The sequence below is a fragment of the Oxyura jamaicensis genome, chromosome 1 (genome assembly GCF_011077185.1).
Source record: "Oxyura jamaicensis isolate SHBP4307 breed ruddy duck chromosome 1, BPBGC_Ojam_1.0, whole genome shotgun sequence".
Taxonomy (NCBI): domain Eukaryota; kingdom Metazoa; phylum Chordata; class Aves; order Anseriformes; family Anatidae; genus Oxyura; species Oxyura jamaicensis.
The window spans coordinates 80,575,448-80,646,398 of NC_048893.1; the positions used below are offsets into that span (position 1 = coordinate 80,575,448).

The following is a 70,951-nucleotide window of genomic DNA, read 5'->3' on the forward strand; positions in this document are numbered from 1 at the left end:
CCACAGAGGAGATCAGTGCCTGCTCCTCCACTCTCCCTGTTGATGAAGCTGTAGATCGTAATGAGGCCTCCCCTCACTCTTCTCTTCTCCAGGCTGAAGAAACCAATTGTCTTCAGCCAGTGCTCATACATCTTGCCCTCCAGACCCTTCACTATCTTCATTGCCCTCCTTTGGACACTCACAAACAGTTTTATATCTTTTTTATACCGTGGCACCCAAACCTGCACACAGTACTCGAGGTGAGACAGCAGTACAGAGCACAGTTGGACAATCCCTTCCCTTGACTGGCTAGCAATGCTGTGCTCAGTGCTGTGCTTGACACACCCCAGGGTGCAGTTGGCCTTCCTGGCTGCCACAGCACACTGCTGGCTCATATTCAGCTTGCTGTCAACCAAAACCCCCAGATCACATTCTGCAGGGATGCTCTCCAGCATCTCATCCCCCCAGTCTGTACATATAGCCAGGGCTGTCCCTTCCCAGATGCAGAATCCAGCACTTGCTCTTGTTAAACTTCATGTGGTTGGTCATTGCCCAGATCTCTAGCTTTTCTAGATTTCTCTGCAAGGCCTCGCAACTCCTGATGGAGTCAACAGCTCCACTCAATTTGGATATTTCCATGAATTTGCTCAAAACACCTTCAAGTCTTACATCCAATTTCTTTATGAAAACATCAAAGAGGACTGGTCTTAAAATGGAGCACTGGGGAACCCCTCTAGTTACAGGTCATCATCCCAATGTAATCCCATTTACAAGAAATCTTTGGGCCCAACCTGTCAGCCAGTTTTTCACCCACAGTTGTTCACCCACCTTATTATGCTTTTATCTAACTGTATTCTGGTCATTTTGTCCAGAAGGATACTGTGAGAGACAGTATCACAAGCTTTGCTGAAATCCAAAAGGATTACATTACCCAGCTTCCTTTGGTCAACTAAATGGGTTATCTTGTTGTAGAAGGAAATTAAGTTTGTTAAACATGACCATACTCTTGCAAACCCATCTTCACTGTTACCAATGACTGCATTGTCCTTCAGGTGTTTTTCAAAAACTCACAGAATAATCTTCTCCATAATTTTACCAGGCACTGAAGTGAGACTGACAGGCCTATAATTGCCAGGATCTTATTTCTTGCCCTTCTTGAAAATTGGGACCACATTTGCCAGCTTGCAGTCAACTGGGACCTCTCCATATTCCCAAGACTGTTGAAAAATAATTGAGAGAGGTCTCACCATGACATCAGTCAGCTCTCTGAGTACCCTGGGATGAATCCCATCAGGCTCCATAGACTTATAGGTGGAACAGCAAATCCTGACTAAGTTTGGGGTTGACTGGGAGTTTATCGTTCCCGCAGTCAAGGTCCTCCAACTTAGGGCAGCTGGGGTTCCAGAGCCTCTCACTGTTGTTGAAGATAAATGCAAAAAAAATGCATTAATCTCTGCTTTGTCTATGTCCCTGCTTGTTAAGTGACTGTGCACATCAAGTATCAGACCAATGTTTGCTCTGGTCCACCTTTTTCTGTTAACATACTTTAAAAAGTCTTTTTCATTGTCCCCCACGCTGCTGGCCAGCTTCTACTCTAATTGAGCCTTGGCCATATGAATTCTCTCCCTACAAAGGCGAGCAGCATCCCTGTAGTCCTCCCACGTCTCCCAGCCTTGCTTTCAGTGACCATACACTTCCATTTTTAGCCTAAGCTCTTAGGAGATTCTCTTAGGAGGTGGTGCTTAAAAACCCTCCAGCATTGATGGTCCTCAAAAGCAGTTTCCCAGGGGACCTTACTGACTATTTCCCTGAGCAGTCTGAAGTCTGCTCTCCCTCAATTTGGGGTTGAAGTTTTAGTGGCATTTTTCCTCCTAGCAACGAAGATTTTAAACTCGACTACTTCATGGCCCCTATGGCCAAGGCAGCCACCTATAGCCACTTCACCCACAAGAAGGGGAGAGAGGCAGCCGTTCAGCAGGAAGGCTTGCGGTCAGGAGACAAGGAAACAGAAGTGGGGCTGATAGCTTATCTGGGGGCTGAATCTTGCTGCCACAGCTCTGTCCAGGAAAGATCTGCAAGCTCTGCTGGAAATGGAAATTCTCCCCAGTACAGACTCCACCCAGACACCTGCTCCCCTGTCTGTCTGATCACTCAAGCAGCTTGTGACACACCTTTCTTAATGGTTAGAATGTCCTTTTGAAGTATGTACATATATGTGTGTATCATGCAATACTTTTATAGTGAAAAAATTGCCACGTCCATACAACTTTTGAATATCTTCAAGGAGGGAGATTCCATAACCTCTCTCGGGAACCTGTGCCAGTGCTCCATCACCTACACAGTATGGAATTGCTTCCTGATGTTTAGACAGAACCTCCTGCGTTCCTGTTTGTGTCTGCTGCCTCTTGTCCTGGCACTGGGCATCACTAGCCTGGCTATGTCTTTATTGCTTCCTCCCCCCCAGACACTCAGTTTTGAAGAGAAACAGCAGAGACACACTGACTATCTGTCCTGGGTAGTTTGTTGTTTAGGGACTTCTCCGGAAGAATTCATGACCTTTGCAAATAACATTCCTGACTGCATGCCAGTTTCACAGATGCAGGAGGATGACTGGACTCATACGGTCTAGAGGCTCTGCAGCAGAACTTCTTTGAATTTGACCCTTTGGCACCCAGCTGCCAACATGCATCCCATAATGAGAATGAGACACTCCAACTTGAAACTACCTTTCAGGAGAGTGAGACCTGACAAATGCCTGTTCCCTTTCCTGCAGATTGAGGCAGGCTCTGCCAGGACAATTACACCTATGAAGTGGTAGCAGTTTGCCCAACCCGATGCCACAGCAGGTGTCAGCCGATGTCAGATGTACCTTTTAAGTGGGAGATTATCACACACTGTGCATGAGGGAGTGAGTTGGGAGCACACTAGGAGAGGCCTGTGCTATGAAGCTCTTACTAGGCTATATTATGTGCATTAGTCTGTATGCAGGTGGTCTGTTCTGGACAATGTGGGCCTGACTTCATCTGTACCTCTTGACTTGGGGAGAAAATTGGACCCATTATACATTGCCAATTTTTCAGTGCCCAGACACAGCATTTAAATAAAATAATGTAGCACAGGCTAAGCTGATGAGTACTAGTTTAGAATAAATAAATAAAATGTGTTTAGACTAAACAGAAGTTATATGATTAAAGAAGTATCAGAGATGCAATACAGATATGAGTCAGGATTTTTCATTGGTTAGAAAAACATGGACTTTTAAGTAGCACTAGTAATTGTTGACTAATTCATGCTGAGATAAAATAAAACAGCACTATTAAATATACATGAAAATAATACAGATTCAGATATTTTTTTACTGTTAATGTAGTTAATACATCCTGTCCAGCATCCAGATTGCTTTCCTCTGACCTTTAAGTTGCTGTTAATACTAAGATATGCAGTTCCTGAAAAGAATCCTTTTTTTTTTTCTTCTCTTACATTATTTTCATTTTATAGCCACGTAATCACTGACAGCATACTCATTTTTCAGTGCAGTACATGAATTTGCCACATCAGTTCTGTATTGCATTAATCTTTACTTACTCATTACATTACACAACTAAATTGCCAATAAGGATTCTTTGTATCTGTCTCCATGAAAACTTGGTCTCTCTGAGGTAGGTTTCTTGAATTCTGAGAATTTCTAAGCTTTGGTTTGACAGCCAACACTGGGCCATGCTTCTTGTCACTGATCTCAAAGAAGCACCCTGGCAGAACTGCATACTCTAAATCCCTCCGACAGCTGCTTTGTAGTCAGCTGTCATTTCACCCTACATCTACAGAGCAGACTAGCTTTCACACCACAATATATTCCAAAACACCAGATTGCATTTTTCATGGCACAGGACGGCCAAAGGACATGCAGAGGACTGCTGCTAATTCCAAAAATGAGAAGAAGGTCAAACACGTCCTCTGGCACAGCAAGCTGAGTATACCTGCTGATCTGTGTCTGTACCCAGGCAGCTAAACTCCTATTCAGGACTAATATTTTGCTTCAGGTAATGAGATTTACTGCAGCTGTGTACATCTCAAGGCCCTAATTTGAATTTGAGGCAGAAAAAATGTCTACTCTTCCAAGCAAAGAATTGCATGAAGGAATGTTATTAGCATAAGGAGTTTATTTTATTTTATTTATTCATTTTTGGAGAAAGCTTCATTTCTGATACAAAAGCACAAACTTTAAATCAGCTATATAGCAAGCATGAAATCAGATTAAAGTTTCTTTCTATGTGTTCTGATATACTCAGATTTGAGAATTCTGTCTTTCACATCTTCAACCTGCTAAACACTTCTCTGTTTCAGATCTGTTTCCTCATAGTGAGGAGTTAACACAACATGAATAAGCCATATTGCTTTTCTTTTTCTTATTCCCATTTCACTTTATCTGCCTACATGAGCTTTTAACATCACCGCATTGGTGAGACAATCAAACACAAGCATCTGGATTTATGGGGATGTAACCAGAAACGATGACAGAGTAGAATTTTTTCATATTCTCTCAGCACTTTTTTAATCTCAGTCTGAGACATTCTTTGTTTTCTTTTGAGTTGGGGCTAGCCCAGGGAACAGCAGTAGAATTCTCTGAGGTCAGGCTGCTTGTTAGGTATACTGCGATGTTCCAGAATTTGGTTACCAATTCCACAACAAAATCTTTTTACTTTACACTGACATCTTTCCCTGAACAAAAGGGAAAATGATTGTCTATGATAGAAAAGTAACAGTCTTAGAAGATCCAGCACAGCACAGAGAAACCTTCCTCAAACTACACAATTACTTCACGCATTAACCATGGCAGGTAACAGGGCTGATGACATACCTACCAAAGTAGCATTATAACAATATTTTGCACCCATATAAGAACTATATATCCCTAAGCATTTAACAATCATAGGTCAACAGTGAACAGTTGCAGCTATGGAAACAGTGAGATGCTCAGTGCTATATATTGCTATAGGTGATTTTAAAATGGTGTGTAAAAATTAAAAAGCTCACAGAGTGCCAAATTTTTCCAACAGCATCAGCTGGTTGAATAAAGTATGATACCTCTTTGTGCAAACCCTGCTTATAAAATTGAAGATTTGTTTACATTGGATTTCTTAAGCCATGTTGATTCTCTTTGTACAGTTCTCTAATGTGAGCATATTGCAGTAATGCACAGCCAGAGTACAGCTGGTGTGGCTTGTGGCTTATTCAGCCACCTGTGAGTGAATTACCCATGCTGGAAGATATATTTGTTAGTAGGTCACTTAGGAGCAGACAAACTTCAGATCTTCTGAGCATTACAAAATACAGTAATTCTCCAAGGAATTTGCAACAGTACGGGAATTAACCCCAATATTAAGGCTGAATTCCAAAGACAAAACATAATGACTGCAAAAAGCACAGGAATGCTGTCTTCATTGATATTCCTATTTCCTAGGGGGCTTTGAAGCGAGGAGAATTAAAAAAGATATGGGCTGAAAATGACATGCTTTGCTGCGCCGAGCCAGGGTCTCCCAAGTATCAAGCAGGACTGAGCCCCCCAGCCAGCACTGGGATAAAAATAAAGCCAATGGCAATAAAGCACAGGCAATTCAACAAAGCGATTCAACTGGCTGGTCTTTGATAAAAAAAGTTTAGTGTTTGCCTTGCAGGCAGTACAAGAAGAACAAGTCCCTTTTCTGCACTGTAAAGTCATCCGATATCGTGCTTTCATCTCTGGAAGACAAGGAGAGCGCGAGTCAGATGCTCGCGCAGCTGGGTCGGGCGAGGAAAAGCCCAGCGGGGACCTTGCCTCACCAGAGCTGCTGGATTTCTTCCTAAACCCCAGCCCAGCGACTGGAAGCGAGGTCACGGGCAGGGGCAGCTCCGGAGCTCAGCGGGCCTTTGTCAGGCTGGAGGGAAGCGAGCAGGGGCCGCGGGGTGGGCGCCCGAGGAGGCGGGAGGGGAGCGGAGCGGAAAGGGGCGCCCGAGCGAACATTTCTTCTTCGTCATCGCCGACAAAGCAAGCACATAAAGCCCCTTCTCCGTGCACACAAGATGTCAGTGCGGGGCTCCCACCGCTGCCGAGCAAACCCGCCCCCGTCTCGGTGCGCTCACTCCCCCGTTACCTCATTGCCACATTCCCTACCGAGTGAGCTCAGCTGTTCGCACAGCCTCTCTCCTTTTATGGTCAAACAACTTTGCCTGGGCGAGGCCTTTTTCGCGAGTTGGTAGGAAGTGTTTGGGCTCAGCAGCTCCCCCACCTTTCATTTCTGCTGCCTTTCCTGCCGGGCGGGCCGAGGAGCCGGTCACGGAGCAGCCGGACCTCGGCTCCTCCAGCAGCGCCCAGCTGCGCACACCTCGGTCCCCGGGGACTCCTCGCTCTGGGGTGGAATTTCCCCTTCCCGCTTCCCCCAGAGGTGAGTCTCATCTCTCGGCTTAACGGGAAGCTTTAGCCAGCAGCCCTGCGCTCAGGAGGAGTGAACCGGCGTCGAGGAAGCGTGTGTGCGACGTGGGTGTCTGGGGGATGCTGATTTCCTGGCACTCCCCGCGGATTTCGTGTGTGTCTGGGGGATGCTGATTTTCCCCACTCCCTCTTGGGCTGAGAGAGTTGCTTGCCTTGTAGAAATTCTCCTGGTGCCTGTAGGACTGATTGGCTGCTTTAGGTCTTGGTCCCTTTTTTTATTTTTTTATTTTTTTTTTCGGGGGGGGGGGGGGGGAAGGGGGGTTGCCCCTCCGCGGAGGAGTGGTTCAATTCTAAGAGGTTCGTGCGTGTGCGAATCTGGCGAGTTTTCTTCCCTTCTGGTGAAATGGAGTCAGCTGAACACTCCGGTGTAGCCCTAGCAGTGGGGAAGGGAGAGGGGGGTGTAGCCTGGTTTCAGTCGGGACAAGCCCTCTTTTGTGTGCGTATGGAAGACTGAGACACCTATGGAGTCTTTTTCCAGATGTGTTTAAGAGACGAATCTGGGACTCTTGACTCATTAGATTTGTTTAATATATGAGCTTCTGTCTCTCTGGGAGTGCCCTGAGAAAGTGAAGATGCAAGTGCTTGCAAATTCATAACTTCCTAACATTTTAAATATGTTTGCATAGCTTTGGGGATTTTTTTTCCCCTCTGCATAGGGAGGAGACAAGCCCAGCATATGTGGAAAAAGCTTGTAGCTCTGAATGCCCCCCTCCCCCACCCTGGTTTTCTTCAGGCTCTACCTTGCAGCTTGCATAGCTGATAGGACTTAGCTTGCACTGAAGATCTGTAGTTCAGGGACAGGCTGGGAGAACTCTCTGGAATTAGCCTGTAGAGAAAGTGAAAATAAACATAACTCCTAAATTTGTTTAATCTGTTCAGTTCAGATTTTTTTTTTTTTTTTTCCTTCTATAGTTCTCCTTCTGACTGCCCTCAGTTGGAAGGAAATTGGCAAACAGGGGAAGTAGAGTGTGTCAGACCACAGTGCTGGAATAGCTTTTACTGGGCCTCCTGCATGGCTCAAGCCAAGCTGCTTTCTATCAACATAGGTGGTAAATGACACTCTGCTTTCTCCCTCCCTGTGTTCCTTCTTTTTCTACTAACCTAGGAAAGGAGCTGAGCTTTAGAAAGTTCAGTCTTGGGGCCAAAGAACTGGAAGTTGTCTGGGTGTGTAACAGGTGGCAGACCCACCATGGGACCTTCTGGAAAGTGACCCTGCTGCTGAGGGAGGTGTTGCTTGGTCCTACATTTTGTTCTCTGCTAGAAAGAAACCACATATTAGGCAACTAAGTATCCTCACTGCATCCTTTGGGGACATCTTTCTTCACAGTTCCACTTGAGTCATCTAACTGCTGTTAACAGGTGGAAAATCTCTCCCCTCAGGGAACACAGGAGGAGGAGAAGGATCTAAGATTAGGCCTGCTGGTCTGACACTCCCTCTTCCAATAGCTTTTACAAACAGTGCCAGAGGACTCGCATAAGCTGTGTGTTCCTGGTAAGGTTTAGATGATATTAACAGCAAGCAGTGCAGGGCTGGGTAGGGGACTAAGCAAGGACAGCCTTTCTCAGTCTGATCTGTGCGGGGGTGGACAGATAAATAGAAGTGAGGATGAGCAGGGGCAGCTGCTGGATGTAGTCAGCCCTGAGCAGAAAGGGCCTTAAGTGTGACATAGCATACTGGGAAATGGTCTGCTTTGGGTTCAGGGAAATAGCAGCTGCTGGTAGTGAAGCCAGCATATTTTATGAAGCAACCAGTGTCCTGAGACAGTCTCTGTGTTGGCTAACCCCAGTATGGATCACGATTAGAAATGACTGCCACTGTGGAGTTCTGCGCATAAGACAGCCAATTCTGGTAGAACGATACTGTGTGGTCCGTTACACTGTAGCGAAACAATGGAGCATAAGACATCTAAGTGCCTTCATCAGTGGAAGTCTCTAAAGAAAGGTTAGAAGTCTTTTTAGTAGATTTGGTAGCTCTGGTAGAAGCTACAGGCTGGATGGAGTTGACTTGGAGGTCTTTTCTAACCTTAATGACTCTACAATTCTATATGTTGTTCAAGACTCCCAGCCATGAGAGGGATCAAGGACAAACCTTGTTAATTACTCTTCTTCCTTGGCCCTTTCCCATGCAGGATCATATGGGGTATACTTAGCTCAGCTCTTTGTATGCTGCTCATTGTTGCTGCCTCTTCCTGCTTTTGAAGAGCCTAGAGCAACTTGTCAAGGTGCACACAACTTGTCAGCCCCAAACAAAGGGGGGAAAAAAGTGCAGCAACACAGAGTTAACGTTTGTCTATGTTGTCACACGCTTGTGACCTGGAGAAAAACTGTATTTCACCATACTGAACTGAACTGTGGGAGCACTTAGAACTGAGCGTGCAGGTCTTACCAGCAGCCATGAGTGAGTTTAATGGTAGGCAGATGTTCATGACACCAAGGCCGTCCAAGCAGCTGTTACTGTGAGCTGACTGTGTGAGAGAGGCAGGCAGCGTGGAGGGGCACTGAATTGGACATGCCAATTTGGAACGCTTGGTACAGAGCCTCTGTGCTGGCAGAAGAACTATTGGGCTGGGGTGTTAGGAAGAGGACTATAGGCATGCCAGGGGTTACAGCAAAGTATCTTACTTCATGGAGATTTCTGGCCTGCATTGCAGGGCTGAGGGAATCCTAGAAATGTGGCTCTCATCTTGAGACCTGGGGTCCTTGCACATGGCAGGACTACAGCGGCACTGCTTGCTCTTCTGCCGTGGTGCTTACTGTGCAGCCTGCAGTCCAAGGGGGTTGACTTAGAGAAGGGGGTTGACTTAAAGGTGCTGTGCGTGCCGCAGAAGCTGAGGGGGATGGCTCCTGAAATGCTGGCGATGCCTCCTGGAAGTGCTTCCTGGTGGAGGCGGAACAGGCGGCTGGTGCAGCCAGTGGCAGGCAGAGGGAGCTCACGTCGCCGGCTCCGGTGACAGGAAGGAGAGGGCGAAAGCAGAGACGAGGTTCCAAATAGCAGGGCGTTCTCGTCAGGGGATGTGACACCGGGGACCCCCTCGCTCGACCTGTTGTTCTGGCTGATACAGCTACCTGCATGCAAGGGTCCTGAGGAAAGGTGTGTGGGATGGAAGATGGAGGGGCGTGCTGGGGCTGAGGGGGGCCTTACTGGGGATGCTACAGGCTGAGGTCAAGAGGAAACAGATGATGTTAAGTGGGGTGAGGAGAATGATAATTCTGGTCTTGGGAGAGTGGGGGGGGCGCCTTCCCTAGGGCACGGGGGACTCACTGTTTGGGGCAGTGACACTTGTTCCGGTCACCAGCTGCTTTCTTTTCCTGAATCGTCATTGTCTCATGCAGCAAAGACCTTGGTTTTCCCCACAGCAGTCAGGAAGCCCTCTGTGGTCAGTGCTGTACTGAGCTGAGATAGTGAAGTGTGCTGGCTTATTTGAGCTGTTTGTAGTTTCTGTTCCTCTTTTTTTGCTGTGCTGGTCCTGGAAGTGCTGTGTGTGCTTCTCAGGCTCCTCTGCCGATACGTAAACTCTTGTATCCCTCCATTATGTGTTCCTTTCTATTAATTCTGACTCAGGTCCAAGTCTGACTTCATACCAGTATCCTCTCTCTCCTCTCCGGACAGGGACTGAGAAGATGGCCTCGCCAGGTACCCCAGGGACCCGCATGACATCCACAGTCAGTATCAACATTTCTACTCCTTCCTTCTACAACCCACAGAAGAAGTTTGCACCTGTGGTCGCCCCTAAACCCAAGGTGAACCCCTTCAAGGCTGGGGGTGCATCAGAGCCGTCGCTGCCACAGCCTCCTGGAGCTGGCACCCAGCGTGCCCAGATAGGGAGGGTAGGGGAAATCCCATCAGCTTCCACGTCCATGCTGGCAGAAGGTAGGTGAGGGCTGGCGTGGCAGATGTGAATATGTGATACTAAATCCTCAGTGTGAGGTCTGTAACTGGGCTAAACATAGGGAATGGGCTCAAAAACACTACGAATGAATGCTACTCTTGCTGTAGGCAATTGCAGGTCTCAGAATGAGATAAAAGGATTATAAAGTAATCTCAAAATGTGAGGCATCTCAATAGAAAATGAGTCAGGAAGTCAATTCTGCATTGCACTGATATTTTAATCAAGCTGCAGGAATGCAATGGATTTTTTTGTGGTATTCCCTCTGTGCATAATTGTGTAATTGCAGTGATATTCTGGCAAGCACGTCTGAGAACAAATATGTTGCAAGATAGTTGACCCTGGTGGTGATGAATCATGCTGTTCTCTTTCTTACTGGTTCATCTCAGCCTAAGTTGTCTCTGATTGCAGAGATCCTTCTTGTGGACTCTGTAATTGCCATCATTGCTGCAAGAGGTGGGGAGGTATAAATAATTGTACGAAAAAGGGTGCAAGCTAACAAAAACAGGAAGTAAGACTTAGTTGGTATGGCAGAGTTTTATAATTTTTACTTGTGGCATGGGTTGGGTGTGCTTTCCTGTGTAGGGTGACTTCTTGCTTTTGTGTGTGGTTTTCTTTTTTCTTTTTTTTTTTTTTTTTTCCTGTGGTGGTGTGGTTTTTGTTTGTTTGGTTTTGTTCTTTTGGTGGTGGTGGTGGTGGTTGTTTGTGTCTTAAGGAGCTGAAGGTTCCTGGTTGCATACCTCCCCTAATTGGAACTGATCAGCATGGGACCACTGGAAATGTCTCTAGGGACCTGTTGCTCATGCCTGATGATGCATATTACCCCAATATCCTATTAACTTGCACCTCAGCCAGGACTGATATGTTCAAATAATGTTTACTTCTATTTTTTTTTTCTTTAACTGTCTAGCATAGACTGTGTAACACAGTTATTCCTAGGTTAGTGTACTAGGTTAGTGGGCAGCTGATCTAATGATAGCAAGTCTAGTCTTGTTCTCAGGGACAAATGATTAAAACATTTTTTCCATTTCATGACTCACGATGACTTTGGTGTGTTGATGCCTCTGTCTCTTAGAATTGCACTGCCTGACTCTGGTCTCTGGTGACTTTCTGCTTTTATGCTGCTGGCTGGAATCTTGTGTCTGTCATCCAAGGTCTCATACTAGATTTTGTTTTTCTGCTATAGTTGTGTGGATTAGGAGCATGCATGTAGGATGTGTCACACTGACACAAATATATTAGTTCAAGTACAAAAGTAGACAAATTAATGTTAAAAAACATTTTTCAGTATATAGTACAAGTAGAGGATTGGGTGTTAATTGGTTCACTTCTCCTCTACCTGTAAAGCTTATTATAGAGAAACTACTTTGACAGAGATTAGCAAAAGAACCAATTGGCTTAAGCTGCCATGTCACCATCAAGTGAGGACTGCTAGCAATGCTGTACTAGCAAGGTACCTCAAGTACAGACAGTCAAGTGAAACTCAGTTTTGGCTCGGTCATTAAACAAATGCATCTACTTTGATCCTTCTCTGATGCATACATATCTCATTGATCATTCTCTCCCTTTCCTGTACACTCCCTAAAGAAATGCCAGTATAACATAAAGCCATGGCAACTGGCTTATTTGTTTTAAATGACAGGGTAGCCGTGTTAACATCACTGTAGGAATGTTATATTTAATATTGATCATTCTATAAATTTGGTATAGTAACTTTGTAGAGAACTTTTTTGTTTGAGTGAATAATTCATAAAGCAAGCTTTTAGTGAATCTTTTTTGAAACATTTTGACAGCGGATCAGGGTTTCATTTCTGCAATATTCTTTATCCTTTATTTAAACCAAAAAGCAAGCATATACAAATTTGATCTCAGACTGTAGTTTCTGGGGAAAAAATAGCAGCTTTGTATTACTTTTTTTTGCCTTTTTTTTTCGTTCTTTCTTCCCCATAAGCAGAACAAGAAGGCTTGGAAGAGGTGCTACATACCAGTGCAGTTTATGCATTCCACTGGCTAATAAGATTTCAGTTTTCTGAAACAGGCAGTATCACGTCCCTTAGGTTACAAATGAGAAGTCCTAATAAAGTCTGTGGACAACAGTTGCATATAAAGATTAGACAACTTGATGGCTACTGTTAAAAGTCATACGTGGAACAGCAGGAGTGATGAACTTGGTCTTTCACGCTACTGCTGGTTGGGACTAGCTAGGAAAAGAAGTATGTATTCAGTTTATCCAGAATAAGAGATGAAGAAATGCCTGCTTGTCTTTTAATATTCTTTGCCATGTAGTTGATGAGAGAACATCTTTCTCCTATGTATAGTGAAGGGAAGAGGATTCACACTTGATTTGTGTTGTAATAGACATCGCTTTTCTCTGTTCCTCATACTAGAGACCAAAGAATGAGGAGAAGTGAAAAAGGACACTAAGACATGTTCCTCAGTTATACAATAACTATTTCTAGTGAGTAATTGCAGTAGCTACTGAGTAAATCTTATGTTGTGGCAAATAGTTTGGACAAGGTGAAGTGATCCTGTGGAGTTCAGCTGTCCTTGATGAGTACTGGGGACCACTTACTGTAATAACTTCAAGGGTCCTTGCGGGGTTTGTACAGGCTAAGAGTAAGAAATGATTGAAACCTGATTTTATTCTCGTTCTTCACCATAGAGCTGCCGCTGCCACCTCCTCCCCCACCTGGAGAAGATGTGAGTTTCTCCTCAAATTGTGCTTTTCCCCCACCTCCGCCACCCTTTGAAGAGCCTTTTCCACCAGCCCCAGAAGAAACTTTTCCTTCTCCTCCTCCTCCAATGTTTGATGAAGGGCCTATGGGCATTGTTTCTGCCCCACAGGTGAGTGAGGTCAAGGGAGGTATATTTCTTGTGATACTCTGAGTTGAGACAGCTTCTCAGTTCTCTCTGAAATCAGCAGCAGGAAGTCTGGAGATGTGGGAAAGTGTTTGCTTAGCACCTCAGTGTCTGCACCGTCCTTTCCTATAAGATACTGTGGAGGAGGCTGTAGATGTTCAGCTGATATAAAGGCAAATTCCTGCACTGGGGATGGGACTACCCCATGCACCTGCATAGGTTAGGGTCAACTGACCAGGAAACAGCTCTGCAAATGAAGGACATTGGATCCTGGTGGACAGAGTTAAACGTGAGCCTGTAATGCACCCTTGTGGCAAGAAAGGCCAACCACATGGGGGACTATATTAGTGAGAGTGTAGTCAGCAGGGCAAGGGCAGTGGTTATTTCTCTCCTCAGTGCTGAGGCTGCATCTTGGAGGACTGTTTCCAGTTGGGCCCACCAGTGTAGTAACCACAGAGGAATACTGAACTAGAAGCAGTCCAGCAAAGTGTCACAGCAATCACTGGGGACTGGAGCATGCTCCTCTTCAGCTGGCAAAAGAGGAGCAAGGCCAAAGGCAGGGATATAACTGATGTCTGCAGTACTGAAAGGAGTGCTAGAGAGAAGACAGATTCATCTTACGGGGCAAGCAAGAGAAGAAGCAGCAACAGGACACAAGCTGCAACACAGGAAATTCCTGTGGGACAGAAGAAAAACCTGTTCCCCACCACTGGTGGCTCAAAACTGGCACAGGTGCCCAGAGAGTCTGGGGAATATGCATCTTTGAGGATGTTCAGAAACCACCTGGTCAAAGCCCTGAGCAACCTGGTCTAGCTTGGGAGTTAACCCTGCGATTAGCAGGGTATTGGACTGCAGACCTCCTTTTCCCACCTAAATATTTCTGGCATTCTGATCCCAAGCATTTTCCCACTGCTGGTAAATTTTGGAGATAGTACCCTGTTTGTCCTCACCAACTTGCTATCTGTTCAGGGCAGGAGCAGATCTGTACTACAGTCTCAGGTGCCAAAGTCTGGTGTTGTAGGGGATTCACACAGTTCTTTGGCTCTGTTCCCTCTTTCCTCATGGATGATGGTATCCATTATGTTGAAAGATGAGCAGCATTGATCTTGAGATTGACTTACTGTCTTTAATCTTGAATAACATGGAAAACGTGGAGAAAAATGATCCCTTAAAATCCTGGGTGAGCTCTCCAGAACGTCCAGAAATGGTGGAAGGAGAGATGACTGGTTTGCTGAAGTAAGGTAGTGAGAAGGGTGCTACCGAAGATTAAGATGTTTGGATAAACCATAGCAACAAAGCCTGCCTGAAGGACCAGAAAGCATAGATGTTGCATCTTTTTGTGAGTTAAATATGAAATAGTATGGGATCTCTTACTATTTTAGGTCTAAGACAGTGAATGACATTGCTGTAGACAGCCTATTTTCTCTTCCACCTTGTTGATGACTGCCTGTTTCTCTCTGCTTCTTCACTTTACAGATGTTTACAGGATCCACAGGTTCTCTGGAGCAACCATCAGTCCCAAAGACCCATGTGGAAATCTCATCTGCACCCAGAGATCCTCCTCATCCATTTCTTTCCAAGTACACTCCAAAGCCAAGTGGAAGCTTGTCTTCCAAACCCCCTGGAGCAGATGTGACCCCTGTCCCAGCCCCATGGGCAGCTCCACAGCAGCACAAGGAGCCCCTAGCATCAGTACCTCCACCCCCTCCTCTCCCTCCTGCTCAGCCTACCCCTAAATTCACTCCACCTTCTGTGGCTGGCTCTCCTAAGTTTGGATCCAAACCAGGTGCCACTGTTTCCATGGCTCCTTCAAGCTCTACAAGATATCCTACCTCCCTCCAGACTCAGTTCACAGCCCCTTCACCTTCAGGTCCCTCCTCTCGGCCGCAGCCTCCCAGTTTCACCTATGCTCAGCAGCGGGAAAGGCCCCAAGTGCAGGAGAAGCCTGTTCGCACAGAACAACCTGTTGCTGTAAAAGACACGGTAAGGGATAGAGCTGTGGAACCAGTGTCTCTGGGCAGGCATGGAATCACTGGGAGTGTAGCTGGAGGATGAGGAGGGAGGGTCTGTCCCAGGGTAGGGGGAAGTAGTTATTTATCTGAGAGACAGCACTTTTTAATGCCTTACTGAGAGCTGGAACTAGAAACGGTGCTGGAGGGGGGACAGGACTTCATGTAAAGGTGGAAAGAAGCAAACGTAATGGATGGCAGATTGTACCCTAGAAAGGGATAGAGAAGAGGTGTAAAGGTGAGAGGAAACAGGTTTATTAGGGACAAGGTGGGAGGGGCTTTGTCTATAAGCATCTTTTGGGATTGACAGTTTCCTCTTCTTGCAGCATAGACCCACAGGTTCCAGTGCAGATCCACCTAAGGGAAACTCTTCCCTGACCATGAAGGAGGTAGAAGAGTTGGAATTGTTGACCCAGAAACTACTGAAGGATATGGAGCACCCACCCCCAGTAGAAGCCGCTACTTCTGGTGTGTTCTTTTAGTGAACATCAGTGGGACTGAGGCTGTGATGGGTTTTCCTCTCTCCTAATACCTTTTTCCTTCCATTGGCAGAGCTCTGTGGCTTCTGCCGGAAGCCTCTATCACGAACCCAGCCAGCTGTAAGGGCTCTAGACTGCCTTTTCCATGTGGAGTGCTTCACCTGCTTCAAATGTGAGAAGCAGCTGCAGGGACAGCAGTTCTACAATGTGGACGAAAAGCCCTTCTGTGAGGACTGCTATGCTGTGAGTCACTGGGATGAAAGTTGCTGGAGAGGGCTGAGTTTGCTGTGACTAGCCTCTCTTCCTTCCCACTTCCATTTCGCCTGTCTGTGGCGTAGTCCCCTGGGGATGGGGGATTGGTTTAATGTTGCCTTACTTGTTTTCTCTGGGCTTAGGGGACCCTGGAAAAGTGCAGTGTCTGCAAACAGACCATCACAGATCGGATGCTGAAGGCCACTGGTAACTCGTACCATCCCCAGTGCTTCACCTGTGTGATGTGCCACACTCCTCTTGAGGGGGCTTCTTTTATTGTGGACCAGGCCAACCAGCCTCATTGTGTGGATGACTACCACAGGTATGGAGAAAGCTCGTTCATGTGGTGTCTGAAAGCAGACATTCCTTCACACCTGTTTAGTTTTACTGCAAAATGGCCTTGGGTTGCCCGTGTGATCAGCTGGACATAAAGTTAAAAATGAGTCAGCAAAGTACCACGTACCAATTCAGGTCTTTTCCCACTTAAACTTTTTGTGATTTGTTCCTCTGCTGCTAGTACTATTACATGACAATGAGAAACCTGCAGTGATCACCATCTCCTTTGTATGTGTCTGTGTTACAGGAAGTATGCTCCACGCTGCTCAGTGTGTAGTGAACCCATCATGCCAGAGCCTGGGAAGGATGAGACAGTGCGTGTGGTGGCACTGGAGAAGAATTTCCACATGAAGTGTTACAAGTGTGAGGTAATCCTGGTGGTTTCACTCCTCTCATCTCATTCATATCATCACCAACTAGGTGGCACCTTTGAATTTGCCAATCCTTACCAAACACTGAGCTTGTTTTGAATGACTTGGAAGCATTTTGAATCAAGTTTAGACATTCACAGACAACAGGTTCATGAATAAGGACTGTGCAGGGTTGTAGCCTCTAACACAGCTCTAATATAGCAGCTGTGTATGCTGGGGAGACATCAAGGGGTAACAGAAGGGGCTATGCTCACAAGCTCTTCTTTCAAAATGGTGCTTCCCATTATCACCATCATAGACAGAGCAGTGGGCTGTGAGCCATTATCGTGATCCAACAGGGCATTTCTTACATCCTTGTCTGCATCCACCCTGTTGTTTGCTGTCATTGAGCTACCTCCTTCTTCTTCTTTCCCCATTTAGGACTGTGGGAGGCCCTTATCCATTGAGGCAGATGAGAATGGCTGTTTTCCACTGGATGGGCATGTTTTATGTATGAAGTGTCACACTGTTCGTGCCAAAACAGCACGCTGAGGAGCTTGGAGCAGGCATACCCTGAAGACCCCTGCACTCAATACTCCTCCCTTCCCCATCATTGTCCTACCTTTCTGCCTGACAAGTCAGATTGCTACCGATGGAGACTCTGCCAGCGCAGCTCATTACTCACATAGGATTCACAACTCATAGACTTCACTATGCACACCCACCAAAAAAGGACCTCTTCTCCTATCACCACTTCCTGGCCATAGTGCATTCCAGGCTAGGGGCTATGACTGAGGTGAGTGCAAAATCTCTGTTTGCTCAGCACTGGAGGAGAAAGACCAGATCTCCACCACCACCTGGTGGAAGTAGCAAAAATGACCTGTGGCAGCAATGGGAAAGGCTGAGCATTCTGCTCCACGAAGCCAGGGATGATTATTTGACATTAGAAGGTGGAAGCCTTCATCTCAGTATGGCTTCTGTCATAGGTTTTCTCTTTCCTGTGCCGCCTCCTTATGGTGGCTGGAAAAAAACTAACCTACTAGCTTTTATTCTAATGGATTTTATTGTCTAACTGTCCTGTCACCCCCTTTTTTTTCTTTTATCTTTTTTTTTTTTTTTTCTAGCCAGATTAAACTGGCAATGTTTGGAATCCTACCCTGCTCCTGAGTTTGGAAACTTTTTTTTTTTTTTTTTTTTTCTCCGAAGTTATTTTTTTCTCAGCATGGTTTCTGGACAGTCAGGGTGGGCAACAGAGTAACAAAGCAGTCCAAAGAACGCATGTCTACAAATAAAGACTGTCACAAGGATGGGCAGCGTATGGTGAGGAGGTGCCTCAATGTGTGGATGAGAATTCAGCAAACTGAGGAGCATCTCCCTGTTCCAAGTAGGGGTTCTTTCACTGCTGTCAGTGGAAGCTACACTGTCATTGCAATATACTGTCTGGCTCTGTGTTACTGCACTGAGTCTCACTTCCTGGACTAGAAAATGTCATACTAAATAAACCTTTTGAGTAACTGTCTAACCACTGTTTGCATCCAATAAAATAGTGACGATTTTTCCATTAAGGTGTCTGTGCTGTATTTGGTCGACTACCCATGAGAATTGATGTCTTAGGCACTACAGAATGTGTAGTTGCTATTCCACCCAGCCTCCAAAGATGTTATGAGACTCAAAATGGCCTTTCTCTTTTCACATCTTGGTTTTCTTTTCAAATTGTTTAGTTTTCTACTTTCTGTGCCTGGAGAATAGCTCTCATTTAAAGCAATGGAAGACCACATTTCAGATTTCAGTACAGCAAGATTGTAGTCTGCTTGGTGTATCACTGATAGGTGTTACTACATTTCACTTGCCTCAAACTGGGCTAAAGTTGTCAATTTGCTTTGTTTTCACTATTGCTATTTAGAGAAAAAGTGTTTGGTGTTTATGGTTTAACCACGGTACTGTTTCAGTCACTGCAGGTGAAACTCTTTGTGGTAAGCATCAATGCTTCTGCACTTCAAAGATGTGAAACCAACTCTTGTTCTTTTGCCAGGCTGGGGGAAATGCTTAATAGCTCCTTTCAAATTCATCCAGTAAATGCCTGGAAGTCTCCTGTAGGGTAAGCGAAGAATAAACAAATTGTACAGTTGCATTCTACTTAGTTTCTTACCTGACTGCTTGATGGTTCATAGGCATGGTTTCAGAGTGAATGCTTTTAGCTTCTGTGATTAAAAGCTCTTTCATAAGCACCAAGGAGCACACAGGAGAGGAATAATGACAGGTGGGAGAGAAGCACCTTAATGCAGCCCCTTGCATGCCTGTAATAAGCCCCAGTGTTTGGGACAGAGTATAGTGGAGGGGATCTCTCTGGATCACCTCACAGATTAAGGGAGAGTTACTGCCTCTGAGGAGCCTGGTATGCATAGGAAGTGCATCTAGGAACTGTACAACATATTTAATGAGGTATTTAGGGGTAGGACCAAGGAGAGGAAGCAGCATGGGGAAAAAATAGGGGGAAAAGAGCTTACAAGTGCTTGGCTGCACATACACAGCACATTCATCTGGCCGTGTCCTCTATGTCTGCAGCAGAGTCTGTCCCATTTTATTAAACTCCTTTTATAGTTAGTTTCCTGTGTGATGAGACGCTGTTCAGTATGCGTATGGAGGGTCTAAATGCCAGCAACAGGAAATACCAAAGTGCAAGTATATTGTTTGGGTGAAAATCAAGTCAGAGTAACTGGAGTGTAAGTATGATACAAGAGTTGAGAGCCATGACTTGGCATGGATCTGAGTGTGGACCAGCTGCCAGAAAGTCCGGTATCAGTCAGCTGCTAGAGCTCCGAGGAAGTCCAAGACAGCTACCCCTGGGTCTACAGGTAAGTCAGCTACTGGTAAGCCTGGACCAGCTTACCAGAGAACAGTTTTCATCTGTGTGTAAGGTGACTGGGAGACCAGGGAATCCTGGGGTCGCTTGCTATCTAGATTCAGTGTCTACAGCTCGTTACTGGAGAGATCATCTGTGTGTGTGCATGCAAAGAGGACTACATACCTAGCAGTGGAGTGTGGCTACAGGCCTTGAGGGGTCTTAAGTTCTGGTGCCAGCAACTGAGGAGAGCTGTGATCATTGACCCAGCTACTAGACAGTTGGTCTCAGAAACTCAATTCTACCAGTAGAATCTACCAGGGCTTCGTGGTATTTATGTATACATTTCTCACTAACAGGCTTATCCTGATCAGCCAGAGAAGAGAATAGGATCAGGTTGTTTGTGCTGTGCTTGCATGACTGCTGTGTTTTTTCTGTCTGTGAGGTCACTCATGTACAAGTGTGCACACACAAGTAGCATATACATGTACATGTATATGTATTTTGCCTGAATGCATGCAGGCGTGCCTATTGGGAATACATGCTCAGGCTTGCTACTGGCTGTACCTGGGGACATGGAGCTGAACAGCCTCATCTTTCAGGTTAGCTGATTCAGCAGCTCCTAACAGTCGAAGTTGGAAGGGACCTCCCTGTCCAACCTCCAGCATAGAGCAGGGTCATTCTGAGCAGGTTGCTCAGGACTGCCCAATCAGTTTTTATGTATCTCCAGGGATGAAAAGGTCTCAAACTTCCTGGGTTCCAGTGTTGGTCCACACTCCCAGTACATTTTCTTACCTTCAGAGGGAATTTCTTGTATTTTCATTTATGCCTGCTGGTACTTTTTCTTTCACTGGTTACCACCAAGGAGACTTTGGCTTCCTCTTCTTGATTATCTCCCATCAGGTATTTATACACAATGATAAGAGCCACCCAAACCAAAGCCAGTCTTCTCATTGCATGACTAACCCATTCCATGTCTCTCCTCATGTCAGATGCTCTACTCCCTTCAAAATCTCGGTGGCCTTACAGTGGTCTTGTTTGGGTAAATACATGTCCTCCTTGCACTGAGGAACCCAAAACTGGGTACAATGCTCCAGCTGTCTTAGCAGAGGGGAGAGGAGAGGGGAAGAATAGCATCCCTCCTGCTACCGGTGTTGCTTTTTCTAGTGCAATCCAGTTACTGTTGGTCTCCTTTGCAAGGGTGTGTTGCTCAAGCGCAACTTGCTGCTCACTGGGGCCTGCAGGTCCTTTCCTGCAAAGTTGCTTCCCAGCCAGTCTGTCCCTGTTGATACAAAGGGTTATTCCTCCCCAGCTGCAGGGCTCTGCATTTCCCCTTTTTGAACTTTGTAAGACACCTCTCTTCCCATTTCTCCCATGTGCCGAGGTCCCTCTGAATGGCAGCACAGCTATCTGGTATATCAGCCACTCCCCCTTTTCTATCATCTGCAAGGCTACGCTGAAGTTTACATATGTATGACACATGGTTTTATCTTCTGTCAGCTTAATTAAAGCTTCCCTTCTAGCCTGGATATCATCTGTGCAGCAACTTTAACATAAAGCATAGATAATATTACTAAGATTGAACTTGGTATACTAACAAGACTCACAGTCCAAGCTTATCTTGTCAGCTGTGTCTTACTATAGTTGCAGTAACTCAAGTGGCTGAGATACGTGCATACTGTGTTTCCATGTGTATGCCCTGCTGCTTCTTATCTGGAATGGAAACCATCCTTCTTGCCTTAAGTTGCATCCGTTTAGCTCTGGTCTTCCTCATCTTTTGCAAGGGCATAGGTAAGCAAGACCTTCTCAAAAGCAGGAGTGTTAATTTAAACCCTTAAGAATTTGGAGGATTATACAGTTATGGAAACACTGATAGCTACTTACAAATAACTCATTGCAGAATGACTGGCACTCACCATCTTCACCAAGCTAGACTTAGCACAGGTGTGGAAATGTAATTCATGAGGTGAGTACAGCTAAGTCTTCCTGGGTAGGATGTGAGAATCCAGTTTGCTTTTTGAGCAAGTTTTAGGATGAGCCAAGTGTGATTCTCCCCCCACCCCTTCTCATCTGAATACTCTCTTCTGCAGCAGGAAGTACTACACATCTCTTTCCTCAAACTAGAGAAGTAGCTTCTAATACTTCTCACAGTTTAGGGGTAAATACAGGAACTGTATGAAGATGGACTGGGCTAACAGATCACAGCTGTCACGGGTTTAAAGAAAAAATGTCTGAAGTAACCACCTGCACATGCGTCCTTTTGTCCTAATGCAGCTGCATTTGCTCATCTGCAGTTACATGACTGCCAGAGACTTTAAACATTGCTGAAACGACTAAATTGAGATGTAAGCACACTGCTGGATAATAATGTATATGCTAGAGCAAAGGTCCCAATAGTATTTGAGATAAGCCAAAGCACTCCAACACAGCCTGCTCTGCCACAGGTTTATTTACAAAATACTATTTACAGTCTATAGCACCTCTGTCTTGAATTCTGATAAATAATAACACTTCCTCCACAGAGAAGGAATAAGACAGACCACCTACACGTTTTTCTGTTACAAACACCCTATCCAGTCAAACAAGACCATTCCCTCTTTTTTGATCAAAAAAGGGGCAGAGAAAAATAGGTACCTAGAGGGTTTTGTGTCCATGGCACCAGTAAAGGTATTAAACGGGTTCGGGAGAGGTAAATCTCTCTGCTGAAGTACACATGTGCAAATGAGCAACATGCCAAGGTTACATAATCACACAAGTTACAGCAGGATGTGCTGCTACTCCCAACTTCTCCTCCAAAGAACAAAGTACACCATGACTTGGTGGTGTTGAAGGCAAGAACAGCCAAATTTAAAAATATATCCCTTAGCAGCAGCCTTGTCAAAGACTGAATAGTTTGTTCGTCTTGTAAAATAAGGAAGACAGAAGGCTGCTGAAATGAGAAGGGATGTACACCAGGGAGTGAATGGGCCCAACCCTACATCTGCATCCTTGTGCATGTTCCTAGAAGGTCCCACTCTATCTGAATCCTCATCTCCAATCTTAAAGTATTACCCACACCCCAACTGAATGTATCTTATGTCTCCACTTGATTTACTGAGGGCTGAAAGTCCAGTACGCGGACCACAGGGAGTACTTAGTGCTGAACAAAACAGACTATAGAAGACATGGCTGAGAACAGATTCTAAGACCAGTGCTCCGAAAAGTACCAATGACTGCTGTAGAGCAAAAGCAAGGGGCAACAGAAATGAGAGCAGGTGGTGTTGCCTCATAAGTCTTTTCAGTCCTGGCTGTTTTGCTTTGCTTGTCCCAGTCACTCATTTGGAAGCAATTACCATAGGAATGATTCCAAGTGGTACATGGGTAAGACAGCACTTGGCAAGCTTAAGAGAGCAACAACTGATCACTCTTTAAAGCCTTGGATGCTACACAGGATCCTCTTCTGGTGGCCGGGAAGTGACACTCCCATCTGTTTCAAGTCCCTGAAGGAAATGGAAAAGAGAGAAAAAAATTAATTGCTATTCTTGTTCCTTGGGGACTGGGGTATGTTTAAGGGCAGACAGTCTTACCAAGCATTCATTCAGAAAGTTTCTTTTCCCTCAGTGCCTCTTGCTACACTTGCTTTTTCTCCAGAGGGAGGAAACATCTAGATGTTCCTTTCCTTCTCTGGCTACCTCTGTCCACCCAGTCAACTGTTTTCTCCCACTTTGTAACTAGGCCTTTGCTCTCATTAAATCAGGACTGCAGCCATGTCTGCTCCCAATGGTCTCAACCTTTCAGCAGGGTCTGCCTGAGCACTGTGCCTTTTCATTTGTCTTATGTAACTGCTCTGGTTATACTTGGTTGTACATCCCTGACCCCACACTAGGAAAAGTGTGTACTGCTAAAGTATCTGGCCTGAGTCCTTCTAGAGAGCCCAGAAGGACTTTGCTCTAGGATGGAACAGTCCCTGGCTGATGTGGGGAGAATGTCCCTAGCCTGTCTGAGTTCAAGGCAAGAAAATTCTCTTATCAAGTCCTATGAGGGTGGGGAGATGGTCAAGTTAGAGAACTGCCTGTCATCTGTTGCCTACGCTTGCTCTGATGTGTGCCTAATGTGAGTTCAGAACAACTCAGACCCCTGGAAAGTCGCAAGCATGGACAATTAAGGAATTAGTCTCACAGTTTGAGCTGTGATCATGATTTTTCTGGGCAGATTATTCTCTTACAGGGCAAGAGACCCATCCACTTCCATTTAACTGCACTGAGAAGGACGGAGAGAAGATTTCCAAATAAATATAAATGCCTGTTCAGATAGCAGAAGGACAGAAACAGCTATTTGTGAAATAGCATGGGGTGCCTTGTGAGAGCTTAGCCTGCACTTACTCAGCCGTGAGGTCCAGAATTGACTCCATGGTGTCAAGGCCAGCAGTGCGAAAGTTGGAGATATAGCGCTTCATGCGAATGGATTCCAGCCACTCAGGAATGGATCGATAGGGGATACCATCGGATCCACTGCAGCTGGGGAGCCGGAGCGTTACCCTAAAGACAGATGAAGCCCTCATTAGCCAGGCAAGAGGCTCAGATGACAGCCTCATTAGCTAGAGAGCAAGAACTCTCTGCCAGGTCTAAGCCAACTCATCTTTTCTCTACACAGTGCGATCAGACTGCACAGGCCAGTGGCTGTGTGTGCCCTGTGTCACCACGAGAGACAGATTACTGCTATCTTCTGCATACACAGCATTCAAGATGTCTCTTGCCAGCCTGCACTGCTAGCATCACCTCTCCTCCTGCTCAAACCAGGAAGCAAAAATTTCCCAATTAACTTATCCTCCTCCCTAAGACAGTCCGCTTACCTGGGATCAAAGTCTGCAACAGACCGGAGGAGATGAGGACTTGAGATGAAATGTTGCAGCTGTGCCTGGATCTCATGAAATTGAGGCCTCCTCATCCGATCGTGTGACCAACAGTTCTTCATGAGCTCATAGAGAATAGATGGGCAGTCCACAGGTGGGGGGAGCCGGTACCCATCCTCTAAGCTTTTCATCACCTGCACAGAGGACAAATAGAACTCAGGAAAGAGCAGAGAGTGAAAGAGAGGAGCCAGAGGCCTCCGTGGGGCTGGGAGCAGACAGTTCATAATTCTGCACAGTGTGCAGCCTGGGTGGGGATTGAAGACAGTTACATGCGTATAAAGTAGAGTTTGGGCAGCACAACAAAGGATCAGGACCCGTGAGATGTCAAAAAGTGAAGTGGCATACACAGCTGGTTTTAGCTCTTTACTAGCTTAGCTCCCATTTGCCATTCACAGCATGTGTTCATTAGAAGTGAGGACCAAGTGATTCTGTTACAGGCCCAGTGAGAGAAGTGAATCTAGGTTCTGAAGAATAATTTCAACACCACGTGGCAACCTCATAGATGCACTAAGCCTGGCACAAGTATGAGACTATAAAAATACTTCAGAGACAGAGAAAAGAGAGAAAGAAATGAGCAAAGAACATCTCTAAACCCAAGGACTGTGGCTGGATTAATCAGTCTTTAATTTGGCTTGCTGCTGGTGACATCTGAACCCGGTTCAGGGACCCTAACATTACTGTCTTTGACTTGGCTGCACTGATTTTTAGCCCGGAAGGAGACAAAGTAGTTTTGTATTCAGAAGAATGACAAGGCTGCAGGCAGAGGGAGATCAACACAAGTTGGGCCTATATTCCTGGTTTATTTACTTAAATAATCACAAGGTCAATGTCTGTTACCTTTTGATTGGTCATGTCTCCATATGGCTTGTCACCAAATGACAGCACCTCCCACATGACAATTCCAAAGCTCCAGACATCACTGGCTGAAGTGAATATCCTATGAGCAATGGCCTCTGGGGCTGTCCATCGGATGGGAATCTTACCACCCTGTGAAAGAGAAGAGACACGGTGTATCCAGCTTGTATCACTGAGTCCTGCTTCTCCAGTGCTTTCATTCAAGGAGCTTACAAAATGCTTCACAGACTGGGCCCACTTCACTTGAAGTGATGTGTGATCACCTTTGGGGAAATCTTGTCAAAAGGACAGAAATGATTTTGGAAAGTAATTGAATTTAAGCCCTGTGTTCAGCTGAATGCTACACAAAACCATGGCTGTGGGTGTAAGACAATGACACCAATAACAGCCTTTCTTTGAATGACACAAGATAGTAGAATCACTGGAGCTTTCATTGAAAGGGATGTGTAGATGTCTCTAGTCCAAACTCCTGTTCACAGCAGGGCTATCTTCAAAACCACATATAATTAACTGAGTCCAAAATATAAGATCCCATATTTTGCTTCATTTCAAAAACCACATTCTCTGTGGTACTGAATCTCTTAGCAAACAAAATCAGCACAGACTCCAGAAAGAAAACACCAGCTTCAACCACACTGTGACTTGCAGGTTTATAATAAAATATATATCTATTATAATATATAATATTAAATGTATGTAATATATATATATGTGGTTTTATAATAGAATATATATTATAACAGTTGTATAAAACCTATTTTATAATAGGTTTTCTTTCAGAGAAGAAAACCTATTTTCTTCAGACTTTTGTCCAAATCCTTTACCTGGCACGTTTCCTACTACAAAGAAATCCTGCCATTCTTATCCAGCAGAATCCCAACCCTGAAGACTACAGCTGAATTACAAGACTGAGCCTTATCTCAGCAGAGATTGTTTTTGCATTACCTTGGTTTCATAGGTTCCCTCTGCATCATTCTCCAATATTCGGGAGAGACCAAAGTCAGACACCTTGCACTGAAGGCTGCGTGTGACTAGGATGTTGCGAGCAGCCAGATCCCGGTGCACATAGTTGTGTTCTGAAAGGTAGGTCATGCCAGAGGCTATCCCTTGCAGCATGGACACAAGCTGCACAGGGCTAAATTTTTCCTCATTTTCCTGCATGGAAGAAATGACAGAAGACCCTGGTCAAGTGACATCAGTCTGCTGTTTTCCAGTTACTGGCCTTATCAACTTGTAAAAGAGGGTGTTGGTAAACAAGCAAAAAGGCAGTGCTGCAGCCCAGAGGACCCCACAGGTTCACACTAAGGGACTGGTGGTGGTCTCCAGAGTCATCACCAGGCATCTGCACATTATCTGCCAACAACAACACTCTACATACTGAGCAAACTGGATGGCATCAAGATTCAGCTGCCAAGACTGGAAATGTGACCAGAAGTTATATGGATGTAGAGATCTTTTGTCCAGGCTTCTCTTAGGGTCCTAAATCCAGCTCAGTTAAAAGTTTTGGCAGTACACAAGCCTACTACAGATTGGGATCTCTCACCCGCAGGAAGGTATCCAGAGCCCCGTTTTCCATATACTCAGTGATGATCATCATTGGCCTCCCTGGGGAAAAAAGAAGAAAGTGTCACCCTTTCTGCAGTTCACCTTTGCAATTTATGTTTCAACACTCTCCACATTCCCCCAAAACAGGGGACCATATCCAGCCACCACCACCATCCCTGCTCCACTCTAACAGCTAGCTGTCCCTCCCCCTTAGACTTCCCCTGATGACTTAGTATTCCTGCTTGTATCACACATAACCTTAAACCATCCCTTACTCTATTGCAACTTCTCCACTCACTGACCCAAGAAGATTTCTCTTAACAATGCCTCATGACTCCACTGGAAATCCATACCCCTCCTCCATTCCTCATTCTCCACCATAGGCTAATATAATAATGTGCCTTCTCCCAGTACAGCCTCCTTGACATAATCCTCTCCTAAGAAAGGTCCTAGGAATGTGCCACTTTCTATGTCATTACAAGACGCAATTCCATGCTCTTACTTTTGGTGACAACTCCTTCCAGATGCACAATGTTTGGGTGGTCGAACTGACCCATAATTGTTGCCTCACGCAGAAAGTTCCACCATTGTGAGTCTGAATATGTTGACTTCAGGGTCTTGATTGCAACCACAATACGTTCTTTGCCTGGGAGCCGTAGGGACCCACGATAGACCTCCCCAAATTCCCCTAAGGACAACAGGTCATAGATGAGCTCAAGAATAGGCAGTCAAGTATCAGTGTGGGGGAACTGAAAGATGAAGAGAAGGCCAACAAACTCACCCTCCCCAATCACATTCTCCATAGTGACACAGGAGACATCCAGTTCCTTAATGAATTCCAGCACTCCTCTGCTGGGGTCATCATAAGGTTGCAGGTCTACATAGGGCTTCAACCAGACTTTCTCTATGGTAAAGGGAAACAAAAGAGCAACTTAACCTGTCAACTCTTTGGTCAAGCTTTGTAGGGCAAAGTTACAGAAGCAGAGCTAAATCCATGTCTTTCAAACAAAAGCAGTCAACAAATACATCAAACATACATTGAATAATACTACAGCTATTATAGAAGGAGAGAGATTACATCAGAAAATCCACACTGGTGCCTTGTTTGAAAATTATTATTCTTTTCATTTTTTGCAACCCAGGTTTCTCCCTGGTTCCACTATCCCTTTGAAGCTCACCTCGATCAAAGCCTGAAGTATTGTAATCTGGCCGTGATTGTCTGCGACGAGCATGCCTAGAACATAAGGAGAAGTCATGAAACTCAAATGATTAACAAATAGCAAAGAAAGCAAGACTTCTAGGGAGTCTGCCCTAGTTGGCCAAGCACAGAGTTCTGGGTAGCTCAGAGGAAAGTGGAACCAGACACTGCATCTACCTGGTAGAGTACAGCCTGTAATAGAATGTGGTACTTAATGTACATTTAGAAATTGAACTTTGTTTCCATGCAGATAGTTTTGTTTGTTCCTCTGTTGCTGAATTAAAGATTAATTTCTATTTATTTTGTTTTATATACACTTTCAGTAAAATACCTCTTCTTTTTTTTTTTTAAAAAAAAAAAAGCAGCCATGTAGACATTTGGAAAGGAAGTAGAACTTTGTATCTGAGTAGAGGACCATTAAAGTAATAGTATATGGAAAATGGTTTGAAATAACTGGATACATGAATTGCCTGCTTAATTCATCAGCAACTATATAAAGGACTGTGCCATAACACTTTTTTTTATTCATTTGTCATGATAATAGTATGATAGTGCTGGATTTTATTTAAACAAAAAAAAAAAAAAGAGAAATCACCATACTTCCCTTTGTTTTCAGCAGCAAGAATTATCTGACAGACATATCAACCCATCCAGCCATGCTAATTGAAATTACTTAGAGTCATTCCATCTTACTGCAGCACACTGGTCTTCTTCTTTCACCTCTAACTAACCCATCCAACTTCATTGGAGATACCAAGTCCTTCTTTCTGAACTCTTTATTGAGCTTTTATAGCTCAGCTATTTTTCACAGAAGGGTCAGTGCTGGAAGGAACCTCTGAAGATCATCCAGTCCAACACCCTGCCAAGCAGGATCACCTAGTGCACGTTGCACAGGATGGCATCCAGGTGGGTTTTGAATATCTCCAGAAAAGGAGATGCCACCACCTCTCCGGGCAACCTGTTCCAGTGTTCTGTCACCCTCACAGTAAAGAAGTGCCCCCTCATATTCAGCTGGAACCTTCTGTGCTTTAGTTTGTGCCCCTTGCCTCTCGTCCTGTTGCTGGGCACAGCTGAAAAGAGATTGCCTCCACCCTCTCAACATCCTCCTCTCAGATATTTATATATATTAATGAGGTCTCCCCTCAGTATTCCCTTTTCCAGGCTAAACAGGCCTACTTCTTCAGCATGTCCTTGTACGACAGGTGCTCCAGTCCTCTAATCATCTTCCTTTGCAGCCTTCCTTTGAACTCACCGCAGTAGTTCCATGTCCCTCTTGTACTGGGGAGCCCAAAACTGGACACAATACTCCAGGTGTGGCCTCACCAGGACTGAGCAGAGTGGGAGGATCACCTCCCTTGACCTGCTGGCAACACTTTGCCAAATGCAGCCCAGGATACCATTGGCCCTCTTGGCCACAAGGACATATAGCTGACTCATGGTTAGCCTGCTGTCCACCAGGACTCCCAGGTCCCTCTCTGCAGAGCTGCACTCCAGCAGGTCATCCCACAACCTATACTGGTGCTTGGGGTTATTCCTCCCTAGATGCAGGACCCTGCACTTGCCCTTGTTGAACTTCATGAGGTTCCTCCCAGCCCAACCTTCCAGCCTGTCAAGGTCCCTCTGAATGGTAGCACAACACTCTGGGGTATCAGCCACTCCTCTGATCTTTGTGTCATACTCCTACATCTATATCTTTTTCAACTCCAAAAATCAACACTTACTTTCGTCGAAAGAACAAAAGTCCCAGAAGCAGTCCAATAAATAGTAGAACTCCAAAGATAATGGAGACTATGACTCCACCAGACAGAGCTCCTGTGTCTGCAAAGGAAAAGATAAAGGCCATATTATTTAAAAGAACAAGAATTATTTGTCTGGAATGTAGCAACCAGCTTCTACCAACCACTGGTATTAGGTGAACTATGGCGATTCACCTTCCAGGCAACAGAGTGACCATATTTGAGTCCTAATATGCACATGTAATCCATGCACACAGTGTGTCTTCAGGTGGGTATCTGGTTCACTCTTATCTATGATCCTGGTCTAGATGAGTAATTTATCCCTGTACCTGATTTAGCTTTCAAATAATCCCTGCTGCAGTTGAACTACATGACTCCAGAGGTCTCTTCCCACATGTAAGTGAAGAACAGCTATTCTTCCCTCCCACTCCTCTCTAACTACATTTTCAGATCAGACTCTTCTTCCTGCTCAGCAGCTGATTTAGATTATGGCATAGCAAAGACAAGTTTGCACAGCAGTCTAGTTTGACTCTTCTTTTTTTATGCAGTTCATTTCCCCTTTCTGCCTTCCCTTCCCTTTGAAAATCTGGGTTTGGTCCTTTGCCTAATTAATTTGACAGAGCCACTGGCTGCTTCACATTTTTGAAAACAAGCAAGCACTGACATATGAACTTGAAATCTAACATCATAGTTCTGCTTTCTCAGAAAAAACAAGCGTCAGGCGGTTTCATTTTGTGACTGGATAGAACTCAGTGTTCAGATAACTCAGGTTGTCTTTTTCTACTTAGAGTCTTAAGCTAAAACCATCCATGTCCACACAATATATTTGAATTTATCAGAGTAAATACAAAATTACCTCTGTTGGTTTCTTTTAAGCCTTTATTTCTCGTAAATTAAAAAATGAATAATTTATTTTTAAATACATTAATGAAAAGTGTTCATATCCGTATCTAATGAGCGTCTACATCTTTTAATATTTTTTCTAAAGACATTTAGGAAAGCATGCAGAAAAAAAAGAAAATTCCTAAATACAATGTTTCAATAAGTAAGGGATTTTTAAGCAAGGAACAGCTGCATGACAACAGTGTCTGGAAGTGTTTCCTAACATCCAGTCCAATGCTCAGCATCTGTAAAGCCTAATTAACACTTGTTATTCTTGCTCAATTTGATGCTGACTCATCCCACTAAAATTACTAAAAATCACCAGCTTAGATAGGCAGAAATCAAGAGGCAAAGCTAACACTATTTTTTGCTAAAATCAGAAGGGCAAGATTTGGAAGGGGAAGTAATATATTTTATTAAACCAACTAGAAAAAAGGGACAGGCTCTTAAGTACCTTGCTCTTCTGCAAGAAATTAAGGAATCAAACTCAAATTCAGATTTAAAAAATGTCTCTCCCTACAAATCTTCTTCCACTAATACCCTAAACCATTGCAGCTAAAAATCCTTATATTATCAAAGAATCGCTCCCACCAAATAAAACCTTGTTGGCAAGGTTTTTATCCCTTTCATATTCAAAATACCTTTGCCTTGGCATGATGAGATGATCAACTTTTATTTAAAGAGAGGAAAAAAAAAAAAAAAGCATAAGCTTGGGGAAAGCTGCAAAGTATCTCCTAGCACATTATTTTATAATCAAAAACATCTATTACATGTTAAGTTAAATATTTTCCACAGAACCTTTGTGAGTCTATTGGTTAAGGTTGTTAATGTCATCATAATTGACACTGACTGTATGAAAATCCTACCCAAAGCTCCTGGTGTTAAAAAAAAAAAAAAAAAGAAAATATTTACATGGTATTTCAATCATGGTATCATAAGTCTTTATCAGCTTTTACTGAATTACTATATTTATTAATGTGTGCCTTTGCTTTTTTCTATTTTCTTGCTTCATTACAGTAAAACTAGCCTTTCATAGGCATCATTTCAGTGAACTCACTTCTAGGATTATCAGAAACATCCATAGGGTCACCAGGAGAATCTGTGAATTTGTGGAATAAAAAGAGTAAGCTCCTTTATAGAAAACCTTTGATAAGTCTATGGGTAACCCAGGGAAAGGGAAGGTTGGTTGTAGGACCTGTATAAGATATTCTTTGATACAGGAGAAAGACCTTTTCTGTGGCCTCAGTAGACTTTGGGTTTTGGGTGAGATTTTTTTTTTTTTTTTTCAGCAGCACATATCATCTTTTTGGGCAGAGTAATTGCCAGACTCACATCCAGGGGCTGAACTACATACAGTAGAAATGATGAAGCTGGAAAAAAAAGAGTGGTGCGGTCCTCCGAGTTCTCCTTTTCATTAGCAATTTCCACGTAAAAGGATAAATATGCTAATTATTTTGCTAATACTTGAACTTAGAACTGTTACTATTCAGAATCAAAATGTTTCAGGAGAACTAAATGAACAGATGGTGAATAATTTATCTGTATAACACACAAAACTGACACCGATCAGTTCTGAATGGGAAAGTACAATAGAATTCTGTATAACAGCAAGCACAAAGGATAAAATGATTCTCTGTTGAACATTTTTACAAAGCAAAGCTTTGTAAAGTCTTGGCCCTTGTGACAAAGAACTCAGGAGTGCAATTTCTTTGCCTTTGCAGCTAGCAGAACATAAAAAGAGATTGGTGTAGTATGTGTGTATATAATCTGATGGAGATATGAGTTTCTCACTAATGACATACCAATGGTTGTACTTTACCTGGTGGAAGGGTGCGGAATTCCTGCTCCTGGGAGTAGGGCCCAGGCCCAAGAGGTGTGATGGATCTCACACGAAGCAGGTAGGCTGTGTCTGGTTGAAGGTCTGTCAGAGTGACATTTGGCTCAAGAAGGTGCTTCACTGTGTATCGTGCCTCCTCTCCCTGCAGTGAACAAGGTTAAATAACTAACACACATGGAATGGAACAAAGAGGACACTTTCAGCCCTTTAAGCGGAAGGGGGAAGAACAGACGAGACAGGTCTCACCTTCTCAAAGAACATGACCTCATACTCCACTGCGGTCTGGCTGCGCTGCCTTGGGGCAAGCCAAGAAACAGACAGACTACTGTCATCCCTTTGTGTCAGGATAAAGTGGGACACTGTCACTGGAGCTGCAGGGGAGAAAACAAAGAATATCAGAATTAAATACAAACAACACAAATTAAGGCCTCTCTCCATCAGAGGCTCTATCTTTCCTTCTATATCATACCATGTAACTAGAAATAACTCCCATTGCCACTGCCACTCTCTTAACTTTCTCTTCTGTGGTGAAAGCAAAATGAGGTCTCCAGCTGTAATTTGTTGTTTTCTAAGAATAGCGTGCTAGCTCAATAGTATCTACTCTAATATAAAAAGCACATATCTTTCATCTCTGAAATAAAACCAGTGTTTCAAGAAATTACATTTAACCCAGCACTGCAGTGCTCCATTTCATATGGTACTGTGAAATTCCATACTCAAAATCTCCCAGTTGACTGCAGATGCATGCTATTCATGAATAAAAAGATAATTCTTAACAGTTTGCAGGGACTGACGTGTCAAGCCTGGTTCTCTCCTTGTCCTTCATCATCACCAGGAAGTGATGAGGTAAACCCAACGTAGCTCTGCTTTCCTAGCTCAGAGTTATGCTGCCTCTGCATAGCAAAAGGAAGAAAAGACAGGGAGTCGCATAAAAGTCACTAAATCAGAACTAGGGAAAGTACCAAGGGCTGTTGAGTCATGGGTAATGCCATAGGCCCCGTTCTTCCTGTCACACACATAACAATACCTTCATTGGACTACACCTGTGTATCACAGGGAGGGCTTTATCCTCCTCACCTCTATTAAGTCCTTGGTGGATTCATAGCTCTTGGTCGATAATGCTTATTGCTGATTTAGCTTGCAAGAAATATGACTGATGGACTTTACATGCCAGAGGCAGAGGTACCTTATCATACCATACCAACACATGTGGCAGACAGAAGGAGATGGAGAAAGGTTAAACATTCACAGAGATTCCTCTTCCTTTTCCTGATGAGCAGGAAGAACTTCTCTCTGCTTCTGCTAACCTGCATGTCCAACTGCGACCCAGACAGCTGGAGCAGTTCTCTGGGGTGCAGGTCCCATTCCTGAGACACCATTATGGGCTTCCACAGCAAATGTGTAGTTGGTGTAAGCTTCTAGGCCGTCCACATCCACAGCAGGTTTAGTGAGACCAGAAGCACTGGGGGTGAATACCACACCAGCCTCACACGGCTCACAAGACATGAAATGACAGCGCTGACAGAAGACTGTGTAAGTCAGATCCTTTCGCCCACCATGGTCGCTGGGTGGCTGCCACCATAGAGAGAGCTGTGTGCCAATAAGGGAGAAGCTGACATTGCGGGGAGCTGAGGGGGGACCTACAAGAAATATGAGAGAAAGTATTAGATGCAGTTAATAACACACAAAGCATGGTGTCAGTTTCCCATCTGCTGATGCATTTCAAATTATGCCTTTTGTGTCCTCCCCCCCCCCAACCTCTCTCCCTCTCTGACCTCTCATCGCCATTTCCCAGCACTCTTTCCTCCCTTCTCCTTGTTCTTTCTCTCCAGCCACAACTTACGGGTGCAAGCAATGTTCTGGCCCTCCAAAGGTGCTCGGTAGAAGCCCGTGTTACAGGAACAAGATGTAGCCCCTGACTCATTGGACAAGCTGTTTGGGGGGCACTTGAGGCAGCGGTTAGTCTCCAGAGAGTGACGGTAGAATCCCCGCTGGCAGGCTGTGAAGACACAGACAATTCAACATAAGATCAACAGGAAACAACCTGCCAGTTTCATTAAAATCCTGAAAGCTCCTGTTACATGCTTGCCTTTCTTCCCTTCTTTCAGTTCATAGAAATATTTAGGTTGGAAGGGATCCCTGGAGGTCACCTAGGCCATTCATTTTCTAAGAGCAGACAGAGAGGAGATGCAGACTCAAGGTGGGATCAATGTTATGAGATGATTTGTAGACTGAAGTATCTCAAGAATGTTTAATGAAAACACAACCTAGTCAGCAAATACTTTTTTTTTTCCAGCATATACCCATACTGCTTTCTATCTTACTCTTCAAGTTTTCTGCTCTATCAGTAAATACTGATTCCAAGTCCTTGGATTCCTCAGACTCTTCTGCTTGCTGACTTCCTACAGGATAGCCAGTGGGCTATTTAGCAGAAGCATATTTTCTGATTTCAAATGTTGTACTTAGCAGGGCCCTGGGGAATATGTAGATAATTATCAGTTTGCCTAACAGCACTGAGTGCAACTGGCTATAAAGTTAACACACTGCAAGAGAACACATGCCATGTGTTTCCTATTTCCAGTCCTACAGAAATAAGCAGCCATGTCCTTCTCTAGCTGTATCATCTGACACCATCCTTGATGTGCTACTACTAGCTTGAGCTCTAGGAGTACTAGTCTGTCTACCAGTTATCTTGAGGTTAATGCTTCACCTCTGTAGGTACGTAGCAAGGAGGAAAGGAGTGAGGAAAGTTGCAGTACCCTGAGAATTTAATGCTTTACTGGCCTGTGCTAAATGATTTCCACAGAATCACAGAATGGCCAAAGGTTGGAAGGGACCTCTGAAGATTATCTTGTCCAACCCCCATTTTATCAAGTGTTCTTGAAATACAACCAAACAGCCTATCACTAATCACATAGTTGAGGAATGGAGACACTGATTTTCTACCAAGCTTCTGCCTTGCATTTAACTTGAGCATTGAGGATATTACCCTTTTCACACTGCACTGCGAGAACAACCATGTCCTGGGTAATCCCTCAGGATATCCCAATGGAGAAAATCCCAAAGCCATCTGCTCTGGAGTCTGACTGAAATGGCTTGCTGTGGTAGAGCATAAACCAGAAATCAATCCTTTATCGAGAAAATTAAAAACGTTACAGCCATTCCTTCTACGCAACATAGAGGAACACCTGAAGGAGCTAAAAACTTTTCTGCTAACAAAGGCCCAATCTCAGGAAGAATGATTATCATCACCATAGATTGAGATCTCTCTCTAGATTGCCATCAGAGAACTGGCTTAATCTCAGTCTTGTTGGTTACCTCTCTTGCCCTCAAACGGCAGGCAGACTGTCTCATTAACGTTAGAGGATGCAGCCCAGAGATGCCATTTATATTCTATTTAAGATCAAATCATCTCTTTCAGAAATAGGCAGGAAGAAGAAACAATTATTTGATTTCTAGTCTGCTCATGACCAGGAGCATTTCTACTTGCTGGAGTGAAGATGAAAACTTTGTGACCTCCTGCCATTTTGCTCCAGCATAAGATTTCAAAATTCACAACACTGGATCAGATCAGCTTTGACAGCAACATGAAAAACAAATCAAGAGCAGAGCCACAGATTGGTGTAAGACATATGACAATGTTTAATGACAATACTATTTGCCATAAATGTACAACATACACACACTCTTAATATCAAGCTAACACAGAAAGGAAATTTGGGACATGGACCTACAGTCCACATCTCTTGCTCGGAGTAAAGCCAGCCTCTGCTTTACTCACTGTGGCCCTAGGACCCTTCAGGTAGGATGACTGCCTCAGACGGAGGCAGTAAGCCTAGTAGCAAGGCAGTACAGGGAGGAAACTGCACGGGGGGGGCACATCTGGGTAAAGGGATAAGCCTGGGAGGTAACAGTGAACACACCAGTCTGCTGGACCAGGTCACATCACCTCAGGCTGTGTCTAGACTGAAGAGAAAAATGGAGCCTGGAAGTGCAAGCTGGAGTAAGGGCACACGGCTGTAATATCCAGATGTCAGCAGGCCCACGGTACGGTCCAGGCTAAGGGCAGCCAGCCTCGGGCCCAGGCACGTTTGGAAGGACGGGACGGGACAGCGGGGGCAGAACGCACGAGGCCATTCAGTTTCGGGCAAGTGAGCCAAAACAAGCCCAGGCCAGCCCAGACTGGTGCCCCGGGAGCGGCAGGCACGGCGCAGGCACGGCACAGCCCCGGGGCCACGACGAGGCCCCGGGGCCCGCGCCCTGGCGCCCTGGCGCCTCAGGGCTGAGCCCCCGGCCCCGGCCGCCACGACCAGCTCCGGGCGCTCCCGCCTCCCCCGGCGGCCGCCTCCCCGAGCGGGGCGCCGCGGTTCCCGGGGCCCACGCAGCCGCTGCCGCCGTGCCAGCAGCGGCCGGCAGATGGCTGCCCAGCACCGGGGAGGAGCGGGACGGCTCGGGGCCAGGGCTGGGCGGAGAGCCAGCAACCCCGCGAGGGACGAGGGGCGGGCCCCGCCTCAGAGGCGGTGCGAAGCCTCCCCCAGAGCGCCCGGCTGGGCAGGGCGTGGGGGCGGTAGGCGCCGGCGGCCTGCCGCATTAGCGGGCGAGCGGGCGTCAGGCTGGGGAGCCGGGCTGCCGCTGCTGCCTGCGTCCTTCCCAGTCTGCGCCCTGCTACCTGCGGTTCCCTGTGACGTGGCCGCCATGGGCTCATTTGGCAGAAGCAGGGCAGGCTCTGCCCTCGGCACCCACAGGCTGAGCGAGGCAGAGAGGTGCTCAAGTCATGGAATCGCAGAACCAGAGAATGTTAGGAGGGGGAAGGGGCACGCAAGGATCATCGAGTCCAACTCTATGCACGAAAGTAAGCTCCCATGTCACAGCTTCAATGCTGTTCCCTCAGGTCCTACTGCTGTTCACCAGAGAGATGAGGTCAGCGCCTGCCCCCTGCTCTCCCTCGAAGCAGCAGTTTCAGCTACAGTCCAGGCCCTCTCCCACTCCAGGCACTTGGTTTCCCTGGCCCTTGGTCATCTGCTCCAAGCTTCAGGCAACAAGGTGTGAAAAACAGGTTTGGAAAAGACCTTGCTCACCCAAGAACCAGAGGACAGAGAGGGCAGCAGTGGTCTAACCCTTCACTGCTTATTCCTACAGGTGTTATTGTCCTGAGACTGCCAGCAAGCACTGGGCAGTCTTCAGACACCAGAACTATGCTGACAGGGAGCTCGGCATCAGCAACTGACTCACCCATCACCCTGCAGAGCCCACCAAGAAACCAGAATGCAAGCTAGGGTCATGGTCAGCCTCCTGTATTCACAGTAAATGACGTACTTGAGGAAGTTAATCATGGAGGTCTAGGCTTATTGGCAGAGGTGTAGTCCCAAGCTCAGATAACAGAGAGGTAATAAAATGCTATGAGAGGCTGAGACGTAATGCTCTGGGCAGGCACAGCTTTTCTGAATATGATGGGATGGTTGAGCCATTTATCCACCAGCTGGAAATTCACTGAGGGGTTGGGTGAACTAGTTCAGAACCTGGAGTTCTGACTTTGTTGCCTTCTGTCCTGTACTCAAGTTCAGACTCTCCTCCCTGTTACGAGGCAAGGATCATAGTACAGCTTTCATTTTTCTCTCTTCCTGCTCAAGGCAAAAATCAGAACCAGAATAGTCTGCCTGAAGGTATTCTTCCTCCGTTCTGTCCCTCTTTTTGTGTTTCAAGGGATAGTCCTTCACCTTGCAAGGACAAAAGTAGAAGCCCTGACCTCAGTCTTCATACTGACATGGATTGTTCCCAGTTATCTGCATAATACCATGTCTTTTCTGTAGAGGGAGAGGAACCAAACATGTTCCCCAACAGGCAACCTACATTCACCTTCTCTGATGCTAAAATAACACACTGCTCTGGGGGCTAGAAGTTACCTCTCCCTTCCCCTGCTAGGTTCTACCCCTCTTCCCTTCATCTCTTGGGAGACTTCCCAATTCTCCACAGATACAACAAAAGACACTCCTAGCTGCAGCTGTACTTGGGCAGAGTGGGATAAAAGCGCAGATGAAGAATGAACCTGTGCTGTGATAGCAGCCAGGGCCTGTCCAGGCATGACAGCTTCCCTGCCCCTTCCCAGGGGAGTGCTCTCAGGAGGGCGGGGAGAGCTCTGTAGCACCTAAGTGGAAAAACTGGCTGGGCTATACAAGGATAGGGGATTGCTGGAGAAGGGCAAGGATCTTGTGCTTCAACCTTTGCCAGCTCTCCAAGCAAAATGAGCAGCAAGCAGTGGGGATGCAAAGGGGCACCAGATCCTTGCAGTGAAACAAGGGCAGAACAGAGCAGAGAGGTTACTCCACCAACCCCGAAAGCAGTGCATGGATTCCTTTACCTATATTCTGAACTGCTTCAGCCTTGTGCCGTATGGCTCTGAAAACAAGAGTGGAAATGTGCTCTTACCTCCCTCTCTGCATTAATACATATCCCCAAAACCACCACACATATCCTCTTCCCTGGCATACTCATGAAGTTTCTGTAAGAAGCTGAATCCTCTACCGTCCTTGACAAAGAGAGAGTGCTGCACTGCTTGCTCCAAGAACCCTGTCTCACTCTGTGGCTCCAGTAGCATGGAGACTCCTATGCCTGCTAATTGTCCTTCCTCAGAAATGAGCCAGGCCCTGATGGTATTGTGCAATGTGCTTTACACAGTTTCCCATGGCAGAAGAACCATCCCAATCCAAGCAGAAGGGGGAATGAAGGAGAAACCTGCCCCCCTACAGCTCTTCGCTTTCTAGTCACGGGACAAATGCACTGTACTGTGTGTCTGACCTGTCTGCCCTGAGAGAACAAGGCTGCCATTTAAGGGTTGGGAACTAGTTGTTGAGTGAGTCAGTGTCAATCACACAGTTACAGCTCGCAGAAACTAGCTCCAGAGCTGAAAGCTCCTGGATGAAGCCCAAGAGGGAGTGGAAAGGTGTGTTCAGGTCTTACACCTGACACACAAGGAGAAAATCCCAATTGAATAAGAAGCTAAAGAGGGGAGAAAAAGTTTAAGAAATGGCTGTCAGGCTTAGAGGGCAGGCAAGAAAGAAGTAGACCACACTAACTCCCCTGCTCCCAATTTGTGCTTACAGATACTCTGATCTCCAGCTCCCTGGAACCTCTCCCATGGCCTACAGCCACTGTGTCTGCATACTCACCTACGCAGCTCCCATCGACTTCCTCAAACCCCACAGCACAAAGGCATCGTCCCATTGGTACCAGCCACTCGCCGTCAGTGCTGCAGTGCATCCTTGGGGGAGAGCCCATTTCTTCAGCTGCATGCTCCACGCAGGCCCCAAGCACTTCTGTCAGCCCCTCTGAACCTGCTAGCGTCTCTGGAAAACGGGCAAGGCCTCGCACTGCCTCTGGGCACGTCTTGTAATACACTCGGACAGACACCATTGCTACACAAGCCCCCGAGTTTTGGAAAGCTAAGTAGAAGCCCCGGCGAGACAGCTTCCCAATGGGGCACACTTCTGTGTTCAGCTGCATGGCACCGGATTCAATGTCTCTGTTTGTGAAACTTCGATCTGCTGCCACAGTGTTGAGCTAGGTGAAAGAGAAAAAGACAACAGCTTTAACATCCAAGCAAGCAGCAGCTCTGAGTTACCTACAGCTGTCAAACATTTTTTACACTAAGGCCTTTTAGAGGCTGCATGTTTGGCTGTTTCTAATTTCAGTGCACTGCATGCTTTCTTTGCACTTTGAAGAAATACTAACTGAGCACTATCCTGTCTTGCTTCCATACTCTTCACCATCTCCTTTCAACTAATTTCCAGTCATTCACTTTCTTATACAACACACTGTATTCTTGGTCTGTGATCTTGGATGTCTTTAGGAACTACCCTAGCAGAATTTAACAAATCAGGATCAAAACTCTCTTGTGCTATTTTTGTTTGCAAATCATATGCAATAAAAATTAAAATAAAATCACAACAGCACTTAAAGATGTGTTTTTGAAATTGACCAGTGAATTACAGCTACCCGTTTCCAGGCTGTACTTGATGCAGATCAGACCTTCTACTGAAAGGTGCTTGTCATGCAGTATTCAAGGCATTTTAGCACTGAAAATACTTGGGTGAAGAATGCTTCCATGCTTTTACATTCCCACTGCCTCACCAACTGACAGTGAGAGATGCTTTCTATAGTGGGGCAAATGGGAAAGGTCTCCATGACATCAAATGATATGGAAAAACTGGACTGCAGGTGGGATGGTCTTTCTTAGAGACACTGGTAAATGATCCTCTCCACTGTAGGTCCCTCCCCATTACACGACACCACCTGTTCCATGTAGACGGATGGCAAGAAGTCTGCACAGCAGCTGCTTCTGCTAGTAGGACCACAAAGCTGGTTTAAGAGTTGTAGAAGTATCACACATGCATACAGCAGCCTCCAGTTGCAAGGGAGGTGCACTGGGGAGGGGGAAGGGAAGAGTCAGCTACGATAGCTCTACTCTTCCTGTAGCAGAAGCAGCCGAACTGTAGCTTTTACAGTTCTCTGTTTTCATAACATGTCACTTAAACTGCAGAGGAAAAGGGCAGTCAATTCAGGTCCGTGGTTTCTTTTAGGACACAACTGAGTTACAGAAGTTCCTCTACAAAAAAGCTGAGCTCCCTGCTCTGTAATTCAAATAATTTCATGGCAAGAGGGTAGTAAATCAGGAAAACAGCAGGTAGAATATAGCAGTGCTAAATATTTTCACGCAAGGTAGAAATATGTCATAACAAGTCAACACCTCTAGATTTAGAAAAAATAAAAACAAACACCCTATATCTAATAACAATCAGAGCAAATGAAGAGGAGCACCTACAGAGGTTTGAATTAGGTTCTGTTCTTCACTTGGTCTAATCTTGCTTTATTGCCTAAGGCAAGTCAAATTATTTTGGTCTCTGCTTTACTCTAAAAACTGATGTAACAATCAGGCACAGTTATAATCCTTTAGAATCCTTACCTAAGTTGCATCCAGTTAAATAGGTGGTTAAGAAGAATGGAGGTCTGATCTCACCTGAAAACTATTGCCTCTTCTGGCAGTGACTGCTCTGAGCATCACAGAGGGCACTTAGGGGCAAAGCTTATTCAAAGGACAACACTTATTCATGTCCCTTCCCCAGATGCTGGTTCTCCCATCCGCCCCCAGCCAGCAAGACACACCCAGTTTAAGCTGAAAGGCATAACAGCCTTACACCCACAGCACTACAGACCTTGATGAACAGCGGGCGGCGGAACTGGATACCGACATCTTGCTCAGACTCCATGTAATAGAGGTTGAAAGTCTCTTTGCAGGTCACCACTTCACCTCTGAAGCTCTTGCAGTCCCTCACAGTAAACTTCAGCTCCACGTAAATGCGAGAGGCTGCCTCACCCCGATAAATCCAGTTGGTGCGAAGCCAGTGATCGGTGTCTCCCTCAGAAAGCACACTGCAGTCCTGGTACATATAGACCGGGGTGCCATTTATCATCTGCTGCACTTCACTCCACTGCTCCCAGGGTAAAAGAAAACATGTTAGACAGATGTGAGAAACAAATTTCACCTCAAATACGACAAAATCTACCCTACAAGATCCACTCCTATTTAGCATTCATGACTCAAAGCCTGCATAGCTGAAAGGCCTCTTACACTGCCTTACAGCCCCATATCTGCCTAAACTCTACACTGGGAACACAGAGGATACTCTAATTAGGGTGTAACTCATGTGAAACTGAAAGGAACCACAGCGCATGGACTGCTGCACATCCCCTTCATCCACCTTCGGTTCCAACTTCTTTTCTTTCATGCACTGTCTTGTCTTACATAAAGTCCCCCTACTCCCCTACTTCTTTCTGCCACTGTTTAAATTCATATTGTACAATAAGATATGCCAGGACTGTTAACTGCCCTTGAAAACAGTGCACAGCACTCTGGGGCAAGAGAAGAGAGGGCCTGACACAATGGGAATGCCAACTGCAGAAGCACTGTGCACATTAATTAGGAGTTCACACTTAATTTGGGTGTGATATTTGCAAACCCTAATTTAACTATTAAAACTCAGTTAGCTTTCCTGACTTTATACTAGGTTCTTCTTCTTCCCAGCAAAATAATCACTGGGAGAAGGATGTATGCCCAGCTGGATATATCTCACTGATACTACTTGTATTAATCCAGTAGGGTTTTGTAAGCATTTTCACTGACTTTTTTGTGCTTTTGTTTCCTCACCACAGGTCAGATATGAAATGCAAAGAATGTTCAATGTTAAGTAAGTCACACATGAAAATTGAGAACTTAGAAAGGAAGGTGTTGTCCACAGGGAAAATAGCTTATATCCTTTTTCATTCAGTGTTAATACTGTCTTTTTCATTATGCTTTAAATATTTAATCAAATTACATTCAAACAAGTGCCCACATAGGTATTGGCACAGGTTTAAGCATCTTGGTTTCAAATCACACCCCAGGTTAAGGTGCATTTTAAACAACACCTCAGTGTCTATATTACTCTAAGCTTGTCAGGTCTCATGGGCTGAGCACGAGATTCACACGTTTCTCTTCTTCAGCACAACTACCTCCTGTGCTCACAACACAGCCCTGCAGCTTCTCTCCCAGCTTCTGATCCCACAGACCAGATACAGCTCTGTGGGTTACTCTGCTGGCTAGCGCAGTACTAGAGATAGAGTGCCAAAGGAAATCTCCTGTACAGCCCTACTCTGTAAACTATCAGTGCTTTCTCCAAGACAGCAAGCACTGCCGATAGCACTGGCTCGTATCAGTCTGTTCTCAGCCATTTACCTAAATGCATACTTGCAGTTTCCTCCCAGGAAGTTCTTCAGATGGTATCAATTTGTCCCTTCTTGTTTCCTTTTTCTCTCTATGTAATTAATCTCCAGTGTTACCCCACCCGCTTAATCAGATTCAATTGGTATATACCTGCATCACACGGGATTTTCATTTATTTCACTTACTGCAGGTCAAAGGACTAAGAACAGCAAGAGAGAGAAATGGACTGGTTGATCTCTGTTGATCAACCTCAAGTGTCAATCACTTAATCACCCCTTGGACTATTTCATTGAAGAAATTTCTGGACAACGCTACAGAACTAAATTGACAAGACATCTTGAAGTATATCAAATTAGAAGAGAATAAGTTAGAAAGGGAGTAACAAAAAAGTAATTTTCAAAAGAAACTGCCAACATTCAGAATAGCTTTTAGAAGCATTTTTTCCATGGTTATCTGCCTCCACCAAGCTGATAGGAAATATACAATTGCATTTGAAGGCCAAGAATTAAAAAAGTTGCCACTAACAGTTTATTTCAAGGCAGTGTCACACCTAAGTGTCACCAGAAAGCAATTTTTGCATGTCTCACTAAAAGACATGAATTGTTGTGGTGAAAATATACCATTTTCCTAACTTAACTGATACAGGGCCAAAACTTAAATTTTCAATAGTGACAACTCTGGCAGAATTTTTTCCTATTCTACTACTGGAAAAAAATCCAACCCCCAACTCCTGTATTTCTCAGCATATCTTAGCCCATCTTGTTCCAGACTGAGATCTTCAGAGCAAAGACGTCTATTGTACGGTTTCGTGTGCAGTGTGGCACAAAGAAATAACAAGGAAGTCAGACATGGTTTTTCTAGACTCTGCTGCTGATGGGTAAAGGAAGTAAAATGAGGATATTATTTATGCTAGCAACTGCAGAACTATCGTTAAAAACACTTGTGACTTCATTATTCAGTGAAGCTTTTAAATTCAAAGTAGTGGAGGAATACTGTTACATACAACACTTAATGAAAGGGTGATGAGTCCAGAAGTTGCTAGGCAACCGTCTCACATCCTCAAAGAATCTGCTGCAAAACGTATGCCTCTGTTTTTTAATGTAATGTTCTTAATGAATGTGTGTGGTAGAGTCTGATTCAATCAATAGGAATTACTTGACTCTCCAGCTTGTCTGCCAATGACATTGAATCAACCTCCTTTGATAATATTACTTTCTACCCATTTAATTCCAGACACTGTATCCTTACTCCAGTCATCAGTTTGGACAGAGGATGGGAAATATTTTTATAGGAGAAGTGGAGGAGTCTCAGAGTTGCACTTCCTCATTCCAGCAGGGAGTGAACTGTGGTTTTATGATGCTCTAGAAAACTTTCTCATGAGGTCTGGACCTGTAGAAAGGCTTAGGCTGGAAGGGACCTTTGGAGATCACCTACTCCACTCCCCGTCGCCGAGCAAGCTAAAGAGTTCTTAACCTCTTTACATTTTATTTTTTTAAAAACTCATTTTAAATTATTTTAAATTCCTTCTTAATTTTAAGTTTTAACTGTCTTAAGTTTAAAGTTTAAGTTTAAATTCTTTAAGCTTTTTAGAATTCTTAAAGTTGCTGAGAGGGCAAAAGCCAGTGCTTTCAAGAGAGGGCCATAAATTAGTAGCATGAGTTTCTAAAAAGCCTAAGAATGTGGCTATTGGATTTGAGGACAAAAAGATGCTCTGTGCTTCTCAGTAGCTGACACAGCACTTAACTCCAGAGATTTGTTCTTGAAACTCTTCAAATAATTCCAGCAGAGCAGTTAGTGGTAAGTGAAAGAAAACCTCAGAGATCACTTAGCAAAAGTACCATCTCAATAAGCTCAGAATACTGCAAGGTTAGGGAAAAGGAAGGCAACTTTCCTCCCATTGCTGGGTTGGATTCAATATTAAAGAAAGCAGTGACGGAGAAGATCTGTCTTTATGAAGCCAGTTTAGAATGACATGAATGACAAACTGAGTGCGCTGACAGATATTTGCAGTAAACAGTATGGGCTTGGTCTGCCTTATGACTAAACATCCAAAGATAAGATAAGGTACATACGTTATAATATGTCTTGATTGGCTGTGAATTGATTATATAGTTTGATGCTCTGAAGCCTCAGGAAGGCTTACCTTGCTTCTTCTATCAATAAGCCTTCTCTAGATTAGGTCTGCTTGAAGATGATGATATAGGACAACCTGTGATTCCTCCGTCCATCTCTGAGGTACTCTTCATAAGGTCTGCCTTAAGAAATGAACTGAGACAGTTTGTACGTATTCCTGGAGCCGCTGTCACAGGCTCTTCAGGCATTAGAAAAGTGGTCTTCTTTGGTTTTAGCTTTTTTTTTTTTTTTTTAAGTGAAAAAATTACTTTTATGATGAAAAGTAAAAAACTCACCCTTGCTATGAAGAGATAGGCTACCAGTGACAGAAGCAGCAGACAGTATTGCAAATCCTAAGAGCAAGAGCTTGTGGCTCACAGCAGTAATGCTGTCTCTATCTCTAGCCTGCCAGGCACTTGTCCCATCTCCTTCCAGATAAGAGCCTGCCTGTTGTGACCCATATTTCATTTGCCTTCAGGTTAGCTCAGCACAGTAACTTCCATCTGTGGTTTGCACACCCCTGGGGAAAGGTACAGGGATACTTTTAAGAGACTTTAAAAAGGATAACAACAAAGCAAGATCTTGCCAGTAAGCTTGAAGTTGCTAAACTAAGATGCAGGTCTCTACTGGAGAGGTTAGGAGTTCACATGCTGAAAAGCATTAACTTGTTTAACTTTGGGTTGGAGAGTTACACTAAGATCAAAAGACAAGCTGGGTTAGTACAGCCACCTACAATGAAGAAGAGCTACAGAAAGAGAAATCTTTCTCAACAACTGTACATCATTGGTGCCCCAAGCCTAAAACTGCCTAGCGGAACACACACAGATTTCTCTCTCTCCTTTCTCCACGTAAACAGAAAGGGGGGAGAAATGGAAGCACTTCTGCCTCTTTGGCATTTATATAGCATTTGCATGCCATCATGACAAAAAAAAAAATATTGGCATGGTTTTAGAGTTAAAGGCCAGTTGTACATTACAGATTCAGCTGTATTAGATTCTTAATGTAGTTTCTCAGAGGTAAGAGTGACAAGAGAGACACCTTGCTGATATCTGCTGTAATACTGTGAACAGCTTCTCTTTAGCTAAAATACATCTGATGAAAATCTGTCAGTAGGCAAAGGTTGACCAACCCGTCAAAAATAGCAGCATCACACTGGTGTTTTGAAAATATTCCAGAATTAAGCTTCTGTGACACTGTGCTGAAAGTTGCTCAATGCTGTTGTAAGCTCTCTTGCAGGTGTGGAAGACAATTTAGATGATAATGAAAGAAACATGGTTATAACTAGACTCAGCTTCATGAGTCCTATAACTTTATATCTCAGAACAGCAAAGAGGCTGTTTTTATTTCTTTGAACATTTGGCAATGGTCAGGCAAGTTTGATTTCATCACACCATCATCATGGAACCTTTGATACAACTAAACATAAAAGTAATGGTTACTTGTCTGCATATCTGTCTGGGTGGGATGATATATTCCCCCGCCCCCCCCCCCCCGTGATCCATTGATTATTTTCAGGGAGGAGCAAGTGTTGTGCAATTATTTGTCCTTTAGGGCACTAGTGCACAGGTCTGTATCCCACCCATCTTCCAATTTAACTTGTATTCACATCCTTATGGGAAGGTAAGGTGCTAATCTGAACCACAGAGCTCCAGTGCATTGATTACATAACCTGTTTATCCAATCCAGGTCCTACTGTCTGCTCATTCTCTGCTGGCCACATTAAGGTCTTGCATGAAAACAGTCTGGGTCACAACAGATGCTACCAGGTCAGGGAAAATGATACTCTTGTCCAACAATTCACATAGGTATTTTGGAACACTTATTTCTTATGTGTCTTCTCTTGTAACACCCACTAACTATATCAATAATTACAAAAAACACAGGAGGAGAAAAACAGATGGCGCATCTTAGGAGTTCAGAATTCATGGCTAAAATCCAATTACCAATAAAGCGTTACCTCTCACATATTTGTGCACTACATTCTACGTTGCCTAGAATCTATTGCAAATGAAAGTGTTGTGTTTTTTCTTTTCCCAAGGCAAAGAGCTCAGTCTGGTGTGAGTTATGGTTTTGTACGGTGTGTCAAGTACACTTCCAGTATTTATAGTAAACCTGGAAAATTAGTCTGATGGCAATGGGCAATATTTACTCTGTCTGTATAGGTTCCTTTTAAAAATGAGCATCACATCAGATAAAATCCCAAGCAGGGACAGGGTAGTTGTGCCTTTTCTTTGTAAAGATAAGCATGCCTAGAGAAAAGAAGCTGCAGGAGATGGCAGCATGAAAGTCAAGCGAGTAGATGGCAGGCTCTAGATTAGCCACAGAGAAGGCAGGAACTGGCTTTTGAAGCACTGGAAATAGCCTTCCAAGAAACCAGAGTGAATGAGCAAATTTTTCTGTAACTCAGCCTCTGAATTAGTAAGAATCACACTTCAAAGCTTGGGTCAACCCAGCAAGGACACAGCTGGCAGCAAAAGATATAAAGCCTTTACTTTCTAACTTGTCTGCCTGCAAACTCAGCAGTATTCTAGTTGGTATTATAGTGAAACTTGTTTTGGTTTGGTTTTAACTTTAAATAGCCTGCTCTTCTTTTCAGAGGACCTTGCTATAAGCAGCCTCCTCTTAAAGCTCCAGATGGCTTGTGGTGCTTTTGTGTTCATGCGAGGAAGCTCAGTGAACCTTGTCCACTCTCATCCAACAGCTATAAAGAGATGAGTCAGCTTCCTCAAGCTGCTAGGCAACACTGCTGTCATCACTGTAGTGCCTGAGCAGCCATGGTGATGAATGTAAGTTGTAGAGCATCTTCACTTTGGCTCAGAATGTCTTTTCCTGCCCTTCAAGTCAGAAAACTGAGTTCGCTAGCTGAGATCGCTTCTTGGATGTATGTGCATAACATCATCCGAGACTACTTGTTTGGTGGCTCATGCAATCTGACTTACTGTACAGCTATTAATATGCAATTGACTTCCTCTCATCTCACTTTTCCTATTCCACCTCTCATCCCTCTGATGAAGGTATACCTGGACATGTACATTCTTTTAAAAACCTTTCTCCCAAATATACATGAGGTAACTATTTTTCACTTAATATCATCAACAAGTATCTCCATGAGTCTGCATATCAACAGCAATAGGGCATATCAGGATATCACAGAATAGTCTAGGTTGGAAGAGACCTCCAAGATCACCGAGTCCAACCTCTGACCTAATGCTAACAAATCTTCCACTAAACCATATCCCTAAGCTCTACATCTAAACGTCTTTTAAAGACCTCCAGGGATGGTGACTCAACCAGTTCCCTGGGCAGCCTATTCCAGTGACTAAACATGACCCTAAAGACAGAGCAATTCCCATTTCCAGTTACTTATTGGCTTTCCCAGGCTTTGTCCCTTACTTCTGTGCAGATCTTGTTCACTTGGAGTAAAGCACCTATGCCTGATACTTAAACTGAGAGCAGGCTGAGGTATATAATGATACTTTATTCCAGGGTCAGAGACGATTAACATCTCTGAGTTAGATCCTAGAGGACATACATTATCAACAGCTGTGGAAAGAGAGGCACACAATGGCATTTCTGGTGGTTATGTCTGACACCATCTTCAGATGATACAGACTTGCTGAAACTTGTTCCAGGTAAGACTATCTGAATAAGATACTGATGATTAAGTGAACTGCTCAGGTTTAATGAAATAGGAGAGCCATGCTGGAATCACTTGCAGGTTGAGGGCTGCGGCCCACACCATTATTTTTCATGTCCAGGCTGATCTGTCCGAACAGAAGTGGCAGAAACAGATGCTGATACCAACTGATGGCTGGTTTCTGAGACCTCTTACTACACCGAAACACTACCTTGCTTTGTTAGAACCTGAAGGCCTGTAATCATCATTTTGTGGTCAGTGACATAAAAGTTGCTGACAGGTCACAAGTACTTGATCTAGTCTATTACCTAAAGGAAAAAATTGAGCAGTGTAAAATTTGTACTATGCCTAGGGTTTAATAGGAAAAAAAGCATCAAATAAACAAATCTGAGCACTGACTTACTCAAGGTACAATAATATAGTTTTGGCTGCTGCTACATTCATAATCAGACATCCTGTGAAACACAGAATACAGAGCTGCACAGGAATTGCATAATTTCTAAAGTTTTTCAAGTGTTTTGGGAGCCATAATAACTGCAGCTAGTGGCTATTTATGTCATTGGAATACATTAAGTTGCTGTGCATTTACATGTGTGAAACTACACCAAAGCGAGGTGCCATTCACACTAGGGGACATATTATAAATTTGGAACTGATAGCAACACTCTGAAGTATGGGCAGAAGCAAACAAGTATAGAAAAAAAATGATGTCCTCCACCTCACCATTCATAAGATATTGAGAGCAATGGGAGTCCAGAAAGGAGACTAAGAAAATCTGGATTTGATCCTTATCCTTTAATTCTAATATAATAGGCCAAATTGTGCCTATTGACACAGATAGCAATATGTGGCAGCAGCAGAGTTCACGTGATTTTGGAAATAACAGATACCCAATTAAAAATAAAGTAGCTGTGAAAAAGTACTCTTTTCCAAAGAAAGACTGTTGTAGAACTGCTGAAAAGTACGCCTTGAAAGAAAATCATCATCAGCCACCAAAGAATCACATGTTTAATTTACAATCCACACAACAGCATAGAATGCCACCTTGAGAGGCCCAGCACATAGCATCCTACAGTAAAAATGGCTAAGAACATACATAAAATCTCACGTATACTTATGATTTAAATGGGAAAGGACCTCCAGGTCTCTAATCTCCTGCTCACAGCAATGCTAATTTCAAAAGCCTTGTCTATGGAAAGACAAATGCAAGAGAATAGCATGACTCCTCATTACTATATTTTCAAGGCTGATGCAATTATACTTGAAAGCAAAACAGATAAATCGCATACTGTTACTTTACAACCTGACAAGAAGCAATGCTACTGCACCTAGTTTAATTTATTCATTACAGGATTTCAGTAGTCCTTCAGTATTCTGCCTTTCTAAGGCCCTAGTTTTCAATAGTAACTTAAAGTGAATGAAAGACTTTCTAAACAGCTATTACAAAGCAAGCTAGCAGAAACCTTTTAGCAAACAATTTCTATAGACATTTTACTTCAGTCCTACAAACCATTAAGCTTAGGCAAGATTTCACTGCTAGGCAGTGTACTCAAAGTCCAGAACAATGACCCATACTGTCCAAAACTGACTGTCATGCACCATGGTGTTCACAAGCCGAACATATGTTAACAGAAACATTGTCTACATACATAGCTACAACATAGCTACAGACCTTGTCTGACCATGAAACAATCACACATAGCAAACCACTTGATGCACTTAGCATAGGCTAAAAGAGAGCAGAAAACAAAGGTCTGATTCTGCCTCCAGAGTTATCCAACCTCTTCTGCACAACGCCTCAGAGACTTTGTCCATACAAAGCATGAAAATTCCTTACAGCACATTCCTCCTGTGTGTGATAAGCATATTGACACAAATCCACCTCACAGATAGGAGATCTCTGGCATCTGATGTTAGGTACAAATAGCATTCTTACATTAAATACAGCTCTTCCCTTTGACTCCATAAGCAATACAGCTCAGAAGTTTCCAGCCTGTTATTACTTAAACTAGTCAGACAGTTCAATATTAAGCTTTGCTCTTTTGTATCAAAAATGTTCTGAATTCATCTTGGTTCTCTTTCAAGCACATTTACTTCATCATTCTGAAAGAATGGTTTCAGAAACTTTTTCAGAGTTCTGATTCCAAGATAATTGCCCATGGTTCCCTTTTTGCTTGCGGACATTTGTCAGACATCCACCTAACAGTTATAGGGAAATGATATAATTAGACAAATTCCTGCAAGAGTTGCTCTGAGAAGCCGATTAATCTATTTTTCATAATCTGTTTGTTTACCAGTCATCAGCATCTTGATCTACTAGTATAGAATGCTCTCAGGCTATTCTCTCCAGCATATTCTAAAATTCCTATTTACAATTACATTTTAAATATAGATATAAAAATTTTAAAAAGCAGATGTAGCACAAGCAGAAGGGTATGCCAGCTCCTAGCACTGCTATGAACCTACTCCACAAAAAGCAGATGTTCTGTAACAAAAAATAATCCGATAGAAAGAAGACAACATTTTTAAAATGCACTTTTTCATGTTTCTTCACATCTCTCCAATATACTGATTTCATCCTGAACATGCCTGGAGCACGGTATTGGGTCAAAATCACCACACAGACAGCTGATAGGGACAAGAAGGGGAGCAGTGAGCAAAATACAATCTACATGCATGTCTCAGTATGGCACCTGTTTTGAGTAGCATATAATAATAAGCAAAACAGCTGTACTAACAAAAATGCAGATATGTCATTATAGGAAAACCTCACTATCTGGCTCTTAGCAGGATTACCAGGAGTAGGAGGAGGCTGGGGTGAATTTTAACCAGCCACAGCACATTACAGAGGAAAGTTATGAAAATGAGTTAGGAACAGGCTGAGCCTAGGCCTACTTTATAAGCAACGAGAGTAAAGATTCTTACTCCATAGGAGAGCGTGTGCCTTGCTAGAAAGATACGGATGAGGAATTTGAACTACTTATTAACATGCATCCTTCTAACTACTGTAACATGGTTCCTGAATCCATTTTTCTTTGGTCCTTCCTTCCACCCCACCCATGGTCCAGATCTTAGAAAGGAAATCACCTTCCCTAATTTCAGTTGTAACACAAAGAGGGACTGTTTTATCTGTACTTGATACAAAATATCCGTACTTACACAAAAATAGTTGAGAGCTCAGCTGCCTTTTTGAGTCCAATATTGCAGTGCTTTCAGGAGTAGATTTTGAAGCACTTCCTTCAGCTCAATTTTACAGTCATGAAATAAAGGGAAATGCCTCCCTCGTTATCAGTTGTGAGGGTCAAAAACAGCAACAGGACTGGATATAAAGTCCTAGAACCTTACAGCCCACCCAATAGGCCAGGTTGTTGCCCCATGAGTTCACAATTATTTCCGCAGTCAGCTGATGATTTAAAAAAATAATTTGTAATTGAATCATTCAGTTTAACACTCAATAAGGAAAAAAAAAAAAAAAAAGAACAAGCTTAAGCAGGCAAAGTTTCTAAATTCTTAGAGGCTTGTAGACAGAAATACTTCTGCCATGGCTATTTGCCTGGAGAAGGAAACATATGATTTGATTTTTTCCTTTTTTTCAGTTAAGTTTTATTGCATCATAAAAATGATACATTTCAAGAACACATTTAGTTACTGAAAGCTACTGGAAATCAGTAGGAATCAGAAGACTTACAGTCCTTTAAGAGCTGGCTAGTGGGTGAGGCTGCAGAGGTGAAGGGGCTGCAAAGGAGGCTTTAAAACCATGCAAGGCCCAGGAGAGGATGGGGCTGCAAAAAAAACGCCTGATTCTGGGACACAGGGTGAAATTTCAACTTGGATTACGTTTTTCCATCACCTAGCATTCCCAGGAGCTCCCCATCCTTGAACACGTGTACTCACCCCTACTTCTGGAGGGTCTGGAAGCCAGCCCAGTTCACCCTGTGCAGTGCTTGTGTCTAGCAGATCCACTGAAAAACAGAAGAGGGTAAAGAAAAATCAGTAACTCAACTCATATGTGCCATGGAATGACTTCATTCTAGTTTTGTCAAAGAAGGAAAAGCCTGCACTTTGTCTCTCAGCTCATGCATTCTTTGTGACTTTTTACCTTCAGAACTTATTGCTGGAGGAAGGGTGGGAAAATATAAAACAATGCAACTAATCAGGAGGAGTTAAGAGTTCTTCCTCATGAGACCCTCTGCTCTTCCACTCTCCTCTCAATTAACACACACAGTACATAATGACATGCTAAACTCTGACATTTTTGCCTTTTAAAAGCCATCCCAAAATAGGAGGAGGAGACTGAAGCCGATTGAAATGGGAAGCCAGTATTAGCAGCTGAGCACATCTTTCCTTGGAATGGGAAACCAGCAGACAAAATGGATGAAGAGGCAGGTGATCAAATAAATTACCAACACAAAAGATCAATCGATGTCGCCTAGAGGAACTACTATTCAGTGCTTCAAACACTGGCGGAAAGACAGAGGCAATGTGAAGTTATAAAAGGGTTTTTCCGCTGTCACAAGGCCCAGAAGCAATGAGGCAGTTTCTCAAGCTGACCAGCACTACAGCTCTGACCCCGGCTGTTCACCACCTGATGGTGGCCTAGAAATCGTTTTACCCTTTCCCCCTCTGAACAGTTTTAACCATGAGAGCAAGCTAATAGCATCTCCAGGGCATAGCATTGCCACCTCTCAAAGGATTGCACTGCAAGACTGTGTGTTAAGCCTTGGCTCCTGGAGCCGTGCAATGGAGAAATTCAGTAGTCTATTCATTGTTAGCCCGCAAAGAAGTTTCAAAATACAATCAGACTTTACCGTGAAGTTTTGATCTAAAGAAAAAATGTATCACTTCTTTGGCAAACAGGGGGAAGGGAGAGGAGTTAGAGTAAGTTGTACTGCTGGATATGCAGCTTCATGCCTGCCTTTGGGTCTGCCGGTACTGACAGCACAGACTACTGGTTTTGGTGCACCTTCTGCAGCCCTGACTTGGAAACATAGGAACCTGGAAAAAAATCATTGGATTCCCTTTTGGATTCCTGTGGGTATATTCAGAGGGGACATTTCTAATGTTAACAGGAAGAAAAAAAAAGGGGGGGGGTGAAAGGTAGGAGGGGGGAAATTTTTAAACAGCATTTAAATAACTAGATTTCCTCCCCCTCGTCTGACTGCTTACAAATGCTGCCTGCCAACTACAACTAATAGAGTGTAAAGTGCAGATCAGCAGGAGTCCTGTGGAATGAGGAAGCCGGCTGTGGGCCCAGAATCAGAGATAAGAGGGATTGCACTGCTGTTCTCACCTCTGAAACACCCTTTCAGGATCAGGAGAAGGGAAAAGCAGGAATCCAGGTTTTGCAAGTTTGCTGCATTCACAGCATGGTCATATGGCAAAACCTCCCTAGCCACAGACTCCCTGTCCAGACAAAGCTCCTCACTCACTTCCCTTCTGTTCTCAGTCTATCTGAGATACTATTCTTGTGCTGTTGGCTCCAAAAATTCTCAGGGTGAGGTAGCCTGTCCTTCCAGAACCATCACCCAGATAATATCTATCCCACACACTTCAGGCCTGAAGCAGTGATGTGGAAGTGAGAGGGGCTGCACAGCAAGTTCTAGCAGAGAGCAAAGGAAAAGGAATTCAGAAGAGGCCAGGACAGAAACCTTCCACATCCCATGTACCATGCCATGGGACCGCCAGCAGGTGCTTCTTCAGCTACCCTGTGCCCACTGGAGAAGGCAAAGACCACTCTCAAGAAGCGCATCTCTCAAACTGAAAGACTCACAACAGGGAGTCTCCAAAGAAAGAACAAATGAGTAAGCAGGACTACAAGAGCACAGGGAATACAAGTACTCTGGGGCTACTAGCTCTTTGGCCCACAGCCTCTCTCCTAGAAATCTGTCCATGGCTGTCCAACCACATAGAAGATCTCCCCAAAAAGAAGAAAGACTTCAGATAAGAAAGGACATCAGGGAAATAGGCTGTTCCCTACTACACACCAAGGAAGAGTAGATCACAGACACAGACAAAATAAGATGTTTGAGATAGGTGAGAAGCTGGCAGAGAAGTCCCTGAGTGTAATTGCCAACTACTGGTCACACACTTAAGGAAAACAGCCTGTGTGGCAATACCTTATATTACTTCTCACCTAGGTTTGCCTTCTCCACAACATCTACTAGCTGAATCCATTTAGCTGAATCCTTAATACAAACATGCTTGTCAAGAACAGTTTAAAAGAGCATTCATCCCAGTGAGTCTGAGATGAGCCCTCAGCTGAGCTGCCAGTTATGACTAAATCCTCTCAATCAAGGGCCAGGAGCAGCAAAGGAGGGGGCTGTCCTTGGGATTGAAAAACCCTGACACTTCTCATCACACAAAACAGAGACTCAAAAAGAATTCTCTAACAGGAATTAATTGCAAGAGGTAGGAAACTGAACAGAGATTTACTCTTCCTCACCTCTCTGTTAAAATTTCCATTCCCCAGACATTTCATAACCACTATGCAACTGCCAAGATAGAAAAAAAAAAAAAAAAAAAAAAGGATTACTACTAGTAAAAGGGACTAAATGGAACAGGGAAGGGGAGCAGGGAGTCTTAAAGAAGAGCTGGAAGAGGAAGTTGTAAAGCCCAACACTACCTACCAGCACTGAGGTAAGTGAAAGAGACAGCCTTGCCTTCCAAACCTTCAAAAATGGCTGTTCTCTTGCTCACAAGGGTTAACTGGGCCTCCTTAGGAAACTTTAGGGATGTTTTTGAGGAGGGTGGCAGCAATGACTTTATGAGTTTATGTTTGAGGTTGTTATCTGCAACATTTGTGTTTAATGCATACAGAGGCAGAATTCTCTTGGATCACTGGATATGCCAGTGCTTCATCTGGGTGGGGGTGGAGAGGGAGGGGGGAACCACATACCTGAGCTCAGTTCACTGAGCCACCCAGAGTCAGAAGTGGCTTGCTCTTCACCTTCATCCCCCCACACCCATCTGCCTTCCCTAGGCACCGCAGTGTCCTGCGGACCTTCTCCAGCTCTCTCCAGGCAGGCAGTGCTGTCCCTGGGTCCCCATGCAAGTAGACCAGGCCCTTTTCCCTGCCCTTTAGAGAGAAGTCCCTCTCACTCGCTTGCCACCCAAGACTTGCAGGCCCCACACTCACCTTCTTTCCCAGGCACCTCAGAAGGAAGGAGAGCCCAGAAGAGAAGGAGCCCAAGGGAGAGCTCAATCCTGCCAGTCGAGGTCCTCAGCTCCATGCTGGCTGGAGAGGGGGCCTCGATCCCAGCCCCTGGCTGCTCTCCTGGCTCAGGCCTCCGAGCCTCAGCTCCTGCTCGGAGCGCATGAACCTCTCCCACAGCCTCCTGACTGGAGCGCGCACATTGCACAACCTCCCCGCCTGGCCCACAGTTATGATGAAAGATCAAGGCAAGTGGGTGGAGAAGCCTTACTGCCTTTACCTGTTTTAAAGGGGCTGGTCACAGACTTCCCATCTGGCAGGCAAATAAACCCACCTTAAAGGCAGCCACCTTTTTCCTGGGAGCCTCCCTCCACTTTTGCTCCAGCCCCGTAAGAGGCTCCCGATTGCCACCTCCCGGGCAGCCCTCGCTACCGTACTCAGTCCTGCTCCGGAGACTCCTTTTGCTGATACTCAGCCTGAACCACCCTGTCACAGCTGCGAGCCATTTCCTTGGGTCCTATTGTTGGTCACCAGAGAGCACAGCTCAGCGCCTGCCCCTCCACTCCCCCACCATGAGGAAGCAGTAGACTTGTGATGAGGTCTCCCTTCAGCCCTCTCCTCTCCAGGCTGAAAAAAAAACAACTGACTTCAGCTACTCTTCATATGTCTTCCCCTCCAGACCTTTCACCATCTTGCAGAATTATCATTTTCCTGTTAGTAAGCTCCTCGTCATGGGCAAAGGCTCCTGCTTTTCAGTACAAAATTCATGTTGAAAGAGAAACTGACCTGGGAGGACTCCCTCTTTCTCTGGGTAGGAAAACCTCATGGGATTTTTTGTTTCCTACTTGAGGGATGTAAATACAAAATAAATTCCTTTTGTGGTAACTCTTCCACCATTCTGATGTTCTTTCATCAAGAACAGCATTCCCTCTCAAATACACCTATCAACCCCCTCCCCATAAAATAGAGATGGCAATATTCCTCCACTTGCTGTAAGGCTGTGTTCCTCCTGCTTTCTTTTTCCTCCTCCCCAAAGAGGACTGAAGAAAATGACTGATGGGCTGCGTGGAGAATTTGAGGGGATCTCCACCCTTGGAGATGTTCCAGACTTACCATGGCACAGCTATGAGCAACTCGATAGAGCTCTGGAGTCAGCTCTGTTGTGATTACGGGGTGGAGCTACAGATCTCCTGAGGTCCCTTGCACCTTAATCTTTCAATGAATCTATGATTCTATAAACACATATTTTAGAAAACCAAAATCTGTCCCAGAAGTTTGAATATAGATGAAAAAAATCTGGGCTCCTTTCAGAAGAAACAGTCAAAATACTAATCTTTAAATTTAGCATAATGCAAGAAGTAAAATATCAATAAAAATAACTAAAATATTAGTGTCATTCAAATTAGTTATCTTAAATTTATTCCAGTTTAATCCTGTCTAAAAAGATTTTTTTTCTCAGTCTACAGTGCTAAGTGTCACATTTTTATACCAATCTTTTCCCTGCATTTAAATGATGCCCATTGCAACACAAATATTATGTTTCCCTATCTACATCTCGTACCTTAAGTTTGCACTAGCAGAATGTATCCATTTCAGTTTTCATCTATACAATACTGTGCCTTCTTTGTCTATGACATAGCAATGAGGGAGGTGTACTTATGGCTAACTTCTCCTTTGTGATGGGACAGCATAAGCATGGAATTAGATGGCCCCCATAGACATGAAAAGAGAAAAAAAATTTGCAGCTGGAGGATAAGGCTCTAGGAGTGCTCAGGAGCATGCATGTTTTCTAAAGAGGGAGGAGAAAAAAAAAAAAAAAAAAAAAAAAAAAAAAAAAAAAAAAGTAGTGTTGCAGATTTTATTCAGTTCCTTAGGCATACCCAGGTTTACATCTGTAGAATATTTAAAGTGCCAAATCTCTGGCGTCAAGAATGTGGGGATTCTCTGTGTCTTTTTACTTAGTTGGCAGATACTCAAGGACATTTGATGTAAGCTGATAGGATGTGCAGGAACAGATTTTCTAGGGCTAATTGGAAAAGATGGCCTAAAATAGATTTACTTTCATCTTCTCCCCCTTGTTAGTGTTGACTGATGGGTGTCAGAAAATTGAGTATTCCAAATGATGGAGGTCAGAAATTCCATGTACAGCTTGGTTATTTTGTAGACTGGAATTCACCTACTGTAGCTCCCTCTCAGAATGTGTACAGAGGTAGTCGAAATATTGTCACAGTGGTATACTGTTGTAGTCAAACAAAACATTGTCACAGTAACAAAATATTGTCACAGTCAAACAAAATGTGTCACAGTAACAACAAGGCTATAAATGAGTGTAAACACAAAAAAGTAGAAAACCCAAATGCCTGGAACTTTACTACTATCTGTGAAAGCTCTGCTGTGTGGCTTTGCCAAGTGTCCTCTGCACCAAACTGCAGATCCTAAGGGAAAGAGAAGGAATCTACACAGAGGCTGTACCCAATAAAGTGGAGTATGATGTGAATTTTCCATACAACTCCACGAAGTATTTCATTGACGGGATGTTTTTTCTTGTGCATCATAACATTGGATTTTTTTTTTATTATTTTTTTTTTTGTAACTTGTTGGACAAAGCTAATTCCCTTAGTGTCTGGTGAAAAGCAAATAATAAATAAATAAACAAAAATAAAATAAAATAACTTATTTTCAGAAACTCTTTATCTTTACACCTGCAAAACCTTTTAATAGTCATATCTTACCAGTGAGCTGTGCATCTCTGATATGCTTTTTACGGCAAGAGGACAACTGAATCTTTTACACTCACTCTCAGCATTTCTTTGGGTTGATTTTCATCCTCTGTTTCTAGACCCTCAAAGTATTTCTGGATTGCAGGGCATATTTTTTTTTCCTTCTGTTTTCCTGTGTCCTGTTTTGTTTATTGCTGAGATTAGTTATCTAGCTGGAAAATAGCAAAACACAACACACCTGGGCTTTCCTCCTACAGAAATATGGGCTTGTGGTGAGGGAAGTGAGGAGGAATGGTATGCACCAGGTCTTGTCTTCATGTAATGTTGGGACAGTAATAAGGCACTCCCAAGACAGAATTAAGATGTGCTTCTTTTGAAATTCAGTTCAGACAGAACTATTTCATGTTTCCTTTTTTTTTTTTTTTTTCCTGTGTTTGCTGTACCTCACATTTTAGAAAGTGCTATGGATTTCACCACTGTGCTATTAAATGTCCTTCTAGATCATGAACAAATCTGAACCTAGAAACAATCTTCTGCGTTCCCCAGCTGATATCACTTCCCAGACTAACAAAGTATCCCTACATCAGTCAGCCTTTAGTATTGGTATCTTGAATCTGTGCACCTTGAACTGTCTTTCAGTAATATATGCTAGCACAGATATATATAGGGCTCCCAGAGGTCCTGGTCACATTCTGCAACAAGCTTCACTTCAGTATAAAGGAAGAACTTGCTCTGGAGATGGTTTTGGTAGATGGAATCAGGCCCTTGTTCTTTGGCCTTGTTTCATTTCTTTTATCCATTAACTCTACAGCTCTAAGAAAAATCCATGACAGCTCGGTAGAACTCAGGAGACAGTTTTTATGTTTCTTTCCTTATAGAGGTTTTGCACCCCCTCTCTCTTATTCTCACCATCATGACCACAGTTTAATATTCTAGTGTTTTCTTTTTTACCTTGGAAAGTGTTCTGGCTCTACTCCTCCAGAAATTATCTTAGAATATTTCAAACAGTTGACTTCAGACAGTCTACAGAAGATAGATAGATTCCTACCATCTAGTGGTTTCACCTATCAAAATAGTTTTGCACGTGGAGTACTTTTAATCCAGAAACTCAGGCCTTTTTTAACAGATACTTTTTGCTCCTACAAAGGAACACAAGTGACCCTTCTTGATCACAAAGTTATTCTCATTTAGGGACCTGGGGACTTGATTGCATGAGGAGTCAAGCTGGTTTTCTTTCTCCCTTGAGAAGAAAAACAAGGGCAAGGGAACAAATGAAGTTGATAAAGGCAGTGTGTACATCTAGCTTTTGATTTTTATTGTTCATCCCAGTAGAAGCAGGGGATACTCCCTCACTTTTCCTCCAATATCTAGAGGTAAGCACTATCATAGATGTATAGAATTTTCCTGAACAAGGCCCTGAGCAACCTGTTACCACTTTGGTGTTAACCCTGCTGTGAGCAGATACTTGGGCTAGAGACCTCCAGCAGAGGAGGTCTCCCACTTTTTGTGCTTCTGTACTGGGTCTGGCTGGGATGTTAACTTTCCCTGCAGCAGCCCATACAGTGCTGCGCTCTGCACTTGTAGCTAGAACATCAGTGGTATCACACCAGTGTTGTGTCTGCTGCTGAGAAGTGCTGGCACAGCATCAGGACTCTCTCTGACCCTCCTAGGGGGTGGGCAAAAAGTGAGAAAGAAACATCAGCAGGGCAGCTGACCTAAACCAACCAAAGGGATATTCCATACCATATGATGTCACACTCAGCAATAAAAGGTGGAAAAAGGAAGAAGAGGGGAGGGGTGGGCTCTTGTTGCGAAAACGTCTGTCCTCCTCCCGAACACCGGCTACGTGCGTTGAGGCCCTGCTTCAAGGACGTGGTCAAGCATCGCTCATTTGTGGGAAGTAGAGAGTAATTTCTTTCCTCTGCATTTCCACATAGCCTTTACTTGTTTTGTTTAGTTATTCCCTTTCCCCCTTCCTCTTCCCCTTTCCCTTTTTTTTTTTCCCTTTAGTTGAATTGTTTAATTAATAATAATATTTCCTTAATAATATATATATATATATATATATATATATTTCCCTCTTTAATTAAATCGTCCTTATCTCAACCCGTGAGTTGTTCTTTCCTTTACTTCTTCCCCTCCTCATCTGAGGAGGTGGAGTGAGAGAGCGGTTGTGGTGTTCAACTGCCTAGCACGGTAAAACCACCACAGCTTCTTTGATCATTATAAGATAAACAAATGTGTACATGCCACCAGGGATGTAGACAATTCCTTACCTAGGCTTCAATCAAAACGGGAAAGCAGCAGCATAGGAATACTTCACCTTAGAGAGAAAGCTTACCAGAGGGAAGGACTAAACTGATAATTGAATTTCAGTATCCCTGCGTAAAACTCGACTTATCTGTTCATCAGCTACATACTCATAGGTGTTTTTCTATCTATTGATGCCGTAGCTGGAAACCTAATTTGGTACAGCCAATGTATCTCCACTCAGCTGAACTGCAGGACTTCTGGCTTCTGTCTCTTCATAAGCCACGATCTTACTGGGCTTTCAAAACCGGAGTAAGCTGGATTGCCGTACTACTTGAAAATAAGGAGGACCTGTTTTTTCACCAGAAAACACCTGAGGAAATTCTGCTTTCAAATACCAATTCTGCTCCCTCTGGTGGTCGAATGGGTGTGGAGCCCTAGAGATCTCGTCTGCCTGAAGGTGGTGTGGCAGGACCAGATAGGAGCCCATCTCACCCACCAGGACTACACTTAGTTCAAGGGTGATGCAGTTTTGTCTGGTGATGTCTGTGATTTTGTTGTGGTTTTTGTTTGTTTGGTTGGTTGGTTGTTTTTTTCCAGGTTAACACTTTTGGTTCATAGTGAGGCCATGAGAGACTGAAGGACCAGCTGCAAAAAGTAATATAATAATAGCAATAAAACAACTAAGCAAAACACCCCTCTTCTTTTGTTAAGCTGCTACCTTTTGGATACATAAGTGAAAATCAATCCAAACCCAGACATGATATAGTGTGATTCATGTTCTCACTCATAAAATTACCCTAACAGGTACAATTCCAGGTCACAAGAGTTTGTTGCTTTCTAATAGATATTATAGCATATTATATACTTACAAATATTTAAAAAAAAAAAAAAAAAAAAGTGCAGTTCTACATGAAACACTCCTCTTTGAGAGCATCTGGTTTCTGAGCACATTTGAAGATATTTATTTATGTTGGTGGTGTTAAGTTTTCGCTTTATTATTACTTCTATTACTGACCCCACAGGAGTTTTTGCTTTGTTTTGTTTTTCTTTTTTTTTTTCTTTTTTCTTTTTTTTTAAAAAAAAGGCAAGATTCATTTCCTCTAAAAAAAAGCATATGTTTATATGCTTTATATGTTTATATGTTTTTTCTTCTAAAAAAAAGCATATGTTTAAGCGTAAGCATAAAACTTGACCCCAGAAAACTTTCACTTCTGTAGAGATGTTTGTGACTTCTTCAACTAGGTTATAGAAATGAGTATTATAATATTTTTAGTAATTGAATCACAGCTGAAAATATCCAAGAATAGTCTCTGCATAACAAGTACACATCTTTATGTAATTTGTTGTTTGTACATATTTTCTTGATGTTCTTTCACACTCTCAGATTAATTATGCTTAAGTGAGAAAAAATACCTCACCAAGACTGGAAAAAATAATTACCATTCAAAACATGTAGTAAGCAGACATATCACTAGTCACTTTGGTAGTGTGTTTTTAAATTACTTTTGTACCCTGACATCTGAACATGTGAGCTAATCAAGTTTTTCATTTCTACTTTATTAATAGAAAATTTAAAGCCTTTTTTTCTGTTTCAGTTTTGCAGTTATCTTTATGGTCCTCTTCTTGACAAATTACAGTTGCCTCAACAATGTCAATTCAATAAACTTGTCCTTTTTTCTTTCCGTTGTAGCATAATTGTGATGTTGCAATGCTACAGACCCCTGCTGTCCTTTGAATGAAACAGTTTCCATTGGTCATTGTGTTAACAACCTGTGTTCATCATGAGTGATTTCTTTGTTGACATCAAGAGAAGATACTTGAAACAGACTGGTTGCTCCCTTGCATGTGGAATGAGAGCATTTGATTGCAATAACATCTTCCCAACTCACTGTCAAATCTCTTCCCAGTTCAAATTCCCACTTGAATTTTGAAGCTTGAACTCCTAATTAAATCAAAACATTGAAACCAAAATGAATGCTGAAAGCAACTCTAGACCAAAACCACAATAAAACACAACATAGGTTTGGGAAGTCCTGATTTTCAGCAGTGACTAGGGTAGAGGCTGTATGCTGCTGAGCCATCTGGTCTTCCCTCAGCTTTACATACCAATTTTAAAAACAGTTTTATATCTTTGAGCTTGTGCAGGTAAAGCCAACAGTACAGTTTAGGTGGGTACTGACCTTCTTGTCCTCACTTTTTCCTGAATTTGTCTAAAAGATAACTGAGCATAACAGACTATTTCTAACCAAGAGCTTTGGGTTAGTGGTACAGTGCTGTAAACATGAATAGTGCCTGCAGTCAGCTTTTTGATCTAGATGATTGCAGACTGAAGTGAAACTGAATCTGAAAAAATAATTATGCTGGTATGGAGCTTCACCTCATTCCTCATCTTCACTTTGGTCTTCTGATTATTTCCTGTCCTGTGTTCCTGGTTGCTTCCTGAGGCAGTCCACTAAAGGGAACTTAAGGCCTACACAATCACACAGTTGGAAAATAAAAACCTTTTAGATTTTAAATATATATATATATATATTCTTGCAGGGGAGGTCAGATTACTTATGCATTTTTATTCCTTATTTACCTGTTTATAGGAGTATAGACTTAATTTTTTGATATAAGATTCTATCAGATTTTGTATGCTGGGTAAGTAATTTCATACGATAGAACAATCTCAGGCAGGGTTCATCTGTTATTCTATAAATCTATTTATAAATATGTGCAAGAGATATTCTGTAGCATTCTATATTTTGTCATAGTAAATTCAATATGACTATTGACCTTGGCAGGTTGAATGATAAAAATAAGGAAAACATGGGTCCATTCTCAATACATAAAATCATCATTTTTGACAGCCCTTCACCTTCATGGTATTAGAGTCAATTTTCTGGGTTTAATACTATCCACACATTCATTTACTTTGGCTGCAACTCTATTGTTGCAAATAGCTGTATTAATTTCACCTTGATGCTTTCCTCCTGCTTCAGATCAAAGGACAAAGGAAATTGTTTGGGTAACCATAGGATTATCTTCTGTTTGCTAAGCTTTTAAAGAATACAAATGAAGGGAGGCTGGTGGACTCGCTTCCCATATAAGCCAAGATGGATAAGCTGTGAAAACATGCCTTTGTCCAGGGGAGGTGATTATGCTGAAAAGTATTCCATGTTCCTAGAACTGGATTTCCAGCAAAATTTCAACTTCCCTAGCCCATAACAGAAACACATTTCTATAGTAAACTTTTGATATTTAGACTCCTAATAAAATAAGGAAATATCTTTTAATTCAAGTACATTTAATACTTCTAGGAGACTTAATATTTAGAGGAAGCATTTTTAAGAAACAAAGCTATCATAGAATCACAGAATCATTACAGTTGGAAAAGATCTTCAAGATCATGTGGTTCAACCATCACCCTACTATCACCTACACCCAATGTCACCCACTAAACCATGTCCCTAAGCACCAGGTCCAACCTTTCCTTGAACACCCTCAGGGATGGTAACTCCACCACCTCCCTGAGCAAATCATTCCAATGCCTAACCACTCTTTCGGAGAAGAAATTTCTCCTAATTTCCAACCCAAACCTCCCCGGAGCAATTTGAGGCCATTCCCTTTAGTCCTATCACTAGTTACTTATGAGAAGAAGCCAATACCCAACTCCCCACAACTTTCTTTCAGGTAATTGTAGAGAGCAATAAGGTCTTCCCTGAGGCTCCTCTTTTCTAGACTAAACAACCCCAGTTCCCTCAGCCACTCCTCACAGGACTTATGTTTCAGACCCTTCACCAGCTTCATAGCCCTTCTCTGGATATGCTCCAGGGCCTCGATGTCTTTCTTGTACTGAGGGGTCCAAAACTGAACACAGTACTTGAGGTGTGGCCTCACCAGAGCTGAGTACAAGGGGATGATCACCTCCCTGGTCCTGCTGGCTACACTATTCCTGATACAAGCCAGGATGCCATTGGCCTTCTTGGCCACCTGGGCACACTGCCATCTCATGTTCAAGTGAGCATCAACCTACACCCCCAGGTCCTTTTCCTCTGCACAGCTTTCCAGACACTCTGCCCCAACCCTGTAGTGTTGCATGGAGTTGTTGTGGCCAAAGTGCAGGACCCAGCACTTAGCCATGTTGAACCTCATCCCATTGGCCTCTGCCCATTGACCCATCCTGTCCAGGTCCTTCTGCAGGGCATTCCTATCCTCCGGCAGATCGACACTTCCCCCCAGCTTGGTGTCATCTGCAAACTTACTGAGGGCACACTCATTTCCCTCATCCAGATCATCAATGAAGATACGAAAGAGGATGGGCCTCAACCCCAACCCCTGGGGAACACCACTCATGACTGATCACCAGCTGGATTTCACTCCATTCACTACTACTCTCTGGGCCCAGCCATCCAGCCTGTTTTTAACCTGTCCAAGTCATGAGCTGCCAGCTTCTCCAGTAGAATACTGTGGGAGACCATGTCAAAGGCCTTGCTTAAGTCTAGGTAGACTACGTCAACAGCCTTTCCCTCATCCACCAGGTGGGTCACCCGGTCATAGAAGGAGATGAGGTTGGTTGGGCAGGACTTGCTTTTCATGAACCCATGTTCATTGGGCCTGATCCCCCACCTGTCCCACATATGCTGCATGATTGCATTCAAGATGAATTCTGTTCCATTACCTTTCCTGGCACCAAGGTTAGGCTGGCAGGCCTGTAGTTCCCTGGATCCTCCTTACAACCCTTCTTATAAATGGACATCAGATTAGCAAGTCTCTAGTCACCTGGGACCTTCCCAGATGTCTTACCTGTGTTGTCAGTAAAGCAAGACAGAGTATTAAAAAAAAAAAAAAAAAAAAAAATCAATTGGTAAACCACCAGTGTCAGTGTTCTTGGTAGGTAGCACACAAGATACATCTCTGAAGTATTTTCTTAAGTGAAGGTACCTCTTTGGTTTGTACCACTGAAGGTATTGGGCCTCAAGTACTTTGAGTGTTACTCAACATCACTGCCATCACATCCAAACCCTTTTCAGTTTTGAGCACATGTACAACACTGATGTGATTTTACAGGCCTTAAAGGTTAAGAGCTTACAGGCTGAGCTCTGGTGCTCAGCTACTGATGAGATCTTTGTACTCATCCAATACATTGCTCATGGCAGCCTTGGCAAAATTAACTGCAAGAAAGAATATTGTTTTTATGGTCATGAAAACCATGAAGGGAAGCTTAGAGATGTCTTAGTGGTTTCATGGAAAATCTCCATAACACCTGTGTTTGCCATCTCAGGCCTCTGCACTTGTAAGGATGTAGGCATCTCCCTTCCAAGAAAGGACAGGACCCTTTGTGGAAAGCAAGTCCCCAATCATACTTACACAATGGGAGGTCTTGAGACCTTATCCACCCAGATAGTTATGATGCTCATGAAAAGATCTTTGCCCTATTCACCTTTGGTTGGAAGTGAAATATGCATTAATCTAACTCTGCACTGCCCGACTGGATCCTGTTATTCCCTGTGAAGTTCTGAAAAGGACTTTAAAATCCTCGTTTTCTTTCTGTACTCCTGCTCTAGCTCAAGGTTTTTGCTGTTTTACTTAACTTGGGCACTCTCAAGCTCTCAGCATACAGTGTTTTGGGTCGACAGGACTGAAACAGACATTTGTAATGTTGGTGGAGGGAGAGGGGTGTGGAAGGGACATCAGGTAGCTCCTGGCATCTGAAAAACAACATTTAAAAATAAAGTGATTCCGTTATCTCATATACATTCTTGCTGTTCTTACATCGTAAGCTTCCCTTTTACCACTCTCATTCTTGAGTCCTTTCTACAGGTCTATACAGGAAAGCTCAGCATTCAACACAGCTGAGCATTGAAAAGGGGTTGAGGGTGCTGTGAATCTGTGTTGGCATACTGGTGGAGGTAGGATGGGAGGTAGTCTTGGGCTCTGAAATATCTCTTCATTCTGTTCATCTGCAAGGACACTAGGTAAAGACATTGTCTTCACAGAAATTCTCTACTGTTTGTTGTAGTTCTGACATATATCTCAGAATTACAAAGTTGAGAGCCTAGCATGGGTGCTGTTTCATACATGCCATCTCTCCTAAAGGTATCATCCATATCCTTACAGTAAGGACCGGTCTGCTGAAGTGCCCCTGATCATTAACTGTCCACAAGGAATAATTCTAGCTTAGGACACAGTCCTGCTATCTTCTCATAACTAGAAGCAGAAAACATTTATATCTCTGTTATTCCATCCCTACAACTGCCAGAAATATGTGAGGACCTCTAGCAATGTTCTTAACATTTTAACTGTAGTGTCTTTCTGCTCTTTAGTTTTATTGCCAGGTACATGAGCATATCAATACCTCCTAAAAAGCAGGGTAGAAACCTCTGCAATAGAATCTTACTAATCTCAGAAGGGACCTCTGGAGGTCTCTAGTCCAGCCCACTGCTTACAGCCGAATTAACTTCAAAGCTTGACATGACTTGACAGAATTTGAATTTAAGGCTTCAGTTTTGTCCCATGCTCATTACAATTATTCACTATCTTTAAATCCTTTAATAGTGTTGTAGTAGGAGGATGGTTGGACCAGATGATCTGGAAGGTCTTTTCCAACCTTTATGACTCTATGATTCTACAATTTGATTCAAAGTACTTCTGTAATGTACTTATAAAGTACTTCTTTATTTAGTAATACTGTGCTTTTATTGAAATCCTCCTCTTCTCATTTTTGAAAGATCGAGAAGGTGATAACATGTTCACTAATACTTCGATCATTTTAAATAATGCTGCTGAAACTTTGCTCACAGCAGTAACTAGGTATTCATTGACATGAGAGTCAACGTTTTGTTAATATTTTAGCCTGACGTAGCTGTTGATTTAAAGACAGCTTTCAATGTGAGTTTTAAATTTCACATTTCTATTTTGTTAGATAGCTCCAAGTTAATTTATTCCATTACAGTGCAGGTTTTTATGTTAGTCAAGCCCTCTTATCATAATTTTTAATGAGTGTAGCTCAGAGAAAGGAAATATCATTCTGCTCCCTCAATTTGACAAGCGGGAGATTTAAGGGCAATTGGATGCTGAATTACCTTTGGATTAGACAGAGAAACAAAAGCAAGCCTTTTTTTTTTTTTTTTTTTTTTTTTTTTTCTCCTCAGTAATCTTACACGTAAGAGGTGAGATCTGAATCACAGAGTCTGGTGCTTCAAAACATGATCCGAATTGAAGTATTAAATAAAATAATGAAGTTGATTTTTTACCCATCTTCCTGTCCAAAACTGATTTTTCCTAATTTGTCTGAATCACCCTGTCCTGTCTACATGTAGGAAACACACAAAATAACACTGCTGTACACATTTCAGACTCTTATGCCTGCTGCAGTTCAGCATATGCTGGAACTCTCACTGGTTTTATTAAATAAATGACAATACGTGCAGCAGTACTATTAGTATTAAGTATTAGACTTAATGCTGAAAGATTTTAACACTCCTCAGGCATCCTTTTTACATGGTACAGCCTTTCCTGATAAAAGTCGTATGGTAATATCGGTGTATGAGCCTTTGTGTTTCCATAGGAACAATACAAACCTAAAGTATCTTCCTGTAAAAGGAAGGATCTTTCCTGTTAAATGGGCATAGGAAAGACATATTCTTGTCAAATCCATGGCACTTTCATTTTCGTTATCTAAAATAATTCAAAGTAAGATGAGTTTACACTGATGATCTTTCCATTTGTGATGGAATTTTAGAAGTGCAGTCTTTCAATAAATTTGGAGAAATCGTAGTTTAATTTCTATTTCATTCAAAGCAGTGGCTTTCTTTTTGTAACCTAATAATGGCAATCATTTTTTGTTTTGTTTTGTTTTGTGATTTTTTTGTTGTGTGTTTTTTTTTGCGCTAGAAAACTTACCAGTCTAAAACTATTTGTGGACTTTCCAGTTTCTACTTTCATCTTGAAAGAAAAATAATGAAAAGAATACAGCAGCTGTAAATAATTTTGTGTTGATATTTTGAGTGTGCTGATATGACTGTAAATGTGACCATGGGTACATACGTGATCACAAAAGTGAGACCACAAAGAGATCAAAGTTCTTCTTCCTTACAAATTGGTAGAATTTCCCTATCGATAGGTAGAGACTTTTTTTAGAAGCAGAGAAGTCATTTTGTCATAAATGTATCAATGCATGTTGGATTCTGCCTGGGTATTTGTTATAGTGAAATCTATAGAGAATCTGGTCCTAACCTGGTTATGGGGCTGTGTTTCCAACAAGTATCTAATAAAATTTACCACACCCCTGTCACAGCCCTGATAGTATCTGAGTTCAGCTGAGCTACTCTCTTCCTCCTCAAAATTTTCCTCAGAGCCCCTCTGATTTCCTTGTTCCTCAGGCTATAAATAAGTGGATATAGCAATGGAGTAATGTTGGTGTAGACCAGAGAAACCATCTTGTCTTGAGCTGGTGAGTAACTGGACTTAGGACGAATGTACATGAAGGTGGCACATCCATAGTGCAGCAAGGTGATGGCCAAGTGAGAAAAGCAGGTGGAAAAGGCCTTACTCCTTCCCAGGGAGGAGGTGACATGTAGCAAAGCAACAGCAATACAAACATAAGAAGTCAGGATTAGGAGAAAGGGAAGCAGCAGGAGAATCACACAGGCAGCGAGCAGGGGCAGCTCAGGGGTGTAACTCTGAGTGCAGGCTAGGTGTAGCACAGCAGGGACATCACAGAAGAAGTGGTTGATTCGATGCGACTGACAGAAAGGTAAGCGGAAAACAGCCACTGTCAACCCCAGGGCAACAGCAAAGCTTCCCACGCAACATGCCATGGCCAGCCTGAAGCAGAGCCCCTCATTCATCACTGCTATGTAGTGAAGTGGCTGGCAGATGGCAACATAGCGGTCATACGACATGGCTACCAGGAGGAAGCATTCAGCCCCACCAAGTGCCACAAAAAAGTGCATCTGTGCAGCACAGCCAATGAAAGAAATGGTGCTGCCATCCACAACTATCAGGCTAAGGAGTGCCTTAGGGACAATGACTAAGGTATAGCAGAGTTCAATGACAGAGAGCTGACAGAGGAAGAAAAGCATGGGAGGGCGGGAAGGCTCCATAACCACTGCTACGAAGATCATCACATTCCCTGCCAGTGTGACCAAATGGACAATTAGAAAGATAAGGAAGAGGAAGACCCGCAGACAGAACAGCTCAGAGAAGCCAAGCAGGAGGAACTCCACGGTTGCATCAGTGCTCTCATTGTCCCTCTCCATGCAGCCTTCACATGGCATCTACAGGGAGAGAAATAGAAGGGAGATATTTGAATTTGACCTGATGCCTGGCAATCAACTCCATGTAGGAAAAAATGTTGCAATACTGTAGAACCAATGTAGTTTATTCATTGTGAGACTTTGTGGGGAGGAAAGTGATTTTGTTTCAAAACAAAACTCATTTCACTCTGTTATATTCACACACTTTCACACCCTTATTCTCACAACCACCAAGGTACTTGGGCCCAAATAGTCTGCTCAGGATTCTTTGCCATGAAACTGATGGTAAAGAATATCAGGTGTTAGGTCTTCATCACTTCTTTGAAATTGTTCTTAGGTTGATGACTGTGATCTTGATGGCCTACTAATCTAGCTGCTGTCAATACCTAGGTGCCCTTTTCTAGACATTCTTCTTCTGCTCCTTCAGGAGCTTCCACTCCCAGGCAGACCCATTTGTCCTCTGCTCACACCAATATTGCAGTTCTCTACATCTGTGCCAGGAAAATACAAGGACAAGCAGACAGTGGGCTGGAGCTTCTGCTCTACAATCTGACTCCAACTAAAGGAGATTTCAGGTGTTCACTGACTGACTCCTGACTTCTCCATGGTGGATTTGTCTTAAAGTTCCTAGTGAAACAGAGTTTCAGATAGAAGAGGTCAATGACTAAACACGAG

The 70,951-nt window shown here is 43.6% G+C and overlaps 3 protein-coding genes across 5 annotated transcripts in view; 1 reads left to right on the forward strand and 2 right to left on the reverse strand.

The window, feature by feature from the left end:
- The first annotated feature begins 6,085 nt into the window (after positions 1 to 6,085).
- ZYX (zyxin) lies at positions 6,086 to 18,185 on the forward strand. 2 transcript variants are annotated; one of them, XM_035313611.1, is made up of 9 exons: positions 6,086 to 6,401; positions 10,059 to 10,319; positions 12,998 to 13,179; positions 14,671 to 15,177; positions 15,530 to 15,671; positions 15,756 to 15,925; positions 16,078 to 16,256; positions 16,518 to 16,638; positions 17,062 to 18,185. In XM_035313611.1, exons 2-9 carry the CDS (start codon positions 10,070 to 10,072, stop codon positions 17,170 to 17,172), a joined length of 1,662 nt encoding a protein of 553 aa, XP_035169502.1. In that variant the 5' UTR covers positions 6,086 to 6,401; positions 10,059 to 10,069; the 3' UTR covers positions 17,173 to 18,185. The 2 variants fall into 2 exon arrangements, with proteins under 2 accessions (XP_035169502.1, XP_035169507.1); XM_035313616.1 differs by lacking the exon at positions 6,086 to 6,401 and adding an exon at positions 9,105 to 9,534.
- A 3,698-nt stretch (positions 18,186 to 21,883) lies between these two features.
- On the reverse strand, positions 21,884 to 56,514 carry EPHA1 (EPH receptor A1). Of its 2 annotated transcripts, none has more exons than XM_035313698.1 (18): positions 56,342 to 56,514; positions 52,806 to 52,873; positions 41,616 to 41,891; positions 39,573 to 39,963; positions 34,250 to 34,405; positions 33,714 to 34,046; positions 32,653 to 32,777; positions 32,389 to 32,548; positions 29,673 to 29,769; positions 27,932 to 27,987; positions 27,535 to 27,657; positions 27,256 to 27,441; positions 26,752 to 26,813; positions 26,154 to 26,363; positions 25,191 to 25,340; positions 24,294 to 24,487; positions 23,824 to 23,979; positions 21,884 to 22,941 (listed from the first exon to the last, which is right to left on the reverse strand). In XM_035313698.1, exons 3-18 carry the CDS (start codon positions 41,871 to 41,873, stop codon positions 22,863 to 22,865), a joined length of 2,736 nt encoding a protein of 911 aa, XP_035169589.1. In that variant the 5' UTR covers positions 41,874 to 41,891; positions 52,806 to 52,873; positions 56,342 to 56,514; the 3' UTR covers positions 21,884 to 22,862. The 2 variants fall into 2 exon arrangements, with proteins under 2 accessions (XP_035169589.1, XP_035169582.1); XM_035313691.1 differs by having other exon boundaries at positions 56,047 to 56,514.
- Positions 56,515 to 69,295: 12,781 nt separating this feature from the next.
- The window catches only part of LOC118160646 (olfactory receptor 10AC1-like), a 2,415-nt gene continuing 759 nt past the window's right edge, over positions 69,296 to 70,951 (reverse strand). Inside the window, exon 2 of the mRNA XM_035315503.1 lies at positions 69,296 to 70,297. Within this exon, the coding sequence (XP_035171394.1) occupies positions 69,296 to 70,297 (1,002 nt within the window). The remainder of the gene's footprint in view (positions 70,298 to 70,951) is intronic.

Coding starts and splice junctions, on each gene's coding strand:
- ZYX (XM_035313611.1), top strand. CDS start 10,070: ATGGCCTCGCCAGGTACCCCAGGGACCCGCATGACATCCACAGTCAGT. Junction 13,180..14,670: donor GCATTGTTTCTGCCCCACAG/GTGAGTGAGGTC, acceptor TTCACTTTACAG/ATGTTTACAGGATCCACAGG. Junction 15,178..15,529: donor CTGTTGCTGTAAAAGACACG/GTAAGGGATAGA, acceptor CTCTTCTTGCAG/CATAGACCCACAGGTTCCAG.
- EPHA1 (XM_035313691.1), bottom strand. CDS start 56,140: ATGGAGCTGAGGACCTCGACTGGCAGGATTGAGCTCTCCCTTGGGCTC. Junction 24,488..25,190: donor GAGACATGACCAATCAAAAG/GTAACAGACATT, acceptor TCCTCTGTGCAG/GTGATGAAAAGCTTAGAGGA. Junction 22,942..23,823: donor ATTCTGGACCTCACGGCTGA/GTAAGTGCAGGC, acceptor CATTTCCTTCAG/GGACTTGAAACAGATGGGAG.